At 43.6% G+C, this 72,089-nt stretch overlaps 1 protein-coding gene across 1 annotated transcript; it reads left to right on the forward strand.

Annotated features, from left to right (window-relative positions):
* Positions 1-7,656: 7,656 nt before the first annotated feature.
* On the forward strand, positions 7,657-50,154 carry LOC147896037 (UDP-galactose/UDP-glucose transporter 5-like). Its single transcript, XM_087382380.1, has 12 exons — positions 7,657-7,895; positions 7,989-8,101; positions 8,222-8,335; positions 8,511-8,603; positions 8,682-8,747; positions 8,832-8,930; positions 47,883-47,962; positions 48,425-48,537; positions 48,677-48,765; positions 49,130-49,216; positions 49,400-49,468; positions 49,737-50,154. Exons 2-12 carry the CDS (start codon positions 7,991-7,993, stop codon positions 49,920-49,922), a joined length of 1,107 nt encoding a protein of 368 aa, XP_087238506.1. The 5' UTR covers positions 7,657-7,895; positions 7,989-7,990; the 3' UTR covers positions 49,923-50,154.
* The last annotated feature ends 21,935 nt before the right edge of the window (positions 50,155-72,089 follow it).

Genomic DNA, 72,089 nt, shown 5'->3' on the forward strand with positions numbered 1-72,089 from the left:
AAATTTGAAACATATTGAGAAAGAAAATTTGTGCTTGTGAAACCTTTGTACATTATTGATCCATTGGTATGTGTATATAGATGTGAACATGGCTCTAGAGAAACAAGGGCAATATGTTATGCTCCTAATTGCCACAAAGTGGAGATGTAACATCTGCCATAAAGAGTACACGGGTTCAGGTACTCGAATGCGCAAACACTTCCTAAGCAATCCTCAAAGACAGATCGGTACATGTAGAGGGCCAAGAGTAGAAAGAGTGGTAGCCATTTTGGGTGGTGAAACATCTGTAAGTGTAGACATGATTGTGGATGTCATGGTCACACGCCGCCAGTCTCAACTTGTAATTGAAGAAAGAACGGAGACTATGAAAAGTTGCTCGCAAAGTGCAACCGTGCATAGAAGTGGCACAGGGTCCCTTGTATAGTCAGCAAATTGCTTGAATGTGCATATGGAAAGAGGACAATGCAGTAATGTGCCTCATTCAAATGCGTGTGCATGTGTGCAGTAACAATGCTTGGAAGCTTCCTTCAAAGCATAACACATCGAGAAGGTGCAATAAGATGTGTTTGAAGATAACTGTTGCATGGGATATTCGTTGAGCATGGTCCAAAGCCCACATTAGCAAATACCCATGGCCCTTGTCACTAAAGCTGGCCTAGGTTTCACAATGCCTAGTTATGATGCCATTTGTAACAGCATGTTGCATGCATACTACAATAGGATGAAGAGGAGATGCAGCAAGTGGTTTACGATGGCATTGAGAAAACAGCTTGCACCATCATAACAGATGGATGGAAGAATCTTGGCAAGAGGCCCATGATCAATGTCGTGGTTGTGACGTTTAAAGGCGAGGCTTTTCGACAATCGATTAATACGAGCGGTGAGGCCAAGATAGGAGAATTTATTACAAAGCAACTAAAGAGATGTATTGAAGACAATGTTTTTCAACTGATTACTGATAAGGCTAAGAATTGCCGAAAGGCTTGAAAATTTATAAATCGTAAATATCGATGTATATGGACCTATATGTCCTATATGCCAAGATCGCTTTGATACTATGATGACTGGTAATTTTGCTCTTCCTAGTCACCTTAGACTTCACCTAGCTTTCCTTGTAAATGCTCAACTTTAAGATTAGGAGTTGCATGTGCAGCCTGTAATCATTCATGTTGCCCAATAGTTGTATGATACTCTTGCCATTGGAGCAACATATTTTGCCGATCTTAGGTTGCACAGGCCATGATATGTTAACAGTTGTATCCATGATAGTCAAGCAATGACATATTGATCTATTGTATATGTATATTTTTAAATCATATAAATAAGTAATCTAAATTTTGCTAGTGGGTTCTTTTTTTGCATTTGAAATGTTATAAAAAATTATAATAAATTCCTAAGTTTGACACGATTGTATGCGTAGTGCTCGAGGGCGGCCTGCGTTGCAAGGGCACGTGGTGCCTAAGATGGAGTTGAGGGGGGTGAGGAGGGGGAAGGTGGAGTTGAGGGAGGTGAGTGGGGGAATAGTAGAGGGGTGAGGGGTGAGGGGGAGGATATGGGATTTGAGAGGGAAGAAAGAGCGGGGGGCTTTAGAGAGTGAAGATAGAGAGAGGTGGGGTGGGGGGACTAGAGAGAGATGAGGGTTTAAAGAGAGGGGGGTGGTGGAGAGAGGGAGGGAGTGGTAGGAGGAGGGGGATGGGAGGGGTCGAGAGATGAAGAGAGTGGAGAGAGGAGGGGGGATAGTGAAGGTGATAAGGAAAAGGTGTGTAGAGAGAGGTGGGGGGATTGTGGGATGGAAAGAGAAAGGGGGTGTAGTGAGAGGTAGAGAGATGGTGGGAGGAAGTGGGTGGGGAAAGGAAGGGGGATGGTGGGGTGGAGAGAGGTGGGGAAAGGAAGGGGTTGTCGTGGGAGGTACATAGATGGTGGGATGAAGGGGGTGGAGAGAGGAAGGGGGATGGTGGGGTGGAGAGAGGTGTGGGGAGAAAGGAAGGGGCTGTAGTGAGAGGTAGAGAGATGGTGGGGGGAAGGGTGGAGAGAGGAAGAGAGTGGTGGGGTGGAGAGAGGTGGGGGGAGAAAGGAAGGGAGTGTAGTGAGAGGTAGACAGATGGTGGGAGGAAGGGGTGGAGAGAGGAAGGGAGTGGTGAGGTTGGCGGGGTGGAAAGAGATGGAGTGGAGAAAGGAAGGGGGTGTAGTGAGAAGTAGAGAGATGATGGGAGGAAAGGGGTGGAGAGAGGAAGGGAGTGGTGGGGTGGAAAGAGATGGAGTGGAGAGAGATGGTAGGGTGGAGAGAGATAGTAGGGTGGAGAGAGAAAGGGGTTGTGGTGGGGTGAAGAGACAAAGGGGGATTACCTTGAATGGTGGAGGTGGTGGTGATGGAGATGGGGGGGTGGGGTTTTGACGGAAAAGTGATGATGGAGGGGAGAATGGATGGAAAAAGTGGAGGTGGTGGGGGGGAAGGGAGGAAGTGGGAGGTGGAAACGGAGGTAGTGGAGATGGAGATAGAGGGAGGAGCTTGACGGAAAAAGTGGTGGTGGAGGGGGTGGAGATGGGGAGTGAGAGGTGGAGGGGATGGATGATGAAGTGATGGTGAAGGGGAGAGTTGGACGGAAAAAGTGGTGGTGGTGGTGGAGATGGTGGATGAAAAATGGAGGTAGACGGAAAATATGGAGGCTTGATGGAATTTGGAGATGGAGGAGAGATGGAAGTGGCTTAGAAAAGTGAGGGGAAAGAAGTGAGGGGGGGGGGATTGCTTTTATTAGATGTGGGGGGTTTAAGGGTTAATCTTTTGTGATTAGTGCATTAATGTGCTTATGTATGCCAACATTGTTTAGGATGTAAATCTCATCCTTTTGGACCAATTGGAAGCATTTTCTCACGCCTTTGCCTTGAGGGATGTGTCTTGAATGGTTTTTTGAAGGGGGTTCTTTTTCACACATGCAAACACGTGCTCCGTTTTCGCTTCAGGTGCTAACCTCCTCAACAACGCTGCCAAAATGATGTCTCTGTCTCTCCCAAGTCTAGGTTCTGACGATATTGATCACCTACAACCATATCGTTGCTCATTGTAGCATAGGTGTTCACAAGTGTAGCATAGGCCTTCGGGTCATATTTCGGTGAGATGTGTAGGCTAAAGCATGGATAGTAGATCTCATGCATGCGTGGGTGAGAAAGAGGGCTTTTTCCATCGCTCGAAAAACCTTTCCTTAAGGACTATCAAGTCACTAAATCCATTTGCCCTGCTCTTCCTCCACTTTCCACCAACATCCCAACTTCCTTCTTCTCAAATTCACTACTTGCCTCCGCCTCATGTTTGTCCCTATAACCTCTTCCTCTCCACATATCCCTCAGATCTCCATTGAGTTTCCAATGCAAGGTGCCATTAATGATTCATTATCCCATTGGTGATTTTGGAAGCAATATCCAGATATGCAGTCAAGAGGAGAATGGGATCTCTCCGGGATTTCAATGCACATTTGCCAAGTGCAAATCACTCCAAACATAAGCAACAAATTGAAGCCATAACCTACTTGGTGTAGACCAAAACTGCTCAAAGAAAAATACCTCCTTGAGTATTTACAAGCTCCACCTTCCTTTCGAACGCATCCCACATTTGATGCAGTACCTCATCACTATTGGTGGGATGCCAATCATCTTGATCTAAATAAGGAAGACACTCCTCGCAATCGACCGCTAATCAATAGAAACTCCAAGGTCAAATGAGCAAGCCAATAAACACTCATCAAAGCCTTGGCATCACATATACAATGTAGTTATGACAAAACACTCAAGGCGAAAAAACAGTGAAGCTTTAGCAGCGGTAATCTTGGAGATCTCCCTCACCATTGATGACCATTTACCCAAGCTCAATTTCGACCCAAATCAACAAATAGATGCTCAAACAACCAGTCGCCTCTTTCAAAGAGCCATATCTCTTCAAGGGAGGTATGTGTGTTTGTTTGAAGAAATGGTTGACACTAGCATCTTAAAAATTGAGCAAACAATCTACGGTGTTAGTTGATTACAAAGGAAAGATCAACAACAAGCTCGATCCATCTATCACCGATGCCATCTTTACCATACTCATTGGTAAAAACTACCGTAGCACAACATCATTTGTGGACTCAACCATAACTCGAGGACGGGTAATCAAATTGGTCTAGGGGAGTTGTTAACCTTGTGGCAACAAGGGCCAGAAGTGTAGTCTAGAGTAACAACGATGAGACCATTGTGTGTGTAGAGTAGCAGCGGCAAAGTTGCGATTGTAATATAATGAGCCTAAAAGATGGTATGATGAATCTTAAAGGATGAGGATAGCCAAAATCCTTTCTAGAAAAGATCCAATCATACTTAAAAAATCAAGATCTTGAGAGAGAAATACTAAATTGGAGAGAGAAAGACTAAAAGGCTACACTTTTTGAGGTCTCTCCACTTTGTGTAGAGACACAAAAGGTCCCCTCATTGTTTGTAGGGACTCATGAGGCTCCCTCACTTTGTGTAGAGACCCAAGAGGTCCCCCCAAAATGTGAAGGGACTCTTGTCCAAAAGGTCCCCTACAAAAGAGGTCCCACCCTAGAGGTACCTGCGGATTGTGTAGAGACCAACATGTATAACAATGGAATGAAGCCCGCACCCTTTGGGGTTCAGTGTTCAAGCTCGCACCCTCTGGGGTTCAATGTTCAATCTCACTATTGTGTTCATGTGATTGATCTCCATTGTGTCCATGCTCTCTTACACTATCATGTTCTAGCATGCCCATGCCCTTACCCTTGCACTCGCTACCCTTGTATTCCCTCCTCCTCCTCCCTCCTCCTCCCTCCTCTCTCCTTCTCCTCCCTTGTCCCTCCTCCTCAACCCTTACCCCTCAAAGTTGCGAAGGAAAATAGCTCTCCACTCCTCAACCCTGGACTCCTCCTAAACCCTGCAACCCTCTCCGAACCCTAGATAGCTCTCTCAACCCTATCCCCCTTCTGAACCCTACAACCCCTTTCTAAACCCTTTAATTCCCGTAGAGGTGACCAACACCCTCAAAACCTGGAATTAGGAGAGACAGAGACAACAAATTCCATCGGGATTCGGTTGCTGCTCTACTATTGCAATCAGTCCTCGGGACCTTAATGAAATTGTACATGTCTTTGCCTGCAAGAGGATGGACTCTAGGATCTATCCAAAATATACCTTGGTGATGTTGTTGACATGGTTGCTGAGCACACTCCCCGCGGGTGCCCTTGTCGAATTCCATCTCCATGGTGGATTGGTTGAATGTGCCTTGTGGATGCATCTCTCCTTCTGGCATCCATGGGCAAAAACAATATGTAGTAGATGAGTTTGGCCATCAACGTCCATTGGCCTCCCAAGAAATGTACCTGATCCCCCTCCGTGAGCTATTGATAGAGCTGGAGTGCCTGAGGATGGATCATAATTTTTGCCTAGTCGATGCTGCTGTAGCTCTGAATACGCAGGATCTGAAGCCACATATCACCATCGAGATTGATCAAACAAGCCACCAGGGTAAGGGGACTAAATTGCACAAAGACCATGACCATTGAAGCATGTCAGAGAGTTGTTTGAACAGAGGGTGCAACATAAATGGCGACGACAAAGAAGGCTTGAGTAGTGTAAAGAAGCTGGTTGATGAAAACGAGAATACGCCAAAGGAGTGCATGCTTACTTTAAATTGAAGGGATCTACATGGTGGCTAGGACAAGACTCAAGGCACACACACCATTAAATAGTCCATCATCCCATAAACACTCGAGTTCTGCTGTCGATCAAGGCGTTGTACCAAGCTAGATTAAAGAAATTAACACCTCCTTCTACATTGGAGATAGGCACTGAATGCATCCCCTCATGATGGTAGTGCCGTAACTAGAATCCATTGACCGGCCTGCAACATCACATGTCCTTGTAAATCCGCCAATTAAAAGGCCATAGAGACATAGTCATCAAAATCCTAGAATGGGAGAGACCATCTCATTTTCAGTTTGCCTAGCATCCTTCCCATCCGATTGTTGAAACCCAAAACCAGTTGACCACGCTTGAAAATTTTCTTCTTTGCGGCCAAATCCACCTTGTGCTTTCGGCGTTCTTGAACCACCTGTGTCAAATAATAGCTCTCCAAGCGGGCTTCATCTAGCTGTTCCAACACCTCTAGACAACATGCCATTGAATCCTCCGGAAGGAGTCAATCTGCAACCGCAATGCGGAAGCTGTGCACCACGTATTCTAGTGGGGTGATTTCCATGCTGAATGCCACCTTAAATGGTGTCATTACGGTAGCCATTTTGAATGATGTGCGGTATGCCCAGAGTGCAGCCAACAACTTCTCATCCCAATCCGTCCAATGGATATTGATAGGCAGTGTCGTGGTCCTCTTGAACGTTTTGTTTGTCGACTCTACCTGTCCATTGCCTTGTGGGTAATACGTATACCTGCTCAACAAAATAGAGAGGAAACACATAAAGGTTAACCAAAATGTACTACAAGAAATTGAGAGGCTTCAAAGACATTACAAATGGGAAACAAAATAAGTCAACTTCTCAATGACTCAAAATTGATGCATCAATCGACACAATATCCTTTAACTCATACAAAGAAGACATACTATCTTCTGAAAGCTTACTCGAAGCAACAATTCTGTGCTTGCAAGAAACACATGAAAACAATCCCGAAAAATCAAAGCTCCCAAGATTCGAACTCATTTGCAATAATACAGGACACTCAACTCGTTCATGCATGAATACTATATGAAACAACTAATATAGACACCCACAACAACTCTTGACCAAGAATAAATTGATCAGCAAGTCTGGAACAAATTTCATTTATTGGTCAGACCACCCTCTTGTGTATACTTCACTTGAAGATATTCAACATAAGCAAGAATAATCTTTAACATAGGGGTGCCTAGGCCCTTTGAATGAAATTCATCTTGGTTTTTGTTAGCGCTGCCTTGCAAGGTAGCCTCTCTCTACTAACACTTTTCATAAAAAGTGTCCTCCTAATCAACTTTGGACACTCCATCCATCCTCCCAATCAATTTTGGACACTCATCCCCCCTATTAACTCTCTCTCTCTCTCTCTCTCTCTCTCTCTCTCTCTCTCTCGTGCGTGCGCTTGCTCTCTCCCCCCACATCAACTATCGATCTACTCCGTCAAAGTCATGGGGGCTCGTCGATGCGATCTCAACCCGTGGATCAAGTTTCCCTAAATCATGGGCTTTATGAGCTACGTGATATGTCAAAAGCTTACCTACCCACCCATCACATCATACCAAAGAACTTTTCTAAATGTTGAAGTGTCAAAATCTTCCTAACCAGCCCATCACATCAACCTTTTAATTGCTGATGTGTCAACTCGTTGCCCCATGGCCGGGAGAAGCCATGGGTTGGCCTCTCTCTCATATGAAGGTGACTCGCAGCTGGGCCGCTTGCGACTTTCATATGAGGGAAAGGTGTCTGCATGGCCTCTGCATACCCCTTGAAAGTTAAACAAGGTAGGGCGATGGAGCTCACATGAGGAGATGATGTGCTCCCTTGTTGTGTTCAACATTTTCTTTTGGCTTTGGAAGAAGTGGGCTTTGAGAGTCACGCTTCTTTGAATGTGGAAAGTTGGACCAAGGAAAATGGTGAAGCACCCATGTGGAAATGGCCCTCCATCATCTCCTCTTATTTTGCTTCCCATAAAACCGCCCATTGCTCCTCACTATATCCATTTGCCAATTCCAAGCAACATCCCCTCCTCTGCAGGCTCACCCCATAAACCTTTGGATTCAACTCCCTTCCTTGGATTGCCTTCTCCACCACCCATGCCTCCCTCTTGCTCGCTCTTCAAACTGCAATTTGTTACCTCTTCGTGTGCTTAACTCTTTAGAAACCTTCTGCGTTTCGCTCCGATTCCCGGTGAGCTTTCCCTCTATCTACTTTCCATTTCAATCACAAGTTTTCTCACCACCCTTATTACCTCAACTTGTTGATGCGTCGATCGTTGTGCAGAAATGGGCTCCTCTTCTGATTGCCTCATATCTTTATGGGAGAGCAAAGCAATGAAATTGGGCTCTTGCGTTTTTGGGGTCATGTGCACCCTTATTGTCTATGGCGTTATGCAGGTGCTTTATCATCATCTCAAAGTAATAAAGTTTATTCAATCGCGGTTTGACTTCAGACTAGAATGAGTGTTTGTGCTATCATTTTCTGATCGTGCGTTTGATTTGATGCTTTTCTTGCAGGAGAAGATAATGAGGGTTCCCTACGGAGATGGAAAAGAGTATTTCCGATACTCTCTTTTTATTGTTCTGTGTAATCGTCTATTGACTGTTGCGGTTTCTTCTATCCCTCTCTTGGTAAGGTACCCTTCTACTTCAAATGCTCATATCATGAAGTCGAGGTTTTCTTGTTCATAGGGAGTGCCAGTATAGCCTACTAGCAGGCCAAACTGCATCACTTGATTTTCTTTAAGGTGATTTAATTCATTTGCGTTAAACGATTTGATTATCAAAATTTTGCATCTTATTGCAGAATCAGAGAAAAGCCTTGGCCCCCGTTGCCCCTATGCATAAATATGGAGCTGTTTCTGTTTCAAACATTCTCACAACGACATGCCAGTATGAGGTAACACTAATCATGCTAGTGCATCCAGTGCCGCACTTTATCTGAAAGAAACTCGACACTAATTTGCTCCATTTGCAGGCCCTTAAGTATGTGAGTTTTCCGGTACAGACGCTTGCCAAGTGTGCAAAGATGATACCTGTGATGGTAAGACTGTAGTTGTTAGTGGGCGGGTTCCATTCGGAGATATTGCAGGTTGGCGTTTTGATTGGACGTTTCCCATGACTTTAGGTGTGGGGGACATTCATTATGCAAAAAAGGTACAATGGACAGGATTATCTTCTAGCAGTCTTGGTCACAGTGGGGTGTGCTGTGTTCATCTTGTATCCGGTATGACGCTTTTCTGCCTTGATCAAAAGTAGTCTTTTCAATGTGCAACCTACTTAAGGATACTTTTGAACAAATTTTGACCAGCTTTGTAAGGATAAAGGCAATCAAACTATCGACTTTCTTTTGTGATGGAATGTTTAAATTAGGCGTCAAACTAAGCAACGGATACATGAACTCAATACTATAGCAGCTGATGAACGCATTATTACAGTTCTAGGTGTTGACCATGGGGGTGCACCAAATTTATGCTTGGAATGATTCTCTATAGCTATCTTTAGAGTATCATTGAAACCATGAAAAAATTGTTTGTGCTTTCCCTCAGGGCATTTCTGTCCATATCCTGACTTTTCTGCAACAAAGAGGGGTTTATTTTACTTTGTAGAAGAATCTTTCTCATCCCAAAAAAAAGCATACCCTACCCTCAACAAATGCATTGTCTGTTATGACCTTGAGGACATAGCATGAGCTGGCAAATAGGACAGGGTAGGTCCAAGTGGTGAACCCTTTAAAAGGGTTCAGTTACTTAAAAGACTTCCCAGTGTACTGCTGTCCTTACGATCAGGACAACCCTTAGGTGAGTCTATATATTGAGCTGTGAGCTCATTTATTGGGATCACTCGAGATTGACTCCTTGGGATGCCAAGATCTAGAGCAAGCCTATGCCAAGTACTTGGATTGGTGTGGACACCCGTGGTATGGGACACAAGGGGTTAGGTCATGGATGCGGCACGATGCTTGGCTAACCATGCTTGGAGGGTGATCCAAGCTCATTGGCTTCCCCAATCTGGTCTTTGTAATCTATGGTTGTTATGCACGACTTGGCATTAGAGTAGAACATGGACTACACAACAAGCTTGGGCCTAGCTAATCCTGACCATGGTTGCCTATCTAAGTTGGTATCAGAGCCACCTTGTGACCAGATTCTTGGTGGTTTTTCTCATTTGTATGAGGAGTGATATTGGTGTTTGATCAGAGCGAGGATTATCCTCTTGGATGCCAAGCTTTGGGTGCGAGTGTAGTACGACATAGGTGAGCATGAATTCCATCTACCTTGTGTTGAGTGATGAATGAGAATATGGAGCATGTTTGCCTCGTGGATTGAAATGCTCAGCTGAAGCAGATCACTGCGAAGAGCGTGACTGTTATCAGGCTGATGGAATTGCTGTGCGTGGATGTGTGCTTTTGGATGGCCGCAGTGCTGTTCATCAAGGAGTTCTTTGCTTTGATGAGGACGAGTGACAGTGCTGGCCATACAGTGATGATTTGGGCTGTTTTGTCAGCCTGGTTACGATGAAGCTATGGGCGAACAGCAGTGTGCAGCGTGTGGCCTCATAAGAGCTGTTTGTTGAGAACGCAAGTTCATGCACAACTCCAAGGGTCAGATCTGCACCTAGTGTCGAATATACCCTGCTTTGACAGGCGACCAAGCTTCTACTAGTCGGGATCCATTCTGGTGCTGGTGTCGCATGCTTTAGGAGTCTTGGATGCGTGTTTGGTGCATGTTGGAACATACAGAGGACTGCATACATGCATTACAGTGTTGGTAGCATGTCTTGAAGCTGCGTGTCACTTTACGTGCCCATACATGGATTGGAAAGTTATACATGTAAAAGTAAAGATCTACTTTAGTATGCAAGTGGCTTTTAGAGCTGCATGTCCCACTTTGTGAGCGTGCATGAGGACATGCAAACATGCATGATACTTCTACTTACCTCAGTTGATGATTTGTATGCCACAATTCTGCTTGGTCACTCCACAATTGTGGAAGCGTACTTGTATGACAATGCTGTTAGAAAGAGAGGTGGAGGTGCTTGCTACAGCAAATGCTCTCCTTGCCGGAAGATAATGAAAGCATATGCCCAGAAACCACATATGTTAGGTACATTTCCTAAACTACTACTGCAGATTACGGGAGTAGCACCACAGAGTATCCTCCCAGCCAAATCCTGTTGAAGCGTGAGAGCTCTCAGAGAGTCGAAAATCCAAAAAAATCTCACGTGAAGGTACATTCTCCTTCTCTCACTAACTCCAACAAGCCCCATCTCCCTAGATGGATCTAGATGTCACATGTCATCATCATAGGGCCTTCCTAATGCATCTTTTCACCCCTCTCTTGGGATACTTTAATTTCCTTTGCCCCTAGGCACATTTCTTGCATTAGGCCCTTAGCCTTAGATCCACCTAGTCTGGTGCTATCAGCCCTCACCTAGGATCTTGACATTAATTCCCTCCCGATCATTTACATGAAGCGCAAACAGATATATTACAAACAGAGATCCTTTAAGGGAAATGTCGACTGATTCTTCCGAGGTCATGCTACCTCGGCTAGAGCGTAACATTCCTTCCCTCTTCAGACATCATTGTCCTCGATGATAAAGTCTGGGAATACTCTACGCAACTGGTATACGGATTCCCAGGTAGCTTCTGATAGAGGCTGACCATGCCATGCAACCAACACCGTGGGTATCTTCCGATTTCGTATTTGCATTGTTCCTCAGTCCAGGATTCTTGTTGGTTTGCGCCTTGCATTATCCTCTATCTCCTGAAACAAAACCACACCTTCGATTAGCGAGTCACTAGTATGTAAAAATTTCTTTAAACAAGAAACATGAAACACTGGGTGCACCTTACACCCCTGTGGCAATTCTAATTTATAGGCTACCTTGCCTATTCTCTTTAGAATTAACCACGGCCCACAGTATCGAGGTGATAACTTAGCACACTCTCCTGAAGTTAACGACTTCGAGTGCGAAGGAACTCTGAGAAAAACTTTTTCTCCTTCCTTAAATTCTCTTATAGACCGGTTTTCATCTGCATACGCCTTGGCTCTATCCATAGCCTGGCGGATATTAGCTCTCGCAAGTGCTAGCATCTCCCGCATCTGAACCACAAAGTTCGCGGCACTAGGCACTCTCTGAGGTATTCCAACTGTAGTTGGATTTGTTGGTCTATAGCCATAATTCAATTCAAACGGACTAAACTCCGTAGAGGAATGTTTTCTATCATTGTAGGCAAACTCTAACAATGGCAACCACTTGTCCCACGTATGTTGCCTCAATGACACATATGCCCTCAGCATATCCTCTAAAATCTGGTTGACTCTCTCCGTCTGACCATCTGTTTCAGGATGATCCCCACTACTCATTCCCAACTCAGTTCTTAGTGTCTCAAATACCGCTGTCCAAAAATGACCGGTAGATCTGACATCTCTGTCTGACACTATGGATCTAGGCAATCCATGCAGACGAAATATATGCCTAATAAACAAATCCGCCACCTGCGGGACACTAACAGACTCTCTAGTCGGAATGAAGTGAGCCATCTTGGTTAGACGATCAACCACTACAAGGATAGAATCATACCCTCCTTGCGTCGTAGGCAGCCCTATAATAAAGTCCATGGAAATGCTCTCCCACTTACTTAGTGGTATCTCCAAGGGCTGTAAAAGTCCGGGTGGCTTCACCCGCTCGGCCTTGCTTACCTGACACGAAAAACACCGTGTCACATATTCATGAATATGCTTTTTCATCTTTGGCCAAAAGAAATCTCGCTTCACGAGATCATATGTCTTCTCGACTCCTGGGTGTCCCGCACATGGGCTATCATGGCACTGTCGAATGACTCTCTGCCTGAGATCATTCTGACTAGGTACTACAACCTTGCCATTTCTTTTCAGCATACCATCCCTTATGGTATATCTTGCATATGTTTGGCCTGGATGCCAGGTCATCCTTTTCGTTTTCCCCGGGTTTTAACACATGAGCCTTAGGCCATAGACTCTGGACAAACTCGTCCATCTTTTGAGTTTCTCTAATCTCGGTCATTAGAGCACTCTCTAATACCGTGAAACTCATGTTATGCATAATGCGTGACAGCGCGTCAGCAACTTTATTATCATTTCCTCTTTGGTACCGAATCGTCAAATTAAACTCCTGCATGAGCTCTGCCCACCTAGCTTGGCGGCCCCTCAAGTCAGGCTGTTTACAAAAATGTTTTAGAGTATCATGATCCACATCCACATAAAACTCTGAACCATACAAATAATGCCTCCATGTTTTCAAAGCATGGATAACAGCATACAACTCTAATTCATGAGTTGGCCAATTCCTTTGAGAAGGAGAAAGCTTCTTGCTTTCAAAGGCTACTGGCCTTCCCTCTTGAAGGAGAACTGCTCCTACCGCAATGCCACTTGCATCGGTTTCTAGGAACAACGGTTTCTGGGGATCAACTATTTTTAACACCGGTCCTGTGACCACAGCTTTTTTTATGGTGTTAAAACTTTCTTGTTGATTCTGTCCCCATATAAAAGGTACTTTATCTGAGGTTAGATCAGTCAATGGCGATACTATTTCGGAATATCCTTTGATATGCCTTCTATAAAATTGGACAAATCCCAAGAATGATCGCAAAGCGGTTAGACTCTGAGGGACTGGCCAAGTCAGTATCGCATCCACTTTCTTTGGATCCATTTCTACTCCCCCTGGAGTAATTATGAATCCTAAGTATTCAAGTCTAACCATACACAGTATAGTTTTCTTTTTATTTACATAAGGACTGGCTTTCCTCAAAGTACTGAACACTATTCTTAAGTGTTCACGATGCTCAGTAATACTTTTACTGAACACTAGAATATCGTTAATAAAATGTACTAGAAACTTTCCGATATACGGACGTAGTAAATCGTTCATAAGCATGACGAATGTAGCTGGAGCATTGGTAAGTCCGAAGGGCATTACCAAAAACTCATAATGACCAGACCTGCTTCTGAAAGCGGTTTTATGTACATCCTCGGCTCTAATCCAGATCTGATGGTAGCCACACTTAAGATCTATCTTGCTGAAAATCACGGCCCCATGTAATGCATCTAGCAAATCATCAATCCGAGCCATCGGATACCTGTGCTTAACAATGATATTATTCAATGCTCTGTAATCTATACAGAGGCGAAACGTATCATCCTTTTTCTTCTTTAATATCACTGGCGAAGCAAAAGGTGAGAAACTTGGTTGAATCTGCCCCAACTTGAGGTATTCTTCCAGTTGTCTACGCACCTCCGCCTCTTCAGTAAAACTCATTCTATAAGGAGGTCTATTTACAGGTTCTGCCCCCGGGATCAGTTCAATCTTATGCTGAACATTCCGCTCTAGAGGTAACCCATAAGGTAACTCATCCCTAAAACATTCAGAGAACTCCTCTGATATAAGATTAGCCAGCTTGGCCATCTCACCACTTTGCGCAATATCAGTGCTAGCCGAAGAATCATCAACCGGCTCTACCGATGCTGTACAAAGGAATAAAAATTCTTCTTGAGCTTTTCGGATTTCCATCACGGAAACCAACGGTCCCTGAGGTACATCTTTCTCACCTCGTTAGACATAAAGCACATCATTCATCTTGAATTGATATACGTGCTTTTTCGAATCAATGGCTAGATTCTTCCTAGAATGCCACGCCATACCCAGGGCTATATCTGCATGAGCAAGCTTAGTCATTTCAAAATCAAGCTTCTCAGCATAGTCCTGAATACGAAGCTCCAACTGGGTAACCCTTTGGTCCCATACTTCAGTTGAACTTCCATCTGCCATCCTGACTGTACGTGCATAGTCAGATGGGCTAGTCTTTAACTTCAGCCTCTTCACAAGCTTGGAGTTAATTACATTGTGAGTTGACGCCGAGTCAAACAACATAATGACATCATGATTGGCCACTTGCCCTTTCATTTTAATTAACTCCATATCATTACAGGCTGTATACCCCGTTGCTGCGGGTTTAGATAGGATGTTATCAGGTGCACTCGTTACTAGCTTAGCAACATACACACATAACAAACAAGGTACTGACCTCTGAGAAGATCCCACTAGCTGAATCTGCATCTGTTCCGCTCTGGGACTTCCCGCCATCTCCATGTCGCATTCTGAGACTACCATCTCAGCCATCCGACGATCCTTATTTCGTGGACAATCCTTCCACTGATGAGGCTGAAGGCATCCAAAACACAAGCCTTCTCTCCTCGCTTTTTCTCTTTGCTCTGGGTTTAAGGGAGACTTAGACTAAGCCCGGGCTGCCATTGGTGTTACTTTCCTCTTCACTCCAATGGTGGTACTTGATTTAGGAGTTTCAGCTGGTTTCGCCTGCTTGGCTTGACCACTCGGCTGAGAACCACTCCCTTTACTAATCCACTTCTTCTTAAACCCAGATTTCTTCTGGTACCCATATTGGGTTCCGTCCTGTGCAAACCCACTTGGCCTGCTGCCCTTGGCATCTTCATATTTCAGGGCTATAGCTATTGCATCATCCAACGTGTTCGCATACTTAGCCCGAACTTCCATTTTAATCCGATCATTCAATCCAAATATGAAATCTTTCACTTGGATTGATTGAGGTAGGGGTTCATCAACCTTCATTACGCTCTCTCGAAACTTATCAGTGTATTCTGCCACTGACAAATTTCTCTGACGAAGGTTTCTATATTGATCCCAAGCTCGGGATGCTTCGTCAGGAGGTAAGAAGTGTTTCCTAAATTCTCTTTTAAACCCCTCCCAAGTAGTGGATGCAATACCATCTTTTTGTTGTTTAATCCACCACCGATCCGCTGCCTCACTAAACATGTGGGTGGCCTTGCGGATCTTCTTGATATCATTTCTGATTTCACAAATGGCGAACGCCTCGTCCCATTTGTGTAACCAGGTCTCAATGACATGAGAACTACGGTCATTCATCCGACCAGAATACTTTTTCGGCCTGTAATTGGCAATATTAGGTACTTTAGCCTTTCTAGGCTCGACCGTATGGACACTAGACTCTGGTTCCATTGGAGCCTTTCCTTTCTCATCTCGAGAAGGTCTGGCAGACATACTGTGTATCACTCTTCTAAGTTCAGATTGCCCTGCATTGGCCTGTAACTGTTGCGCTAATAATTGCTGCAAGGCATCTTCAAGTAATGCAATCCTGCCAGATAAGGTGTGAGCTCCTGAGCGCGACCCCTGCTGGGTCAGCCGGACTCCTGATTCACCAGGGTCCCTCCTGGAAGCTCCTTCTTCTGCTTCCATTCAGGTCAATGGGTGTTTTCTTCTTTTTCCTGTTTTTTTTTAAAAACACCGCTAAAACACTGCACTTACAAACTGACAAAATTCAGTATACTGACACTCTGACACAATTCCCTATACTAGGGAATACCTGCAATCCCAGATTCACACTAACTAGGCATTTGACACAAGCATATATCACAATATACCCCAAACCATTTTCGCTATACTAGGGAAATTCCTGCAAATCAGCTGTAACGGAAGCACACAGGCATAGTCTCAAAGACTGTCCATCCCAAGTCTGCTACAACCACAAAAGCCTAATCTGTTTCTAACAAAACAGAAATGACAAAAACAAAGGGGAAAATGGGTAAAGTGCTCCCTGGTCTTGCTCTTGCCACCCGATTTAATACCCTTGGAGTCTTCACGTAGCGCAAATGTCCCGAAGCCTTCTTCTGCCAAAGCCTTTGCAAGTCTCTAGGTTTCTGCAAAACTCTGTGTTTCTGACAGGAAATTAACTGACAGCAGATAAGTGGAAACTGGTGGCCAAAGAAAACTCTCCTTTTTTTTTTTTCCCACAGTAATTGGATGGATAACTGTCTGGTCACACTAACTGGACCAATTGGCTCTGGTTTGGTGAACATGTTCAGTTAGCTAGACCAGAGTTACACTAACCAAAGGTCTGCCACACCAGCACTTGCACGTCAGGCGCGTCGTCAACTTCCCTGTGCAGGATTTGTAGGAAATGGCGAAGTGGACAGCGACCCTCTTCCTGAAAAATTTTTTTTTTCTCTGCCAGCCCCTTCCGAAATAGCTAACTCTTATTCTATTCCGTTTTTGCGTCACGCGTAGCAGAATTATCCTGTTTGTCACTGTTCCGTCGAATTCCTTCGCAAGTCTTTTAATTCAACGCTGTTTGCGTAGGCCAGCGCCGATCAAACCCACGAACAGTCCCGCACCCCTTGCCTGCGCTCTGGTCTTTCGATGGCCGTTTGTGCCACCTTGCGCTCCAAGTCTGCTGTCCGCTACCAAAGAGCAATTGATACGTTCTTCAAAATCTTCCTTCACCAGGGATACACAGCAGTCCTGATAGCCAGTGTGGGAGGACCACCAATATCAATTCGTCACCCATGTACCCGACTGCTTCAGATTAGCTGCCATCACTAGTAGCGTGCGCTCAACATACGCAATTCTCCGTCCAATCACACAGATCCCCTCTCTCACCTAGCTTGGGCTCTGATACCAAATGTTAGGTACATTTCCTAAACTACTACTGCAGATCACGGGAGTAGCACCACAGAGTATCCTCCCAGCCAAATCCTGTTGAAGCGTGAGAGCTCTCAGAGAGTCGAAAATCCAAAAAAATCACACGTGAAGGTACATTCTCCTTCTCTCACTAACTCCAACAAGCCCCATCTCCCTAGATGGATCTAGATGCCACATGTCATCATCATAGGGCCTTCCTAATGCATCTTTTCACCCCTCTCTTGGGATACTTTAATTTCCTTTGCCCCTAGGCACATTTCTTGCATTAGGCCCTTAGCCTTAGATCCACCTAGTCTGGTGCTATCAGCCCTCACCTAGGACCTTGACATTAATTCCCTCCCGATCATTTACATGAAGGGCAAACAGATATATTACAAACAGAGATCCTTTAAGGGAAATGTTGACTGATTCTTCCGAGGTCATGCTACCTCGGCTAGAGCGTAACAACATAGTGCTAACTTCTATCCTCAATGTGTAGGAGTGCATAGAGAAAGAAATAATGAAAGTTTATTAAAAGTCTTTGAAAGTCCGAAAGGTCTATGAGACTGAAAAAATTCCAGATACAAAAAGCTGAACGGGTGGAGCCTCTAAGTGGACATCTACACCCAAGACAAGTAAAACATAAACATTGAAACATAGGTACATAAATGTTAGAGGATGAAAGATGTGGTGTGGCATCACTATGGATGCTGGCGGGGGGGTTCAAGCCCACAGGAGATCTCGATGATGTAGCTGTGGCCACATAAAACCTGTGATGTAGCGCTCCCGGCGAGCAGTGTGTGGTCTGCTGTGGTCTCCTAGCTGTGGCCTTGCGTTAGACTTGGAATTTATGTGTGGATGACGGTGTTTCCACTTGGCCCTTATGTAAGTGCATGTGAGCCTTGGGGCTGCTGTTGTCACATGCGCTCCTGCACTAGGGTTCATTGTTACACACTGGACTCATCATCACATGCATTATGTGCATCCGTAGTTTCTAATTTAGGGCATTTTATCGTATGCCGCGGCCCCATTGTGAGCCGAGTCAGGGGACGAGTCAAGCATGAGATACATAAGTCAGTCTCGAAGCCTTAAAGTTAGTCACGGCTCTCTTGTACCCACTGGAGAAATTAGTTATATTAGTTAGTTGTCAATTAGGGTTAGTTTAGGTTAAATGGCGAGCCTTAGTTTAGGGCTTGCCATTTGGGGGCCATTCCAGCAGCCTATTTGCAGGCCAGCTCGGTCGCCCCGGGTCGGCCCAAAGGTCTGACCTGGTTGGGTCAAATGACCCACCAAGCAGGTCGCTCAACCAGACTGGGCTTGTCAATCAAAACCACTGGCTAGTCGGCTGTTTCCAGCCTAGTTTTTCCATTTCTGGCCTCAGTTCTCCCTCAGTTCCGTTTTGCTGTTGTGACAATCCAGCCCCAATACTTGTCCCCAAAGCTGAAACAACCCCTATGCTAGGGATCCAGGATCTCCTCTATCTCCGTGCTAACTTGCAAGCATAGACCAATATAAGAATACAAACACAGGGACACATGTGGTATTGGCTAGTATGTCACCACCCAACCGTAGATCCCTCAGGATCACCCCTGAGCTAGAGATCATGCAACCTCCAACCGTAGTCCATCCAAGGTAAGGCTACATGTCCCATACCACGCAGCCCCATCTGTGCACATATGTCATTAGGAAGACACAGGCTGGATGGGCTCTCAACCTAGCTAGGTGTTCTCAGGAGGCCCCACTCCAGATAATGCCCCAAGTGAACAATGCCTCTCACTTGTATAGATGTAGGGTGACTTACGTGTTTCAAGCGTAAGACTTCCCTTAGTGTACCAAAGGTACCACGTGTCCTAACTGTCCCAAGGTTAGGACACATGACGATAGGTTATCCTGACCTCCATAACACTAGCCTAGTTATGTCCATGCGTGGACATAACATTCTCCCCCCCTAAAACAAAGAAGGATTGAGAAATAAATTCTGGGAATTGGGGTCGAACAGAGTCAACGCTTTCCCAAGTGCTATCCTCATCTAAACGATCTTTCCACCTAACCTTGAGCTTTGGAAAAGTCCAGTTCCTAAGCTGTCATTCCCTATAATCCAGAAGGCAATTTGGTTCACGGGATGCGTAAGTGGATAGATCTTCTAATCTTATGAGTTCATCCTCAGAGACGAGGTTCTCCTGCACTCGTGTTTTTAGAGGATGAGTTTGGGAATGTTCCTGGATTCATCTAGGTATATGCTTTTGCCGTAATAGCGGACATGCGAATTTCACCTTGTCAAGTTTTCGTCCAAGTTGCGGCCTGCTGGTATTGCGATAATTCTTTCTATCTTAAAATGGTGCGTTGCCTTATTAGCTAGATTTAGATGCTCGTTTGGGAGGGACTAAAATGAAATCGTAAGCAGTTGTAGCTTGAATGAAGAGAGTTTGGACTACTTTTTGATTAGCCTTCTCCTTTAGTGCTAGCCTTCATCATGGTTGAGTCTGCCCTTCACCTTTGGAGTGCTAACAGAAACTCAGTATGAAGACTTTGTATAAATGAATGCTCAAGTATGTGTGGGTGTGTGGATTTGTATGTTTTTATACTATGGTCTACACCCATTGTTGGGCGTTGATGACGTCAGTGGGGATGTCATAGTTGCTAGTCCATGCTATGTGTGATATGTTGGGACAAATCGATGTAGTGGGATCATACCAAGGGTCATAAGATTTATGGTTGTGAGTGTGATCACATGAGTGAGTGTGTGAACACATGTTTGTGTAGGTGTGCTTGAGTTAGGTGTGATAGATGATGTGTCAGTTAGTAGGTGTGAATGAGTGAATCTAGGAGTGGTGTGTGATTGAGAGATTCATGGAGATGATTGTGGATCTAGATGCTCACTATTGAACTCACATATGATGTAATCTATGGATGTACCCAGTGTCTATATAATGACACTCTCTTAATGAATAAAAAACTTCATAGTTCATCTTGTTGCCTCTACCTTGTCACCATGCATTTCCAACATGTGGTATCAGAGCCATATCATCCACTCTAGCCTCCTGCCTACGTCCTAGTGTGCCACCTCATCATCTTCGCCATCTCTCTCCTTTCCCGATTTTCCTTAAGCTTGTTCTCCCAATCTAGGCGACCATTTCCGAACCCTTTGAGCTGGAGATACCTTGTGATAGGGCGAACATATAGCTCCAAGCAATTAGAGGATAGTTCCGTGTGCTGCCCGTGCGAAGTGACATAATGGTGGCATGGAACGATGTCGCAAAAGGAGTGCTACCATCAAGGGGGGGAATTTTCCCACATCTTCAAAGTAGATTTTTTATGTGTGTGGTCAATAAGGTTCTCTGCCATGGGTAGTCCCCCTTAAATGATTGTGAGTCTTATGTTTTACCTTGCTGGATCTAAGGGTATTCCCATGTACAGTCGTTGTGCATTCTCCCAATTGTAAACCAAGAGCCAAATTCGGAGTGAGATAATGTTGGAGCAAGGGTGTCCAAATGAGTCTACTGCCGATGCAAGCGGAGTGAGTCCAGGTTGTGGATCATGTGTGTTGCCACTAGAGGTGGGCAAGCCATGAGGTTCCCATGGACTACTGCTAGGGGTGAGGTCATCAATTTGTGGGGGGGTATGTTGGGACAAATCGATGTAATGGGATCATACCAAGGGTCATAAGGTTTATGGTTGTGAGTATGATCACATGAGTGAGTGTGTGAACACGTGTGTGTAGGTGTGCTTGAGTTAGGTGTGACTGATGATGTGTCAGTTAGTAGGTGTGAATGAGTGAATCTAGGAGTGTGGTGTGTGATTGAGATGCTCACTATTGAGCTCACATATGATGTAATCTATGGATGTACCCAGTGTTCTATATAATGACACTCTCAATAAATAAAAAAGCTTCATAGTTCTCTACCTTGTCACCATGCATTTCCAACATGATGGAGTTTATGGTTTTCAATCATATGAGTGACTATCGTGAGATTGAAACTGCACTTTGTTGTGTTTTTAGAGGATGAGTTTGGGAATGTTCCCGGATTCATCTAGGTATATCTCCCGCACCTAAAGCCTCTTTCAATCTGCTGACATGAAAGACTGGATGTACCCGAACTCCGTCAGGTAATTGCAACTTGTAAGCCGCGTTATTGATCTTTTTAAGGATAAAAAACGGGCCACAATGGTGATGAGATACCTTGTACACAGGGCCAATGCGCATTACCTGAGAATCTTTTGGGATTCTCAAGTAAACGTGCTGACGTTCTGAGAAAACTGGAGGTGTCCACTTTTGACTAGCATAAAACTGCGCTCTATCTTGAGCAATTATTATGCTTTCCGTTGCTAAGTGCAACATATCTTGTTGCTGTTGCAACCAATTAGCAACAGAGCTCACCTTGACATTCTGTAAGGCAACTATTCAAGGGGCTCTAGGCTGATATCCATACATCAACATGAATGGACTGTTTCGGGTTGGTGAATGCTTAGCACTATTGTAAGCAAATTCCAGCAAAGGAAGTCAGTCTTCCCAATTAGACTGCATTAGGGAGACATAAGCTCACAGCATGTCTTCCGGAGTCTGATTAACCCGCTCAGTCTGTCCATCAGATTCTGCATGATCAGCTGAACTCATGCTCAGCTGAGTATCCAATTTCTTGAATACAGCCCTCGAGAAATGCCTAGTAAACTTAGCATCTCTGTCATTGACTATTTCAGCCGGTAAGCCATAAGGACTAAACAGCTTCTCAACAAACAATTGAGCAAGTTGGGTGGCTGTAATAGTCTCTCTTGTACGTATGAATCAAGCCAATTTGGTGAGTCGGTCAATGATGACCCAAATTGCATCATGCCCACGAGAGATTCGTGGTAAACCTATAGATCCATGGAAATACTTTGCTATTTATTCTTAGGTATTTTCAAACATGCAACAATCCTCCTCATCTCAAGCATTCAGCTTTATTGACTTGGCATTGTTGACAATTTCGAACATACTGTTCGACGTCAACTTTCAGCTTAAGCCAAAAGAAAGTTGTTTTGACTAGATCCAAAGTTCTTTGTACCCCCGGATGTCCGGCACTGGGATTGTCATGACATTCAAAGATACGCCGCCTCGTATCTCTTACACCAGGTACACAGGCCTTACCCTTTCGGAAAAGTAGAGCATTCCGAATGGAGTACTCTCGTAATTTACTTCCAAGGGGCATTTCTAGCTTGTACTTACACTTTGAAAGGATTCATCTTTGGGATAAAGGTGTTGGGATATCTCAAGGTGTATGCCTCAGGCACACCTTATGTTTCTATGTGTGAGTGCTAGAGGCACAGTTAGGTGCCCACAAGCACAGTTAGGTGGTGGAGAGCCACATAGGATGATTGAGAGAATCTAGGAGCAGATTGAGGAGATGATTGTGGAGCTCTGAGGTCATCAGTGATGTCAGTGAGCTTGTATGAGGTGCCTACTTAAGGACCTCACTCTTCTTCATTCCATAAGCAAGTATTCTGAGTTTGTGTCCACTCTACTCTTTCCTTTCAGTGTTCCAACATGGTATCAGAGCCCTTTGATCCCCCTTGAGCCCATTTCTGCCACATCATCTTCTTCTTCTTCATCTTCTTCTTCTCCATTTTCCTCTTTCTTCCAAAATCTTTGAGAGCTTGGTTCTCCACCTACAAACGACCATTGCCCAAACCCTCTGAGCTGGAAACTCCTCTAGTATGGGCGAACTTCCACCTGCAAGCAATTGAAGAAAAAACATCTGTGGTGGCTGCCATTCTCCAAACAGCGAATTTCTTCTGTTGCTCAATACTCCCTGCCTGCTCTGCCATTGCCTGAGCCCTCTTAGGAGTAGATGGGCGACCTCAAGACGAAGATTTTGAGCCATTTTTCAAGTCATTTGGTTCAGTAACGAGGGAGAAATCGTCAAAACTCAGTTTCAGCCTGTAGCAACTCTCCCGGGTAAAAGTGCGCACCATTTCGTCCAACCTCTGTGCTGGACCCTCTCTGGTATATGAGCTTTCTTTTGCTTCAGAAAGCCCTCTTTTCCTTGCTTTGAAGAGTGAGCTACAAGCCCTCCAAGTTCAGCCTTTTGGTTTTGACAGTTTTGGACAAGTTTTTGAAGATGATACTACATAAAATGCTACTCTAGCATTTCTGGTTTTTTTGAAACTTTCAATAACTTCAGTACAAGTGTGGCTTCAGTTTTGTTTTGAATTGCTAGACCTGGTTTTGATTGGAAAGTATTCATTTTAGCCACTTCTATGAAGCATGTAAGCAGAAGCATCATTGATTGAATATTAGTCACTAGTCTTTGCTACATCAAGTGCTCATATTTTGGAAGTCTTTCAGTTATTTTTTGCCTTGTAAGAGAGATAGACACTGCCCAATATCTGGGTTAGACCCTCTCATGGCTACCCTATTGAATCTAGAGAAGTTCAATGGAAAGGGCTTCCACACATGGCAGATGAAGGTGAAATTTGCATTAATGAGGGAGAACTTATGGAGACTTGTCAAACCTACTCCTACCGCTACTTCTACGGCCTCCAATGCTGGAGAATCCTCAACTCCGACACGACCGGCAAGGGATCTAGCTAGAGAAGAAAAAGCATACGGTATCATTGCTCTTGCTTTAGGAGATGATTATGTTCACCATATCTCTGACTTGGAGTCTCCTTCGGAAGCTTGGCAGAAGCTTGACTTAATTTTTGGTGCTAGCTCTCACATCTCTAAACTATCACTTAAAATCTCTTTCTTTGAATTGAAGATGGCTAGTGGTACTACTTTGGCAGCTCATGTCAACTATATGCGGAGTCTTATGACTCAATTAGCTTCTATCAACTCTCCTATTTCTCCAGATGATGCTATGGCAGTGTTACTTAAGAGTATGCCTGAAGATTATGATCACATTGTTAGCACTTTGAAAAATCTTCCTAATCCTAATCTTGAAGGTATTATCTCTGCTCTCCAAGAAGAAGAAAGGCATATGGAGCTCAGGAAAGGCAATGACACTAGGACAGGCAATGACACTGTTTATGCTGTAAAATTCCAGAAGGGCAAGTATACCCCTTGCAATCACTGTGGAAAGACAAATCACCTTTCAAAGGACTGCTTCAAAATTAATCCATGCAAGCACTGTGGCAAGAACAACCATAATGAAAAGTTTTGCAGAAACAAAGCAAAGACAGAAAATGCACTTACAGTTCATGAGCCTCCACAAGATGAGGCATCCTTTGAAGATTATGCATTTTAAACATCTCTATGTATGCTCCAGATCTCTCTTTTTATGTCAAGGTACTCAGCCTGGATAGTCCTCCAAAATGAATGAAAATAAACTATTGTGTTTTGTGTGTTTTGTAAACACCTCTGGTCACCTTATGATGTAGGCCATGTGTATGTTTTTGTTCCATGGTACCTCCTGCAGACATTGTGTGCATGTACATGTAGGGGTGATAACCATTGGAAGGTCTTTTCTGTATCCCTTTCTGTTTACCTTACACCCAAGGGAACCCTTGCTAGCATGAGAACCTAGCCATAGATTTATCCTTGACCACCATGAGATGGCATGAGAAACTATGAGAGTAGATGTATCCCTGACATAGCCTGAGGCATTTCCTTGAGGGGGGGTTTGTTGGGATATCTCAAGGTGTATGCCTCAGGCACACCTTATGTTTCTATGTGTGAGTGCTAGAGGCACAGTTAGGTGCCCACAAGCACAGTTAGGTGGTGGAGAGCCACATAGGATGATTGAGAGAATCTAGGAGCAGATTGAGGAGATGATTGTGGAGCTCTGAGGTCATCAGTGATGTCAGTGAGCTTGTATGAGGTGCCTACTTAAGGACCTCACTCTTCTTCATTTCATAAGCAAGTATTCTGAGTTTGTGTCCACTCTACTCTTTTCTTTCAGTGTTCCAACAAAAGGCCCGTGAGAGAGTCATACAGGTCTGAATGGATCTCTGTGAAACGAAGTTGATTCATAGTACTGATTCTACTCAAGGCATCAGCTACCTTATTGGTAGAACCCTTTGGATAACGAATCTCGAAGTCAAATTCCTGCATCAATTCCAACCAACGAGCTTTCTTGTCCCTAAGATCATACGCCTGGGTGGATGTATTCCGTCCGCTCCGTCTGTCGCCTTTGGATGTTCCGTCTGCGGAATTTCCGATATGCGCCTGCAAACCGGTGCGATTTTCGAGGTCTGCCGATATGCGCCTGTCGGACGTCTTTCCCGAGGTCTGGGGACTGTTGCAACCAAGGAAAGTAGCAAATCCACGCTTTGATACCACTATAACGTGACGCTAAAAAATCCGCACACTTATCGCGTGTTGGAGATGTGGAAGTTGAATCGCCAATTAGATAGTGCTGGAAGAGAAGGGTAAGGAGCAAGACACATCACTAGGGTCTAGAAATAAGGGCTGGTACAATGGGTTCTTGAAAGAGCATAGAACTGAGTACAATTCTGAATGAATCTGGGAGCCTTAGGGCCTTTCTTTTATAGACTTGGCTTAGCAAAAAGCTAGGGCTTGATTTCTAAAAGCTACTTTTACAAAACCCAATCTTTTAGTCTTTTTTCTTCTAAATTTGGTGCTCTGGAGGTTTTAGGTGCCTTTTAATCTTGTGGGCCCTCCTTTTAATGAGGCGCCCCCTTGTCTTTACTTTTTAGTCTTGTGGGACCTGCTTTTTACACTTTTCTCCCCACTCTTGGGTCCTTTTCGCACTCTCTTAGGTCCTACACATAGCACAAACAAATTCCAACACTTTAACCCATTAGAGGTTAGCGAAATGCATGCATTCCTAGTTCTTGGACTATTTCTAGTCCCTTGTGGGGCGTCCCCACAGTTTTTTTAAAACCAATGCATGGCAAAAGTAAAACAATAAAACTTATTCGCAACTTCACCTTTCTTTGACCGAAGTCAATTCTAATAAAGATTACTCTTTATTTTCTTAGGAGAAGTCCCAAATGGTGACAATTGTCATACCCCTTAACACAGCAACACCAACCAAGATAAATTTACCTCGTGCATTTTTTGAAACATCACCATGCAGAGGGACACCTCAATCAGTTCAAACGAGTGTGTCAAGCATCACAAGTGAATGAGGATGCCCACTTGATGATGTCCTTTTCAAAGGATCCAATGGTAGATTGGTATTACCAACAAGCCCCAAACTCCAATGATTTTGCTACATTCTAGAGGTTGTTCCTTGAAGAGTTTAAAATTGTGATCAATGCCACCCCTGGGTTTATCAATTGTCAAACTTCCAAAACAACTCGACTGAAACTGTGAAGCAATATGCATGGAGATTGAAGGAATTAGTAAGGACAGATGGGGGCAGTACTGAATCTAGACCTTAGATAGTTTTAGACATGTACTTGAAAGGGCTGAAGACAAACATTCAACTCGATGAAGAAGCTTCAAAATGACCCAAACATGCCTTGAAAAGGAGCTTGTGGGGGGGAGGGGGGGAGTCCTAGGTCACCTAGGAAAGTTAGTATGCTAACCTAAAGGCTACTAGGATAGTCAGGACAATGAATTGGTCTAACCTAATCCAACTTAGTGATCAACCTAACCCTAGTTGGTTGGACATAACTAGGCTAGTGTTATGGAGGTCAAGATAACCTATGGTCATGTGTCCTAACCTTGGGACAGTTAGGACACGTGGTACCTTTGGTACACTAAGGACAGTCTTAGGCTTGAGACACTTAAGACACCCAACATCTATATAAGTGAGAGCCATTGCTTACTTGCTGCATTCTTGGGAGTGGAGCCTCCTGAGAATACCCAACTAGGTTGAGAGTCTATCCAAACCTGTGTCTCCCTAACGACATCTGTGCGCAGATGAGGTGGTCATACCTGGGATGGACTATGGTCGGAAATTGCCTGACCTCTAGCTCGGGGGTGATTCTAAGGGATCTACGGTTAGGTTGTGACACACTAGCCGATACATGTGCCCTTGTGTTTGTATTCTAATATTGGTCTATGCTTGCAAGTTAGCACGAAGATAGAGGAGATCTTGGATCCTAGCTTAGGGGTTGTTCCATTTGGTATCAGAGCGAACCCTATCTTCCTGATTTTAGAGCTTTGAAGGTTGCGTTTGCCTGAGAGTAATTCCGTGCAAGAGGATGGATTAGAGAATTCATGGTGCTTTAATCCAGAGGTTTTGCTTAGAGTTTTGTGCAATGAGTGAGAATTTGCAACCGTAATATGAATTTTGTTTTTGTTGGAGCTGCATTGGGAATTTCGTTTTTGATTTCCTAGCCTTTGTTTGCAAGTTTCTACACTTGCAAGCGCAGAAGAAAGTCAAGAGAGGAGTAGGGAGAGAAACCACAGCTAGTAGAGAGAGTTTGGCTGGAAAACGAATTCCTGGATTGGTATTTTGGCATGAAAACGAATTCCAAGAAGGCAAGATAAATTCCCAAAAAACAGTTGCACGCAGATACTGATTTCAAGTTCGTTTTAGGCCTACAGTAGCCTAGAACAGGCGCGTTGCTGTTCCAGGGCTGGCGAAGAGTTAGATGGCTGGTTGCGGCTGATTTTTGAGGTTTGGAGCAGCCTGAATAGTTGCAGATCCATTCCACGGCTGCGTGTCGTCTCAAAAGTGCCTTCAAGGCTGTTTGTGGTTCTTTGGAGGCTGCATGCAGGCTTACTTTCTGAAAAGTAAAAGTTAGAATAGAGGACATGCGGGCTAGTCCTACTTTCTTGAAAAAGTACTGGTGCATGTGTTGCCTTGGAAAGTAACTTTAGCAGTGGAAACTACTAGAAGTCTCTACTTTTCACTTTAGTTGTGTGTTATGCAAGCACCATGAGTGCATGCATGCGTGGAAATACATGCAAACTAAAGTTGGACTGCCGCATGAGCTCTAGAATGGACAAGTGTCCACATGCATGCATGCATGTGGGTGTACTTTCTAAAAAGTATGCCTTTAGAACTAAAAGTTCTTTATATACACCTTTGTAAGACTAGAATATTTCCAGGTGGATGGAACACCATCATCCGCAGGCGCGCAGGCGAACAGACCAGTTAGACGGTTTGTGGAAAGGATGGAGCATCATCCGCAGGTGGGTTCACGGACCAGTGGAAGCTTGCAGACGTGGGGTTTGCAGAAACGTGCGTATAGCGCCTATTTTTTTGTTATACTTTGGCCCACAGCTCGGACTAGTGGTTGAACCATACAACCAAGAGCCACACACACCCATACTTCATCGTGCATTGGGCCGGCTCCCGTTTTCACCCATAAGCATTTACCTCCTTGAAAGGAGTAGGGGCTTTGGAGTTGATTGCTTTAGGCTCAGTTAAGTTGATTCGGTGAGTTCAATTCTCCATCTCCCACATCATGTTTTTGGAGCATGGGAGTTCAGCTACCAAAAGGCCTAGTTCAGCTTCTAGACGATCGAGTAAGAAGCATTCTAAGGGATCTGAAGATGACCTTAGTGAAGGATTTGTGAAAGCAAAGATCAGGGAGCTTTTGTCTCTGAAGTGAAAGCCTCGATTTCAGCATCTATTCGAGGAGATGATGACCAAGCAAGGAGATCAAGAGCATTCTCTCACCCCTCCATCAGAAGACCCCTCTAAGCATTCACATACTTCAAGGAAGTGTTCCCGGAGTTCTGCATCGCACCAGGAGCGTCATACCTCAAGAAAAAGAGGGAGGAGCTCGAAGCCTCACGGGAGTTGAAGCCGAAAGCATGGAAGATCTCCCAGTTCAAGCCCATCTTCTAGTCCTTCTTCTTCTTCCTCTTCCTCATCTTCTTCTGTATCCCGGGGACGCTCTCATCATAAGCGCAGAAGGAGATCCAGGTCCCGAAGTAGAGACTTCAAGGAAGGTGGCAAGTCAGTCAAGTTTAGTACTTTTAATGGAAGGTATGGAGCCACTCAAAATGCTTTGCAGTTCATTCGTCAGTTTGATATAGCCTTCAAAACGGGGCACTATCTCGCGAGAAGTCCAAGTTAAAGATTGTAAGTCTCCACTTGACAAACAGTGCCAATGCTTGGTGGGGAGCTCTTTTAGTTGGAGAAGAGGCTCCAAAGACATGGAAAGACTTTAAGAAGCAGTTTTATGAGTAGTTTTTGCCCAAGAATTTCTTTGATGATGTTCATATAGCCTAGGAAAGTGTGTGCATGGAAGCCTCTGACACCATCGAGACATATAATCAAAAGTTTTGGACAGCTTATCTTCAGATCACACCCTTCAAAGAAATTTCAGAAAAGACGAAGCTTTGGAAGTATCGAGCGAGATTGCTTCCCAACATATGAACTCAAGTAAGCATTGATTCAAAGAAGACGAAGCTTTGCGATTTGATGCATTCAGCTGCCGTGGTTGAACTGTTAAGGGAAGACCTCCTTCACACTATGGCAGAAAAAGGGAAGGGTGTGGATACTAGCAAGAGGGTTGTGGCACCAACCCAAAGTTCAAAGAGATTTCAGCCTTAGAAGCTGAGGGGCCCATTCAAGCCCTTCAAAGGGAAGTCAAAGTTTACTCTTGAACAGATTGAAACCTTCCGAAAGGAGGGTAAGTGTTTCCATTGTGGAAAAGAAGGGCATATGGCTATCCAGTGCCCCGAAAGCCCTACGGGTCCAAGGGAGTAGAAAACGCTAAGAGAAATGCCAAAGCTTGTGGCGGGAGGAGTCCCAGATATGTTGGGCAGAACCACAAAACCAGGAAACCGAGAACTTTGCCTCGCGTGGGGTAAAGTAAGAGATTAGAATGCCTTAATTCTTTTTGATCCAGGAGCTACCTTTCATTTCAGAAGACCTAGCTTTGAGGCTAGGAATTAAGTAATTGGGATTATCTTTGGATGTAGAGCATGTTTTTGAAGGGGATCCAATCAAAGTCACACCTTTGATTGGAAAGCTCAGAATTCATGTACAGGACTATGTAGACCACGAAGAGTTTTATGTTTCACCACTCAAGCATTATGATGCTATTTTGGGTATGCCGTGGTTCCACAGAAAGGAGGTAGTTCTTGATTCTAAAGCAAGAACCCTCAGTTTTGTGCACCAGAATAAGCAACACAAGATTTTGGCCAAGGGAAAAGGCAAGACCATTCCAGTTGTATCAAATATTTCCATTGCTAAATCAATATCATGGTCTTTGTTAAAGAGAAAGAGTGAACCTCAAGTGGGAATAAGTCCTTTAGAAAAAGAAAAATTTTAGTTCCTAGAATCTTTCAAAGATTGTTTTTTCGATTCTCTACCAAGAGAGCTTCCTCCAAAAGGACCTGAAGATCATGTTATAGAGCTCCTTCTAGGAAGTGAGCCCCCGAATCGACCACCTTATTGTGTGAGCGCAGCCTAGACTGAAGAAATTATGGCACAGGTACATGATTTGCCCTCCAAAGGACTTATCAGGCCCAGTTCCTCACCCTTTTGTTCACTAGTGCTCTTAGTTCAAAAGAAGGCTGGCTCTTATCGTATGTGTGTTGATTATAGAGCTCTTAATAAAATGACAGTCAAGATCAGGTTTCCAATCCCTCGCATAGATGATATTTTGGACAGACTTAAAGGGGCCACGATTTTCAGCCGTATTGATTTAAAAAGTGGATATCATCAGATAAGGATCCACCGACAAGATGCCCATAAGACAGCTTTTCGGACCACTTTTGGACTTTATGAGTTTTTGGACCAGCCACTTTCAATCGTATGATAGACAGAACTTTCAGATCATACAGGCACTTTACATGCACTTTTCTTGATGATATTTTGGTCTTTTCTTAGACAGAAGAAGAGCACAAAGAGCACTTGCCTACTGTGTTTCAAGAACTCAGAAATCATAAACTTTTTACCAATGCCAAAAAGAGTGAATTCTTTCTTGACGAGATTCATTATCTTGGACACATTATTTCCAAGGAAGGGATTAGGATTTGGATCCAGCCAAGATTAAAGCTATACAGGAATGGGCTCACCTCAGTACATGAAGTATGCAGCTTTCTTGGGCTTTGTTCCTACTATAGACGCTTCATCTGACATTTTGCTGATATAGCAGCCCCCTTACATGACTTGACCAAGAAAAATGTAGTTTTCAGGTGGGGAGAAAGAGAGAGGACAGCTTTTAATGCTCTCAAAGAAAAGCTAACAACTGAGCCTATTCTGATTGTTCCAGACTTACAGAAACCGTTTGATGTGGACTGTGATGCATGAGGAGAGTGTGTGGGAGCTGCCCTCCATTAAGAACGTCCGGTTACAGCTTATGAAAGCAGGAGGCTGCGTGATGCCGAGATGCTTTTGGGTATTTATGAGAAAGAGATGCTAGCAGTTATTCATGCTTTAAATATTTGGAAGCATTATCTTCTTGGAGCTGACTTTACAGTCAAGACTGACCACCAGAGTCTCAAGTATTTTTTGTCAGACCAAGATCTCCCAAAAGTAGATGAAGTGGGCAAATTTTCTGTCCATGTTTCATTTCAGATTGTTTATACCATAGGAGCTCGGAACAGGGTTGCGGATGCTTTATCTAGAAGGCCTAAAGTGAATAATGCCACCATAGCATATCACCGGGACTTGGAGGCCATGAAAGAGCTTTATTTAAGTAGTAGGTCTTTCAAGCATTTTCTTAGAATTTTGTCTATGTATACTAAGAACTCTTTAATGCATCATTATGAATATTGCTATTGATGTTGCATCAGCCATGATTTTCGATACGAAGTTGTATGGCTTTTTATATCGATTTTCCAAGACAACATCTAATCTACGTACAATGCATTTACCAAAATAAAGATACTTCAAGTTATTATTGGCACATCTTGGAATTCTTTGCATTGTCTATGATGACTTGTACAACGGTTTTTGAGATTCCCATCTTGTCAATTATTTCCATCAATAAATTTGGTATGTGTTTGCCAGATTTGATCATTGATCATGTCTCTCCTTTCTCATGAAAGATGATCATCTTTGTGTGACCCAAGACATGTGAGCCAAAGTTTTGGAAGAATGTCATGCTCCTCCTTATGTAGGGCATCGAGGTATTCTGTCTACTACACAGGCCATTGAGAGATATTTCTTTTGGTCAGGGATGCGGAAAGACATTTACAAGTTTGCAACTGAATGTCTTGCGTGCCAAAAGGTAAACTATGATAGGCATAAGATCCTAGGACTTCTCATGCCGCTGCCCATACCACAGGGACCATGGGAAAGCATCGCCATGGATTTCATCTTTGATCTTTCTAGATGCGGATACGTGATGGGATATGGACCATCATTGACAGGTTCAGCAAGCAGTCATATCATTCCAGTCAGAAAAATATTAAGGTAGATCACATGGTCCAATTGTTTTTTGGCACAAATCTTCAAGCACCACGGGATGCCTAAGTCGATTGTTAGTGAGCGAGACCCCATGATGACTAGTTTATTCTGGGGAGCATTATTTGATAATATGGGGACGAAGCTGGACTTTTCATCTCCTTTTCATCCTCAGTCAAACGGACAAGGTGAGAATGCCAATTCCACGGTATTGGATCCTCTGAAGTGTTATGCATCCAAGCTGAAGGTCGAATGGGAAAAGTATCTTCCTCTTTTGGAATTTGCATACAATAAAACTGTTCATAGCTCCACAGGAAAAGCCCCATTGGAAGTTATTTATGGAAAGGTGATTCTAACACCTATCCTCAGAAGAAAGGACAAGATATTTGCAGTCGACCAGTATGTCCGAGACTTAGATACAACTTTCTCTCAAGTAGGGACAGCAATTGAAAGATCTCAACAAAAGCGAAAGAAGGTAGCAGACAAGCACCGGAGGGAGATAAAGCTCCAAGAAGGAGATTGGGTCTTACTAAAGTTTGGAAAAGCATGACTCAGAAAGATGAAAGGAAAAGAGAAAGTATACACAAAGTTGTCTCCTAGGTATTATGGACCATTCAGAGTTAGTGAGGCCATAAATGAAGTCGCTTTTCGACTAGAGCTGCCCGAGACTTGAAAGATTCACAATGCTTTTCATGTGAGTCTTCTAAAGAAGTATCCAGGACCAGAGCCCATAGAACCAGTTCAAGAAGAGCCACTTGAGGTAGAAGAAATGGAGGAGATCCTCCAACCAGAACAAATTGTATATCATACAGAGAAGAAAGGACCAGAGGTTATCCGTAGATACCTTGTCAAGTTTAAGAATTATTCGGCACTTGATGCCAAGTGGGTAAATGAGAAATTCTTCTTAGAGTATCCTCAAGTTTTACAGTTGTATCAAGAAGCTTTTCAGTTAAGGACAACTGTTTAGAAGCCGAGGGGATGTTACCATTTGGGACTTCTTCTAAGAAAATAAAGAGTAATCTTTATTAGAATTGACTTCGGTCAAAGAATGGTGACGTTGGTTAACCAAGAATAAGTTTTACTGTTTTACTTTTGCCCTGCATTGGTAGAAAGAAAACTGTGGGGATGCCCACAAGGGACTAGAAATAGTCCAAGAACTAGGAATGCATGCATTTCACTAACCTCTAATGGGTTAAAGTGTTGGAATTTGTTTGTGCCATGTGTAGGACCTAAGAGAGTGCAAAAAGGACCCAAGAATGGGGTCCCACAAGGCTCAAAAAGTAAAGACAAGGGGGCGCCTCATTAAAAGGAGGGCCCACAAGATTAAAAGACGCCTAAAAGCTCAAGAGCACCGGGTTTAGAAGGAAAAAGACTAAAAGCTTAGCTTTTGTACAAGTAGCTTTTAGAAAGCAGGCCCTAGCTTTTTGCTAGGCCAAGTCTATAAATGAAAGGCCCTAGGCCTCCCAGATTCATTCAGAATTGACACATCCAGAACTGCTTACTGCTAGCTTTACATTGAATCACGGGCACAGGCACAGGCACACGAAATCACCTCCCAGCCGATCTCGGTGGTAGTAGTAAGCTTTTTTCTCTTCATTTGAATCGTTATGTGAAGGATCCTGCTTACACACTTCCACCAAGCCCCAAAATTCCCTAGATGGATCTAGTATGCGACATGTCTTCATTTTAGGGTCCCTCCTTAATGCATCATTTACCCCTCTCTTGGGATATCATTAAAACCATTTGCCCCTTGGCACATTTCATGCATTTAGGTCCCTTAGCCTTAGATCCACCTAGTCTAGTGCCATGTCACCCTCACCAAGGACCTTGACCTTGATTCCTTTTTGATAATTTACATGAAGCCCAAACAAATATAATACAAACATTGATCCTTTAAAGGAAAATGTCGACCGACCCTTCCGAGGTTATGTTACCTGGACTTGAGCGTAACATTCCTTCCCTCTTCAGGCATCAGCGTTCTCGATGATAAAGTCTGGGAATACTCTCCGTAACTGGTATACGGATTTCCAGGTAGCTTCTGATAGAGGTAAACCATGCCATGCAACCAACACCATGGGTATCTTCCGATTGCGTACTTGCATTGTTCCTCGGTCCAGGATTCCTATTGGTTTGTGTCTTGCATTATCCTCTATCTTTTGAAACAAAACAACACCCTCGATTAGTGAGTCACCTGTATGCAAAAATTTCTTTAAACGAGAAACATGAAACACTGGGTGCACCTTACAACCCTGTGGCAATTCTAATTTATAGGCTACATTGCCTATTCTTTTTAGAATTAACCATGGCCCACAATATCGAGGTGATAACTTAGCACACTCTCCTGTAGTCAAAGACTTAGAATGCGAAGGAACTCTGAGAAAAACTTTTTCTCCTTCCTTAAATTCTCTAGCGGATCGGTTTTCATCCGCATACGCCTTAGCTCTATCCATAGCTTGGCGGATGTTAGCTCTCGCAAGTGCTAGCATCTCCCGCATCTGAACCACAAAGTTCGCGGCACTAGGCACTCTCTGAGGTATTCCAACTGTAGTTGGATTCGCTGGTCTATAACCATAGTTTAGCTCAAACGGACTGAACCCTGTAGAGGAATGTTTTCTATCATTGTAGGCAAATTCTAACAATGGCAACCACTTGTCCCATGTATGTTGCCTCAATGACATATATGCTTTAAGCGTATCCTCTAAAATTTGGTTGATTCTTTCCGTCTGACCATCCGTTTCTGGATGATTCCCACTACTCATTCCCAACTCAGTTCTTAGTGTTTCAAACACCGTAGTCCAAAAATGACCGGTAAATTTGACATCTCTGTCTGACACTATGGATTTGGGTAATCCATGCAAACGAAATATATGTCTAATAAACAAATCCGCCACTTGCGGGGCACTAACAGACTCTTTAGTTGGAATGAAGTGAGCCATCTTGGTAAGACGATCAACCACAAGGATAGAATCATATCCACCTTGTGTCGTAGGCAGACCTACAATAAAGTCCATGGAAATGCTCTCCCACCTATCCAATGGTATCTCCAAGGGCTGTAAAAGTCCGGGTGGCTTCACCCGCTCTGCTTTACTTACCTGACACGAAAAAAAACGTCACATATTCATGAATATGCTTTTTCATCTTTGGCCAAAAGAAATCTCGCTTCACGAGATCATATGTCTTCTCAACTCCTGGATGTCCCGCACATGGGTTATCATGGCATTGTTGAATGACTCTTTGCCTGAGATCATTCTGATTAGGTACTACTACCTTGCCATTTCTTTTCAGCATATCATCCCTTATGGCATATCTTGCATAAGTTTGGCCTTTTTTGGATGCCAGGTCATCCTTCTCCCCGGGTTTGAATACGTGAGCCTTAGGTTAAAGGCTTTGGACGAACTCGTCCACCTTTTGAGTTTCTCTAATCTCGGTCATTAGAGCACTCTCTAATACTGTGAAACTCATATTATGCATAATGCATGACAACGCATCAACAACTTTATTATCCTTCCCTCTTCGGTACCGAATCGTCAAATTAAACTCTTGCATGAGTTCTGCCCACCTAGCTTGGTGGCCTCTTAAGCCAGGTTGTTTATAAAAATGTTTCAGAGTATCATGATCAACATTAACATAAAACTCTGATCCATACAAATAATGTCTCCATGTTTTCAAAGCATGGACAACAGCATACAACTCTAATTCATGAGTTGGCCAATTTTGTTGAGAGGGAGAAAACTTCTTGCTTTTAAAGGCTACTGGCCTTTCCTCTTGGAGGAGAACCGCTCCTACCGCAATGCCACTTGCATTGGTTTCAAGGAAAAACGGTTTCTGGGGATCAACTATTTTTAACACCGGTTGTGAGACCACATCTTGTTTTATGGTGTTAAAACTCTCGTGTTGATTTTGCCCCCATATAAAAGGTACTTTATCTGAGGTCAGATCAGTCAATGGCGATACTATTTCGGAATATCCTTTGATATGGCTTCGATAAAATTGGACAAATCCCAAGAATGATCGCAAAGCGGTCAGACTTTGAGGGATTGGCCAAGTCAGTATCGCAGTCACTTTCTTTGGATCCATTTCTACCCCCTCAGGAGTAATTATGAATTCTAAATATTCAAGTCTTACCATACACAGTATAGTTTTCTTTTTATTTACATAAAGCCAGTCAAAGTACTGAACACTATTCTTAAGTGTTCGTGATGCTCAGTAATACTTTTACTGAATATCAAAATATCGTCAATAAAGTGTACTACAAACTTTCTGATATACGGACGTAGTAAATCGTTCATAAGATGACGAATGTAGCTGGAGCATTGGTAAGTCCAAAGGGCATTACCAAAAACTCATAATGTCCAAACCTGCTTCTAAAAGCGGTTTTATGCACATCCTCGGCTCTAATACGGATCTGATGGTAGCCACATTTAAGATCTATCTTACTGAAAATTACGGCCCCATGTAATGCATCTAGCAAATCATCGATCTGAGCCATTGGATACTTGTGCTTGATAGTGATATTATTCAATGCTCTATAATCTATACAGAGGCGAAAAGTATCATCTTTCTTCTTCTATAATATCACTGGCGAAGCAAAAGGTGAGAAACTTGGTTGAATCTGCCTCAACTTGAGGTATTCTTCCAGTTGTCTTCGCACCTCCGTCTCTTCAGTAAAACTCAACCTATAGGGAGGTCTATTTACAGGTTCTGCCCCCGAGATTAGTTCAATCTTATGCTGAACATTCCGCTCTGGAGGTAATGTCACCACCATGTAAATATCCTAAGTCAAAGTATAGTTGACGATTTATTTGATCATAATTAAAGAGTTTTATATGTGTTAATTATGGTCAAAGAGTTATTTTAATGGTCAAAGGATTGACTACGGTCAAAGATACTTGACTCTAGTCAAGTAAACCTGACTACGGTCAGAGAGTGTTGACTTCGGTTAACAAGACTTGGCATGCGCCAAGAGGGTTAACCTCGGTTAACCAAGATGTGCCAACTTCGGTTGGAGAGACTTGGGTATAATTAAGGCGCCTCGACCCTTGGTCAAAGCTCCTTAATTATAATCAAGAGTGTTGACTCCGATCAACCAGAGAATAAATATATATATTTTTATATTTGTTAGATGTGCACATGTGTTCAGTGGGGACGCCCACCGTGACTAGGATTAGTCCACAGTGTGTTATTTGCATGCAAAGCGCTAACAATTAATGGGTACCATGGTGGTGGGCTTTAATTAATTGTTGCAGGTACTAGGAAGGATTATTTTTCCTAAGCGAAATGGGAGCCTGACAAGCATCTAGGAGGCGGTTCGTGTGACCGAGAGCTTTGAAGACTCCAGAATGGCCCTTAGAGGCATGTAATAGGATTTAGTCTAGATTTTAGACAAGTGGCATGTTGCCAATTTGAATGGAGCTTGAAGCTCTTGAAAAAAGAAGGGATTTTTCACGTTTTGTGATGGAGATTTACGAGATAGCTCTACGCTGAACTTCTGTAACAGATTTTCTTGAATGAATAAAGACCTTCGGGGGGGTCCAGCCCGACGATTTGTCCTGGGCCCTAGTGTATCTTCAGAGAGAGGGAGTGAGGGAGAGCTTTTGAGAGTATAAATCCCGTCGTTGAAGTGAAGCCATAGCTGTTTTTCACCGGTCAGTCTGGTTTTAGGTAACCCATAAGGTAGTTCATCCCTAAAACAATCAGAGAACTTCTTTGCTATTTGATCAGCCAGCTTGGCCATCTCTCCATTTTGAGCAACATCAGTGCTAGCCGAAGAATCATCAATCAGCTCTACCGATGCTGTACAAAGAAACCAAAACTCTTCTTGAGCTTTTCGAATTTTTATTACGGAAACCAACGGCCCTTGAGGTATATCTTTTTTACCTCGTAAGACATATAGCACATCATTCATCTTGAATTGATAAATGTGCTTTTTTCAATCTATGGTTGGATTCCTCCTAGAATGCCAAGTCTTACCCAGGGCTATGTCTGCATGAGCAAGCTTAGTCATTTCAAAATCAAGCTTCTCAGCATAGTCCTGAATTCGAAGCTCCAACTGGGTAACCCTTTGGTCCCATACTTCAGTTGAACTTCCATCTGCCATTCTGACTGTATATGCATAGTCAGATTGGGCTAGTCTTTAGTTTCAGCCTCTTTACAAGCTTGGAGTTAATTACATTGTGCGTTGACGTTGAGTCAAACAACACAATTGTCATGTGCACGGATTGGTATCTGACGTGTACTAGGTACACAGAACTAGCTCAGGTTAGCCTGGGGAGGCTTAGAGCTAGGTAGGCTTGATTCTCGGGTTGAGTGGCAAGGGTACGAACTATTTATAGGTCTTCGCTATTTTTGGCGCCGGGGCCCGAGTCTATAAAGGAGGCCCAGGGGGTTCAGTTCTCAGTGTGCAGTTGGGAGCAAGTCTCGTTCCTAGGTGCTAGGTCTGATCCTGGATTGAGTCGCGGACGCGTGCCTGCATCTTAGCGTAGCCCAAGGCCCAGTGACAGATCCGGGGCTTCACAGCGCCACCTGGTGGTATGGGACACCAGGCTGGTTTGGATCTGATTGGGAGTTCGTGCCAGTAGCTCAGCTCGTGGCTCGGAGGGGACATCTTCTGATTCGGGATCACATCCCGTAGATGTCATGGTTGGGTGGTGAGCAGCCTGCTCAGATCTGATGTTGTGTGTGGTTTGTTTGCAGATCAGGGGTTTCAGGAGTGCTGGGACGTGTCAGTTGGTATCAGAGCCAACTCCTGAGGTAGGAACTTCTGATGCGAGAACTTTTGACGAGTTTTTCCTCCAGGTATGCCCTAAATTTCGAAATCTGTTGCTGCGTTTTTGCTGGATACCTGGATTAGGAGGGGTGGAGAGATATCTGGGAAAAGGAAGAAGAAAAGGAGAGAGAGAAATCGAGATCCCTGAAGGGCCTGTGAGAGAAGGCTGTAGGAAGTGGAGAGAGAGCAGAAAGGTTGGAGTGAAAGGCGGAAAAAAGCTGCAAGGGAGGTGTAGAAGTGACGCCTAGGACAGTGCGGTACAGGCAGGGGCAAAGAGAGGCTCGTGGGGCGGCGAACAGGTTGTGCAGAAGGCTGTATACAGCCTGCGCAGAAGGCTGTATACAGCCTGCGCAGAGGGTGCTTTTTTCGAAAAAGCACCCCTCCAAAGCTAGGGGAGCTTGGCCTTTTTTGGAAGCAGAGCTTCCAAATAAGGCTGCCCTGCTCCCTATATAGGTGGGGGGCAGGGTACCAGCCTACCCACAAGCCCAGCCTAGTGTTTCGAAGCAGTGCCTTGAACTGTGCGCCAGCCTGCACCAGCCGTACCTGCCTGCGCCAGCGCTACCTCTGCACCGTACAGTCTGCAGCGTCCGTACACTGCCAGCGCCAACCTGCGTCAGCCATCGTACGGCTCTGCATCAGCACCGTACGGATCTGTACGGAATACCCTGCGCCAGCCTACGCCACAGCCAGCGCCATCTGTATGGATCCCACTGCAGCGAGCCCTGCGTCAGCACCCCCTGCTCCGAAACGGTACCCGCAGACTGTACGGACGCTGTACAGTCCACGTCAGCATCTGTACGGCCTGCGTCAGCGGCCGTACAGCCACGTTAGTAGACCGTACGGCCTGCGTCAGCAGACCGTACAGCCACTTCAGCAGCGCATGCATCCGGTTGCGGGTTCAGAGAGGTCTCGGGATTCGTGGGCTTCTGATTCGCCAGGTTCCAGCATCTCCTTCCGTCGGCATCTTTCGGGACGGTTTTCTTCTGCTCCATTCTCCTCTGTGCTTCGTTTCAGTCAGTTATTTCTCTCAGTTCGTATTCAATCGGATTTCAGCCATGTCTGATGCTCCAAATCCCGAGTTCACCATGGGAGAGCAGGACTTGGATTACACTCCTGTGGGAGAGGAGGATCAGGGTCTCTATGATGACCTGATAACCAAAAAGGCCTTCAGTGAATTTACGACTGCTCTTCATGGCAAATTTGAGCAGGTCAATGCTAATCAATCGGGGTTGACACAGCAACTCCAGGGGATACAAGCAACTCTCACCCTTCTGGCTAGCACTGTACAGGCACTCACGCATGTGGATGCCATGGCTTCAGTGCTAGGCCCGAATATAACTCCAGATCCTTTTCCGGGTGACCAAAAGTCAAGAACAAAGGAGGTAGTTGACACTTGGTTACACAAGTGGCAGGTACACTTCCAATTCCACCCCTATCCAGATGAGAAAAAGATCCAGCTTGCAGCAGGGTTTATGTCAGGTAAAGCCTTGCTATGGTGGAAAGAACTCCAGCCTAAGCCTGATACTTGGACAGATTTTGAGGGGATCTTCAGGAAGGAGTTCCTGAAGGAGGATGATTACGATATCGTTGGTAAGCTCAAAGCCCTCGATATGTCAAAATTAAACTTGACCTTTGAAGTTTATCTTCAAAGATTTTGGGATTTGCAAACCAGGGCCACTAAGATGGATCCAGTGACCTTGTTAGGTTTCTTCGTGGATGGTTTGTCAGACTCCTACAAGTTGCATATAAAGAACAACAAATGCACAACGTTGCAGGAGGCCATGACTTATGCGCGCATATATGATGATACTATGGCCGGTACCAAAGCAACCATAGTTACCGACACGAGTGGAAAGAACAAACGCAAGTTCTTTCGACATACGACGGAAAAGCTTAACTCCAGCAAAGAATGGTAAAGCCCGTTTCCTTCGCACTCTGAGGCTCAAGAAAGAAGGGCGATGCTTCTATTGCGAGGAGCGGGGCCACACAAAGAATGAGTGTCCTAAGCGGAAGAATCATAAGTTGGTGCTAGGACCGAAACTCCAGGCGGGTCCACGTACCGCAGCCAAGGGAGCAAACCAAGTCGCGATGACAGGTATTTCAGTAAATGTCATTACCTGCCCACTCTCTTGTAATTGTACTTTCAATACTTCATTGTTTGGTTCCCATGATCTTTTCCGAGTTTATGGAGAAGTTAGGGACCAACAGGTTCACATTCTCTTTGATCCGGGCAGCTCTCACAATTTTGTTAATTACAAATTTGTGCAGAAGATGGGGCTGTCCACAGTACCTAGCGACCACACCTACGAGGTGCAGCTTCCAGCTGGGAAATCGCAAGGTTGAAGCGCTTCCTATCCGGATTCAAGCCTACACAGGAGCTCTTACATGTTATGTTATGCATCTGGAGCATGTAGACTTGTTGATCGGGATAGAGTGGTTTAAAACCCACAATATTCAGATCGGATGGACGGAGCATACGCTTTCTTTTGTAGATAAGGACACCCAATTTTGTATTCAGTGTGATAAAATTCCCTCTTTTCAGGGGCCTATTGTATCTGCGATGCAGCTTCGGAATATATTAAACAATTCTCATTATGATGTCTATCAGTGTGTTTTGATTCCACTTTCTTCATTTGTTGTTTCGGTAATTAACAAGAATGAATTAAGTGTGTTTGAACACCGTGAATTGAGAATGTTGTTAGATAATTTTAAGGACGTATTCCCAGCTCAACTGCCGGAAGGTTTACCTCCAGAACGGGCAGTAGATCATCGCATAGACTTAGTCCCAGGGGCTCAACCTATCAGTGTACCACCTTATAGGATGAGCCAGGTAGAGGAGGATGAGTTAGCTATCCAGCTTCAGGATTACCTGAATATGGGCTATATCCGCCCAAGTAAATCACCTTGGGGTGCACCTGTCCTCTTAAGAAAGAAGAAAGATTCTTCCTGGAGAATGTGTATAGATTATAAACGATTAAATAAAGTGACAATTAAGAACCGCTATCCTTTACCTCGTTCCGATGATTTGATAGACCGTTTGGCCGGAGCGAAGTATTTCACTAAGATTGATTTGCGTACGGGTTATCACCAAATCCGTATCTATGCTAAACACATAGATAGGACCGCATTCCGGACTAGGTATGGTCATTACGAGTTCCTCGTATTACCTTTTGGTTTGACCAATGCTCCTGCTACTTTTCAGCAGATGATGAACGATTTGTTCAGGGATTTTCTGGGCAAATTTGTTGTAGTGTTCTTAGATGATATCTTGGTATATAGTAAAACGCTTGAGGATCACATAGGACACCTCCGAGTTGTCTTAGTTGTTCTAAGACAGCATAAGCTTTATGCCAAGATGAGTAAATGTGACTTCTTTATGAAGGAGATCATTTACTTAGGACACAAGATTTCTTCTGAAGGTATTAATATCGTTGGCCCACACTCGAGAAGGAACTTTATGCTGTAGTGTATGCTCTTAAGGTTTGGAGACACTACTTGTATGGTTCAAAGTTCCTTGTATTGACTGATCATCAGTCAATTAAGTATGTGTGTGATGGATCAGAATTGAGAGGAAGAAAAGCTAGATGGATAGAATTAATGCAGGATTTTGATTTCGAAATACGTTATCGTAAGGGTTCGTTGAATAGTGTGGCGGATGCCTTAAGTCGAGTTAAGTTTGTAAATGCTTTGTCATTTACGAAAATATCCTCAGACCTATTTCAATCCTTGAGGGGGCTATACGCAACTGATAGTCATTTCAGTTCTTATTGGCAGAGAGTCCAGGATGGGAGCTCCATGGTTGACCAGGACTCAGGGATTGTGCCCCCTAGGATACAGGCGGCGGGAGGTCAGTGGATGATTAGGAACGGCTTGCTGTTCCGGAATGAAAAGATTTGTGTGCCTGATGTTCTGGACCTTAAATCCAAGATTCTCTGGGAGTGTCATGATGCTCCTAGTGCGGGACATCCAGGTATACATAGGACTCTGTCTCTTGTGAAGCATACCTTTTATTGGCCTAAGATGCGTGCATTTATTGAGAACTATGTAGTAGGTTGCCGAGTTTGTTAGGTTACTAAGGCCGAGCGCCTTAGAAGCGCGGGTTTATTACAGCCATTACAGATTCCAGGTAATAAATGGGAACGAAGGAACGATGGTATATTTGCGAATTCCTAAGGAATCCAAGAGCCTAAGTACTGGTTTGGTTCCAAAATTATCCCCCAGATACTGTGGCCCATTCAAGGTCATTAAAAGAATTGGACCAGTTGCATATCGACTAGAATTGCCTCCTGCTGTTAAAGTCCATCCAGTCTTTCATGTGAGTAGACTGAAAGAAGTCTTGGGTGCAGATGATCAACTTGTTTCTCCTCATGAGATTATAGAAGTTACAGATTTGACTTTTATTCCTCACGAACCTGAGTGTATTCTTGAATTTCGTGAAAGACAGATTCGTAATCGTACTATCACGGAATACAAGATTAAGTGAAAGGATCGTGTTGAGGAGGATGCAACATGGGAGACATTATAAAACCTCCAAAGAACATTTCCAGATTTCTTAGCGAACTCAAGAGTGAGTTCTTAGAGGAGGGGGAGTATGTCATGTGCACGGATTGGTATCTGACGTGTACTAGGTACACACAACTAGCTCAGGTTAGCCTGGGGAGGCTTAGAGCTAGGTAGGCTTGATTCTCGGGTTGAGTGGCAAGGGTACGAACTATTTATAGGTCTTCGCTATTTTTGGCGCCGGGGCCCGAGTCTATAAAGGAGGCCCAGGGGGTTCAGTTCTCAGTGTGCAGTTGGGAGCAAGTCTCGTTCCCAGGTGCTAGGTCTGACCTGGATTGAGTTGCGGACGCGCGCCTGCATCTTAGCGTAGCCCAAGGCCCAGTGGCAGATCCGGGGCTTCACAGCGCCACCTGGTGGTATGGGACACCAGGCTGGTTTGGATCTGATTGGGAGTTCGTGCCAGTAGCTCAGCTCGTGGCTCGGAGGGGACATCTTCTGATTCGGGATCACATCCCGTAGATGTCATGGTTGGGTGGTGAGCAGCCTGCTCAGATCTGATGTTGTGTGTGGTTTGTTTGCAGATCAGGGGTTTCAGGAGTGCTGGGACGTGTCAACAATGACATCATGTTTAGCTACTTGCCCTTTCATCTTAATTAACTCCGTATAATTAAAGGCTGTATACCTCGTTGCTGCGGGCTTTGACATGATATTATCAGCTGCACTAGTTACTAACTTAGCAATTGACAGCTCCGTAGCTTCCTCTAGATCTATTGCAATCTCTTGGCAGCCTTCAGATCAGTTCTAGCGGATCTACACTCATACTTAAGCCAAGTGGGCAGGTGCACTTTCTGATCCACGAAAGAAGCTCTACAAATTCTTAAGGCATTAAGGCTTTGAAGAAGAGGACAGATCTGGTATGTACCAAGTACCTCTCCACACTTCAAAAGTCTTGTTTGCAATTTGAAGTTTGACTCTATTTTATGCTTAGGCAGTTGGCCATTTGGGTAAGTAATAGCTTAGAATCACACACTCTCTCTCCACCATTCTTCATGATGGAATTCCTTATTTTAACAGTTTATGTTGTGGTTTGGGAAACTTATTTCCTGTTATGTTCTTAGGCTACTGCAAGTAAGAAAGCATACTTTTAAACAACTATCCATCTAGTTGTAAGAAATGACCCAACAGAGGGTACGCACAGCGGAATTAGAAATGACCCAACAGAGGGTACGCACAGCGGAAGACTGATAGAATAGCCCACGAGCTCACACAGTGTGGTGTGGGGTGTGGAATCACAAACTTCTTAACTTAATGTGCATAGAATAGATGTGCAGACTCATCCATAGACAATGAACCAGCCAGATAGAGAAACCACCAAAGTAATATATTTCCGTCCAAAGCTATGGACACAATACAAAAGAGAGAGATCGAGAGTCCCACCAATGGTGTGGTCCTCTGATCTTACCACAAGGTCCCAGGTTTACGGGTGCTGAGGTATCTAAAGGGTACTTGCACCTATGGGCTCACCTATACCAAAGGCATCGAACTAGGCGGGTTCTGTGACAGTGATTAGGCGGGTGACGCTGACACCAGAAGATCAACAACAGGGTATTGCTTCTTACTTGCATCTGGTGCCATCTCTTGGCTGAGTAAGAAGCAACCCACAGTGGTCCTTTCATCTACAGAGGCAGAGTACAGAGCCGTGTGTACAACAGCTTGTGAGACACTGTGGTTGAGGAGAGCGCAACAGTGCTGATGTGCGACAATCAGAGTTGCATAGCCATTGCCAAGAATCCAGTGTACCATGCGCGGACCAAGCACATAGAAGTTCATTACCACTTTGTTCGAGAACTCATCATCGACGACGTGATCGAGCTCATGTACTACCCGACCGCCAACAACTTGTCCGACCTCTTCACGAAGGCACTCCCTCGAGAACAGATGGAGCACCTCATCAGACGTATGGGGATTGGCCCACAGTTGTGACATTGAGGGGGGGTGTTAGATTCTCACTGTGCCCACTTGTGAGCCCCCGATTTGAGGGGACAAGGGGCAGTGAGAGATAGGAGGGCTGGGAGAGAGACTCAGGCCAGAACCAGAGGGAGGAGAGCATGGCAGATATAGGCGACCAGCACACGGGCTGGTCGCAGCCTGCAACAGCAGGTAAAAGGTGGCTTTAGGCTCACATGGAGGCTCCTGCAGCAGCGCAGACTGGCTGCACAGGGCACCCTTATATAGGGGCCTGTGGCAGGCCAAGTCCGCCCAACCAGGGCCACTGACCAGGGCCAACCCTGGTCAGTTTTATGGGGCCCATGAAGTCGGCCACCAGACAGGGTACCGACCCTGCTGGTCGGTCATCTGAAGGGGCCTGGGCAGTGTCTATAAAAGGCCCACTTCTCCATTGATCCCTGCATCCAGTGCACTACAGAAAGCCTTTTCCAAGGCAGCGTTCAGCACTCAGATCTGGGAGAGTTTTTGAGAGAGAGTTCATCAGTTTGCTCCAGCACCCTGCTGTGATTTGTACTGCTCCCTTGGAGCCATTTTCTGCCCACCATCCGGTGGATGAATATACTCTCTCTCTCCATCTATTCTGTCTATATTTGTGAGTGTGTGTTTGTTGCATTTGTGATCATCTATCTGAGTTGAGTGTGTGAGAGTTGGAGAGATCTTGGGTGGAGGATTGAGTGATTCATTCCCTCCTATTTTCTAACATGAGATTAAGCTAGTACTTGGAGCTCAGCCATTGTTTAGGCATCCATAGAGGTTAAGCCTATTTGAAGAGGATGATGCCTTGATGCCTTGAAACTACAAAACGTCTGGAGAAATCTCTCAAGGTTTTCTATGAAAGTCAACTTGGAGGAGCCTATCTTGTGTTGTGGTGATGTCCAGCTGCAAGCTCTGGCCTGGAACTATGAAGCAAAGTAGAAATTTCTGTAGAACAGGGTGATTCCATCTTGGAAAAGTGGAGAACTAATTTAGAGAGAGAAAGCGTTGTAGGAGAAACACACTGGCTCAGATGGATCGAGAAATGAAGTCTGTACGAGGAAGATATGTTTCGAGAGGGGTGTGGATACTAGCTCAGATTTCAGCTTAGAGGAACACCCTATGGGTGTGAAGCATCTCAATCTTGTATGGCATTCTGATAATTTAAGATCAGGTGGAGGGTGATCCAGAAAAAGTGAATAAGCCCTACGGGCTAAAAAAGTTCCACTTGGCCTGGAATCCACGTCATGTTACAGTTTCCTACATCTTTTCATGTATGGTGGCTGGCTGGACTTTTTAAGAAGTGCCGAGTGTAGCTAGCTCGTGCGTCTAAGGGACACCACCATGGCAGATGGTGTGTACTCATGGTTAAAACTATTGACAGTGATGAATTATTAGTATTTCATGATTTTCATGGCTTGATGTTGACGGTCTTTTCCTGTCACCCCTTGGTTGCATACGATTTGCTTATGAAGATGGCCAGCCCTGTAAAAACATTCACGAGCTCACATGTGTGATCAATAACATGTGCACAATAAACAATAGTAAGTAAATGAGTAAAATAGAAGTGCCCTGTCAAATGAACATGTTCCTTTATGCCATGTTCAGTAATTTCATAATGTGTGGCCTTTGGATTTGCTGATTAGCTGGTATGTTGTTCTCAAGTTACTTTTCAATGGACCATGCATACATTTTTAAAAGAAGAAAACTAACCCAACTTTGTTCGCAGACTGAGCCTGTGTTGAGAAGGTTATGGGTGTACAAGCCTTCTGTGTTGAGCATTGAATTAGTGGCTAGCTTCAAAAATCAATGTGGTTCCCTGTCGCGCCCCCCCCCCCCCCCCCCCCAACCACCCACAAGAAAGACATGTGGGTTTTTTTCATTTTTCGGGTTTTGTGCATTAACTCTTTTTCATGCAAACATTAGTAGACGAATCACCCAACTAGTTCAAACGATTTTTTTCCGAATGCATTGTCCAAAGATGAGTGGATGATGTATAAACATACTCGTAGGGCATTTCTTCTTGGACTTAAATGTGACTGTCTTGTAGAAGACCAAGACTGTAAGCAATATCACATTGATGTATGAAACCCTACTCAGTAGATTTTGCTATAATTGTATTCTTAGGAGTATGTGTTTACGGCTATAGGGTTAGAAGAGATCATATATTTTAGTTTTTTTTGCTGCCAATCTTGGTTTTGAAAAAATCTTTGTCTTTACATCTTGACAGGTGGGCATTGAGACCTCACCTTACATCGAAGGAACAGAGAGTACTATTTGGGGCATCCTTCTTATGATGGGCTATCTTGGGTAATGTCCATCCTTTTCAAACTCTACTAATCACATTTCAATGTTGTTGTATTGCCTAACATTTCATGTATACATTGCAAGAAAGCATACTCAGTTCATTTAAAGCTAAGCCAGGGAAGTAAGTGTGATACTAGGTTAAGCACTGGATAACATGTGCAAGCAGCAGAGAAAGTCTTTCTGGTGGGTTTACACTTTGAGGTGACAAAAAACACTTACTTAATGGTCACAAAAGAAAGTCCTAAAGGGAAACTTTTATCGCCAAATTGCTTTGTTCGTAGACAGGTTGAGGCAAAGGGACAAGAGTCGGGCGCTGTGTAGGGAAATTGTGATATAATTAGCCTGATGTGGTTTGAATGTGGTTTTGCAACCAGAAGGCAAGCCTACAGCTATTAATAATTTTTAGGGTTGCTCTTGCATACATATGTCATTGGGTTTATGAATTTATGGTTTGTGTTTTTTCAGGTTTGATGGCTTTACAAGCACGTTTCAGGATAAACTTTTCAAGGGTTATAACATGGATATTTACAATCAGATTTTCTATGTGACATTGTGTTCCTCTGCCCTTAGTATGATGGGTGGGTTACTGCAACCAACTTGCTCCATCAAAACTGATGATGTGTCCATGGAATAAATTTGTTTGCTGGGCTAGTTGCTCTTCTTCACATGGATGTCTTTATTGCAGTTTCTTGAGGCAAAATTTTTGGATATTTCTAGGACTGCTGGTTCAGGGACAGTGGATGCTTGTTATAGACTTCATCCAGCGACATCCAGATTGTCTTTTTGATATCCTGCTGTTATCTATGGTATGCAGCGTTTTTGGGTGATCTTTCCCATTGCCTTGGTAGATGGTTAGTTGTTTAACAGATTCTGATCATATACAGAGAGAAGAAAAAAAAGATCTTAGGAAAATCATGATGCAAAGCACCATGGGTGCAGCTCATGGGCAAGCATATAGAAACAAGTTTGTATGCAAGTCTTTTAGGGATGTACAAACGTTTTCTTATTATATTATGCATCAGTTGGCAGTGACAAGGAGTATTGAATTCCTTTGTGCTCATAAGAGGACGATTAAAATTCTATTTCAGTATTAAACCCTAAAAATCTGTGTGTGTCTTTGTCAAGGAAATATTGTGTGGATACTTTTGCTGACAATTTACAGTATTGCAGGTGGCTACGGCGAGCCAGTTTTTCATTTCTTACACAATTCGTACTTTTGGGGCTTTAACTTTCTCTATTATCATGACAACCAGACAGGTAAAGGGTCTTCAATAGTAGTTCTTTTGCTTGAGACCGTCAACAACTGAGCATGTATGTTTGTGCATCATTTCAAGATATCAGTAACAGTTTCCAGGTGCAACCAAGTTATCATCTTGATGCTTATTGAGTGAAACAGTTCTGTTCTTACATGAACTCAGTGCTGATTTTATCAATGTGCAGCTCATGAGCATCCTTCTATCATGTATATGGTTTGCTCACCCTTTGAGTTGGCAGCAGATCATGGGAGGGGTAAGGCTTCCTATCTCGTCTTTTCTTCATTGGTCAGTATATGCATGAAGTTGTTTGTTTTCTTAACATTGATCACACGATGGAGGATGGATGAATTTTGATGTCGTCCCCTTCTTTGCCTGGTCTTCTTACACGTTTGTTTTTTTCCTACTTATTTACAAACTAAGTTGAATTTGTTTAACTCCAAACATTCTTCCCAAGCATCATCTTATATAAAGTTTAATGCTTCCACACACATAAAATTGCAAGCAACCTGTGATCGATGCAGGTAGTGGTCTTTTTCTCACTCTACTTCAAATCATTTGTCAATTCACAACGGAAAAGTTCTACTAGTTTAAGGAATACAAAGCTGACAAGAGACTCCGAAAAGATGGAAGAAGGTACTATCGTCAATGACAAGCTGGTTCCTCAAGAAGACATTATTTGTTCTAATGGTACGAGGCAACAAGCTTGAGGTGAGGGTGGAACATTTGACCTGTTAACATAGCTCCTGAAGAGGGGTTACTAAAATGGAGTAGATAGAATATGCATGGAGCACGATTCAATTTTTTGCTAACTGTGAGCACGTGTAAGCATGCACTTGCTGGGGTTCGATATTTGACCCATTAATATTCAGGAATCTAATATTTATGTGTTTTTAAAGGTTGACTTCTAAGGGCTTGAAGCCTGGCAAATTCTTTCTTTCACCTCTTTGGGTTGATTAAAAGCACAACACTACCTTTAAATTCCAATTGCCATACCAAGCATTGTGCTTTGTGATCCTTGTAATACTGAATGCAGACCTAAGAGTATGTGTTGCACTGTCTTGATCCTTATAATGCTGGATGCTGTCTTGATTACAAAGTAACCAGAGATGTCTCAGAAATTTGGAAAAACGGAGATCACAAAACTGTGGGGAGAACTATTATTATTGAGATACCTAACCCATGTACTAGAGTAGAATAAAGGGTTCAGTAGGTCATTTTGAAACATTGCATTGGAAAGTGCCATGAAAAACTCCTAGTAACACATGATTTTTAGTCCATAAACTAAAAGATTGTTCAAACGTATTGATTCAAAGCATTGTCTTCCAAATGGGTAAAGTGTATGTTCAGCATGCGGGCAATCACAATGTCATGCTTAAGGAATAAAGGGAACCAGATTAATGCATGTACCACGTATAGAATATAGTTGACGTTAACACTTAGGTCAAAATGCAGCAATTCCAAACACTTATATTGAGGGTGTAGACAAGACATTAATTAATAGGTGTTGGCAGTCTTTTGGCTTGCACAAGGTATTTTGGAGCTGGAACATGCAAAACAAGCACAAAAATCAACACTTTCTATGACATGGGCATCATTAAAATGCCTATTTTTGGGTCAAAATAGGTGGCAGGCACATGGGATGTCAGTAATAAATGTGCAAGGCTGGAAAGTCTGTGGTAGCTGGGAAGAATGGCCACCTGCGATGACCATGTGCTCTATGTTTCCCCACTACTGTGTCAAAAATTTGTCAAATGAAGCTATTTTCTGCAAGTTTCTCAATTTGTTTTTTTACTGGAGGTGTGGACTAGGGTCTAACCTACCTATCTAGAACAAGAACACAAAAAACACCATCTTTGTTTTGTTTTATGATTTTTACAAGTTTACTATTGTTGTGACATCAAGTTTCAATGACAAAACACTTCAAAATGACAAATTTTATGTGCTTTTACTATACACAAGCTACTAACACAGCAAATTTCAAGCCAAACAAACACCAAAAACATAAAAAAAAGCCCGAAATTGGCTCCTACAGCTCCAACACCAGCCATCGTCTGCTACTCGAATTGATGGTGGGCAATGGGTAGATTGCGAGAGAAGCTGGCACCAAAAATTTGCAATGAGGAACTCCATTGTTGTTCGAGGATCTTGAAACTCATGCCAGTGGAAAGCTCACCTCCACACAACCCTCTTAGAGAAGCAATCATATACGTAGTGGTCAACGGGCGCCAATCATCGTAGAACATAGGCATGGCACGGATAGTAGGGAGTAGAGAGACATCAAGCACAACATACAAGCTACTAAGAGAGGAGACATTGTAGAAGAAGCTTGAAGCCCCACTCACTTGCAAGAATGAAGACCAAAGTAAATCCTTTGGCTTTTATACATGACCATTTGCCAAGCCCTAATTTAACCCTTATTCTCCACTAGCCTCTTTTTCACTCTCTTAGGCCAATGTAAGCCCCACTCACTTGCAAGAATGAAGACCAAAGTAAATCCTTTGGCTTTTATACATGACCATTCGCCAAGCCCTAATTTAACCCTTATTCTCCACTAGCCTCGTTTTCACTCTCTTAGGCCAATGTGACCCAATGTCTCTATTCTCTATTAGTCTTAGTGGAGGGAACATGGTACATGGCTCTTCTAAATGATGATATTACATGCCTTTTTTGCAAATCGTAAGATATTACATGTATTTCCACACATATTTGGCAAAGGACATATTGTTAACCAATTGGATTAACATGTGCATTTCCAAATGCGATACCATAAACTTTAACTAAGGGCGTGAAAGAAGATGCACCATCAGTTTTATAAGACGGGCCAAATTCCCAATCATCCAACATTCTTGTTTCATCAAGTTAGAGTTGGTAAAGTCAGCATCAACCATGTTTCTTCAACTATAATGTTGATCCCATGGCTCTTTCTCTTCAATCACTTGCTTTCCTTTTGCCTCTTGAGTGCACTTCCTAATTGACATGTTTACACCTAGAAAAAACCAAATATAGATGATGAAATGCTGTATAGAAAACCACTCCTAACCTACCCTAGCACATAGTCATAAATTCTAATTCTAGTTTCTAAGTTAGCAAATTGTTAGCTATAAGGAAATTCATTTTTCAAAGGAGCATTTTATGGGTAATAATTCTTTAACCGAGCTTCGTTGACTCGAGTCAGGCACCTTCCTAAAATTCCATCTTTCTATCCTTCAGGTGACGATCATACCATTCCTTGTGTCACCTTTGTATAGCTTCTCTGGTTTAAGAAGCTAACAATCGAGCTTCATCCAATTCATTCAGACTCATCTAGTGACATTTTTTAGCTATGCTACAACCCGCAAGGACTCTAGCTCCGACTAAATTAGAATAATTGCCTCTTGTCCATAAACCAACTTGAAAGGAGAGGCATAAATTGTAACCTTGTGAGCTGTGTAGTATGCCCACAACGCAGAATGCAATTTCTTGTCCCAATTAAGGGGTAGTCTTGCGGTGCTTAATCTTATAAGTTTCCATTAGAGCTTCAATAGAATCATTGATGAAATGGGTTCGTCTATATGACACTAGCTTGATTGGAGATCCAAACCACACAATGATATTTTCATAAAGAAATGTAGCAACATCTTTAGAATTTTCTGTTGTGAAAGCATGAGCTTCGGCCCAGTTGGTGAAATAGTCCATTGCTATTAAATATACTCATTGTGACTCCCCTTGGTAGGTGGACTAATCATACCAATAAAGTCTATACCCCATTTCTCAAATGGCTTAAGTGGAACAATGGCGTCCATTGCCATGTGATCTCTTGGACCTAGTTTACCGATGCATTGATAGACATCCCATCATTTTATGTAAGATTTACGATCCTTAAATACATGTGGCTAGCAAAATGCCACTTTTGCAACACCTTTCTTCCTGTGTTGAGTCCTATAAAATGTCCATTGCGAGCATCATCATGACAACTATGTATTATCTGATGTGCCTCATTAGGTAAGACAGCACCTGACATAATTTATCAGGCATACCTCTAATAATTTATCAGGCATACCTCTAATTTATCAGGCATACCTCTAATAATTGCAAAGGATGCAACTTTTATTATCAATTTCTTTCTCTCTACACCAATGAGATCAATAGGAAAATTTCCAGTGGAAAGATATTCACCAATGCCAGAATAACACCATTGAGAACCGCATCCATAGTGAATAACATGGCGTCGGGATACTCATCATCAATCCCCACATTCGAACCTTCATTTTGACACATGACATGTGATTTGTTGGAACGTGTGACTTCCTACTTTGAGTACTATTCGAAATTGGAATTCTTGAAGGATAAGTAACCAATATGTAATTAGACCAGTCAAACAAGGTTTTACAATGAGGTACTTGAAAGCTTGATGATCCACATAAAAGACAAATACATTCCCTAGCAGATAATACCGTAACTTCTGAACTACAAAGATCATGCCAAGTGATTCTCATCCAGTGGTATATGCTTTCTCTCTGTAGCCAATAATTGTATACTAGCATAGTAAATCGGATGATCAAAGCTCTTCTCATCTACTTGGTACAAAATTGCTCCAACAGCAATTGCCGAAGCTTCCACATGCACATGAATCTCTTTATCCTAGTTGGGTGAAACCAAAATGGGAGCTTCAATAAGTGCTTTCTTCAATTCCTTGAATGCTTGATCTCATTCATATTTTCATTTAAAATTTGAATCCTTCCTAAGCAATTTGGTCATTGGTGTAGCTTTATCGATGTAATGTCGTATGAACCCATGGTAAAAACCAACATGACCCAAAAAAGATTGAAGTTCGTTGACAGACTTGGGTGGCTCTAATTACTGAAAATTTTCTACTTTTCTCACATCGGTCATTAAGCCTTTTTGAGATAACTCATATGCCAATAGCAACCCATATGGCACAACAAAAATGCACTTTTTGGGATTAAGAGACATGCTATATTCCCTACGTCGCAGCAAAATATCTCCTAAGGAGTTAAGATGATGTATTTCCCATCTATCCACTCAAAAATCATCTAAAAAGACCTCCATTAAATCTCTTAGATAGTCATGAAATGCCTGAGTGACTACTATTTGGAAAGTGGGAGGTGCGTTGCATAACCCGAAAGGCATAGCCCTATAAACATGGGTGCCCCATTTAGTGACAAAAGTAGTTTTAGCCTGATCATCAGGGTGAATGCTAACTTGATTATACTAACCACTAAATCCATTCAAGAAAGAGTAAAGTTCTCTGCAACATTGTGTATGACTATATCAGTGAGTGGTAATGGAAAGTGATCTTTCTTTGTGGCCACATTAAGCAACCTGTAATCCACGCACACCCTGATTTCACCGTTCTTTTTAAGAAAAATGATGATTGGTGATACCCACTCACTGTTTTCAATGGGGTAGATAAATCCAACATCCAATAATTTATCAATCTCAGCCTTGATTAACAACAAGTATTTGGGATTCAAATGACAAAGTCTTTAGCAGGTTGGAACGAGTATTTGGGATTCAAATGACAAGGACTTTGGCAGGCTGGCATGGCATTAGGTTTGAGATATATGTGATGCTATCCCAAATGAGAAGGAATACCTTTCATATCCTTGTAGGACCAATAAATGACATCCTTGAATCCTGCAAACAATGCTAGATACTCATGCAGCATTCGTGGTGTCAATTGAGATCAAAATGTTGATCTTCTTTAATGACTCTTCAATTCCCAAGTTCAATTCTTGGACAGGAGAATGTTTAGAATAATCCACATCTAAGGAATCTTGCATAAACTTTCCTTTTGCATAGGTTGTTCTTTCTAATAATTTGACCTCCTTTACCGTGTGTTTGGAAAAGAACTTAGGGTAGTCCTTTGTTTTGTCACCCTCTTCTTTCTGACTTTGGTGGTTCATTTTTGGTCTCTGCATGACTTTTACCATTGGTTGTGGATTTACTTTCTATTTCCACTCGAATCATATTAACAAAAACCTTAGTAGGCACCTCCGAATATTCTCTACTTGTTCCTTGAAAGTCTTGCTCCTTGGTTTCAAAAACCAATCCCAACTAGTTGCTGCTGACTAAAACCATTTCAGGCCAGAAAAACCCATGAACATAATGATTACAACATGAACTTTGTGAATCCATGGTTTCTCTACCACTTGAGGTAGTAGGATTACTAAACATGAGCACAATGGTTTTCACCATTATTCCTTGGATGGACAAAATCCTATGCGCAGAGATTTATAGTCACAACAAGGATGCACCTTGCTTCTATAGGCCGCTTGAGTACAAATAAGGGGTTTATGATAATGTGATTTGGTTGAGATGAATCTCCACTAATCCTGAACACCAACAAAATAGTGACATGCTAAATCAAACTACTGGAATGAGAAGAGTCTAACTATAAAATCCACTCTCTCTGTTTACTTTTTTCTGTCACTTTTGTTTTGTTTTGTGTTTTGTGGCTTTGTGAAGGGAAAGATCAAGAACCTACCTCAACCTCTCTCACATGTTGCTAGGGACAAAGTGTTATGTCGATGATGAGCTCACCCTCATGCCTCCCACCGTAAATTGACATGAGCTCTCGAAGTATCCTGGTCCATGGGTGTCACAATCCATGACCTCGTGACTCTTGCTCCAAGTTGCTCCACACGGAAAGAAGAAGCAAGCATGAGCATGGTGAAGGGGAAGGGGGAACATAACTAGCAACAACAAGGAGGTAGGAAGGAAGCAACTCAGTCACAATACAAGAATGGAGGGAAAGAGTGAGCTTGTATTGATAATTAAGACCAAAGTCAAAAGACTTGGCTTTTATACATGACCTTTTACAAAGGGATGGTCTAATCCTAATTCCACTACTATACCTAATTTCTCTAATTTGGCCTATATGGCCCTGAATTGAGATTTGGTGGTGGCTACCTCTTCCTAGTAGCTTCCGAAACATGACTACAAGGCTCAACTACTTTCACTCACCTTTTCAATTAAATGGATTCCACTATTTACAAAGGAGGATTCCCATGGAGTATGCAAAAAAGGAATGGTATCAAAATGTAGGCAGAACCCTAGAATCTGTCCATTTATGGGTTAGATCAAGAACCTCCCTCAACCTCTCTCACATGTCTCTAGGGACGAAGTGATATGATGATGAGGAGCTCACCCTCATGACTCCTGCCACAGATTAATGCAAGCTCTCGTAGTGTTGATAGATTGGTTAACAATATGCCACCACTTGTTAAGTGATGTGATTTGATGGACAGTGGCAAGTCCGTAGAGCCAGGATTGTGTCTTGGAGCTAGATGGGCCCAAGAGGACGGTAAAAGAATGAGAAGGTTTAAAAGTGAGGGATCAAGGAGGATCGAAGCTGATAAGGAGAGTCATAGGGGAGGGAGATGTAGGCACACTCAAATGACTATTGCAATATGTGTTGTGTATTTCTCTATTAAAAAATACATGATAGGCTTCTTATATATAGAGAGCCCTTAGAATAGTCAACACTTGTGGGATCCTTTGATCCACATCTCTCCTTGTGGTGGATATCCTCGATCCACATCCTCACATCATGTAGTCGACATCCTAGGGTGGCTACTTTAATACATTCCTATATCATACCTTAGCCTCTAATATGTGCTCATGGCACCATATCTCAACACCTCCCCTTGGTGCCATGATCCATTGGCTACCGCAAGGTGGTCAGATGTGAGTTTACATTCCATCACCTCCCCTTAGTGCATGCATTGCTACTTAAGGTAGTCAAGTGTGGTTTTTACATGTCAATACCTCCACTGGGTGCTTTCATAGCTACTCTCAGGTGGTCAGGTTGATTTACAAAAGTGTGGGCTAAAGGTGGCAAGGTTTTTTTGCTTCTCAATACATGTTGTCGATGCCGTTCTCTTCTTTGCTTAATATAACTTGATGCATGACGCTCTGTTCTTTCATGTTTTTTAATGCTTTATGTGGGTGTGGATGCCATGTTCTATGCTATGGTCATCTCATGCACTTGTGCTTTTGGCATGCTTTTGGCATTCATGCGTTCCTTTTCCATTTGTTGCAAAGGTCTTACCATGAGTTTCGTTTTGCTTCAATGGTAGTGTCTAATTGCTTACAATGATTATGACTTGACAGGTGCATAGAGCTTGAAAATACAATCACTTTTCCTTTTTGGAGTGTATGCAAATTCTTCCTAGATTGGAAGTTACGGCTTGTTGACGTTTTGATAAAAAAGGGGCCTTTGATGATGTGGCATAGGTTGTTCACATGCAGCTTGCAAACTGTGCTTGGCAAGGGGTTACTGTGCTGAGGTGGCCCTATGCCACATGGCAAATTTTTGGCCCAAATGAGTTAAACCAAGGTAAAATAAACTTAACCATGGTAAATGTAATCTAACTAGAAACTTAACCCAAGGCCATAAACTTAACCCAAGGCCATAGACTTAACCAAGGTCATAGGTAGTAGCCTTGATTATCTACCACGTGTCAAATTTCTAAGGTCTAATCTTAGAAGAGATAAAAGAAAGCTTTGCTTCTCTGCAACGAGACGACGGCGACGCGGTGGAGAGCGACGAAGAATTCCGTTCGCTGGATATGGCATCGTTTGGGTTCGGCTGGTGCTGATCGTGAAGCTTAGGAGTCTGCCCGACAATGGCAAGATAGAGAGACGCTGGGCCTTGGGGATTTCGTGTCGTTGGGCGGTGTCGGTTGCTGCGGCTGCCAGTCCCTTGCTTGTGTCGTCTGTAGCTTGGTGCTTCTATGCTAGCTGCTTTGAGACGATGGCTTGATGGAGGCATTGAGGAGTCATCCCGCTGGAGGCACACAGGGCTCAGTTTCTCCGCTGGCCTGGGAGCTTTAGTCGTTGAGTGCTGCATGGGTTGCTTGATGTTGTAGAAGGCCGCGTTGAGTGCGCTGTCGTGGGCTGTTGAGCGTTGAAGCTTGTGTTTGTAGATGGAGCCGTGGAGACCGGTTGTTGGATCCTGAGGTGGCACTCGCAGTGTTTTTCACCATCCCCGCCCTTCTCGTTGATTGGCGCAGAGAAGAAGGGGCTGAGCCGTTTAGAGCCGATATTGTGGGTTGCTTGCTGCTCTGGGAGCTTGAAGCGAGCCACTGAGTGGCACTTGAAGGCTGAGAGGGCTTGTAGAAGAGTCACCTTTGGAGTTGAGTTTGTTACTAGGCAGCCGGGGTGTTGCTGAGCCTTTGAGTCACTGTTGCTGCTGTAGAAGCCAGTGGTTTCGGCGCCAGCTTCATTGAAGGAGTTGTAGGAGCCAAGGGATGAAGGAGCACTTGTAAGTAGCTTGCTGAGTTCTGGACTTCATCTACTAGATTTTCTAGATGTCTACTTGACGCTGTGCGAAGTAGAAACTTATGAAATTTGACCTTAGAGAGCCTCAGCACCTCTTAAGACTCATGACATGAACTGAGAGAACCTTAGAAGTCTCTCAAAATCAGAGAACAGAGTAAACAGAGTAAACAGAGTACATGTTTCTCATAGAACAATCAAGCAAGAACTTCATTACGAAAATGAACAAAAATCGGACACTTTCTACCTCAAAACGAAAACGAGGATGAGCTCTATGTGAAGAGCTGAAGATGGAATGGAGATGCCTTAAAGGCAAGGCTTGTGCCTTGACGGAACAAGGGCTTGATGCCTTGACGGAACAACTCTCTCTGACGGAAATCTCTCTCAATGGAAGATGTCTCATGGAAGGAGGGCTTGACACTCACGAAGGGAGAATGGATCACCATCGGCTCTGATACCATGTAAAAGTGAGGGATCAAGGAGGATCGAAGCTGATAAGGAAAGTCATATGGGAGAGAGATGTAGGCACACTCAAATGTCTATTGTAATATGTGTATGTCCATTTCTCTATTCAACAATACATGATAGGCTTCTTATATAGAGAGAGCCCTTAGAATAGTCAACACTTCTGGGATTCTCTGATCCACATCTCTCCTTATGGATGTCCTCGATCCACATCCTCACATCATGTAGTCCACATCCTAGGGTGGCTACTTTAATATATTCCTATACCATACCTTAGTCTCTAATATGTGCTCATGGAACCATATCTCAATAGAAGGGAGAGTGGTATAAAGAGATTAGGGTTGGTCCACATCCTAAGGTGGCTACTTTAATACATTCCTATACCATACCTTAGCCATTGATAAAACATTGCACAAGGAAATTGAATGCCAAAAAAATAAGAGGACTGTATATTAATTCATAGCCCAAAAAGTGCTTGTATGTACATATAGCACGAAGCCAAGCCACCTGTGGCTTCAAGTACAAAAAATAAGAGGAGTGTATATACATATAGCATGAAGCCAAGCCAATGGCTTCAAGTACAAAAAAGAATAGCTAGCACTACTTTTACGACTAATTGGAGGCATCCTCGTCCTCGCTCCCATCTTCATTGCCTTCTTCATCGATAGCGTGCGGAATTATTCAAATTAAAAATTCGGTTGGTTGTAAGATTTCCATTGCACACTGTAGAAATGGGATTCCTGCAACCACACAGCATACATATCATTATGTTCAACACCACAACATTCTGATTAAGAAAAAATAATTTTGCAGAGCGTCTATAAGCGTGTCTGTTAGGCGTCTTTCAAGAAGAGCTGATTGCATGTGTAATGCAAAGTAGTTTGAATCACTATCATTGCAGAACAATGTGCAGAGAAATAGGTAGAAAGGTGAGGCAACTTCTTACTTGTGAGCATGCATCTATCCATTTCCATGGTGGTGCGATTCTTTCGCTCAGCTTTGCCATTGACACATCCATGAGAAACACCGTGAACCGTGGACATAACGACGAGGGGCCATGCTCGGAGGCGTAGCCCCCCACTTAACCAGCTTTATGAGGTGAAGTAAAAGGACATTGAGTTTTTAAGAGACTATATCACTAGGATTAAACATCTGAACTCACAATGTGAACCCCATGAGAGGATGAGTGATGTGCATCTTCTGCCATGCTTCCTCATAGGGCTACGGGATGCTAAGCTGCATGATCATTTGTTTTCTATGAATCCCACATCATTTGAGCTATGCCGCAAGACGGCGATATGCTTAGGGGATAACATGAGGGAGATGCCCCAAAAGGATAAATCCTTAGCTTCCTTAGATATGTCCTAAATGGCATAGGCTTCAACCTTAGAAGTAACTAAGGGTGCAAGCATGACGCCCAAGGTGCTCGACATGGAAGAGTTGGCCACAGATCTATTAAACAAGTTGAGCCAACAATGGAAGATAGAAGCACCAAAAGATGCCCCTAGTAACCCCCATCTATTTCCACAAAGAGATAATATATGGTGTGGGGTATGCACTGGAAATCATCCCACTAAGGAATGCCCTCTTCTTAGAGCCATGCCAACACTCTACTGTGCCCATTCTGCTCATTGGGGAAATCATCACACATCCCAATGTCATTATCCTAGGGTGATTCCTCAACCCATGTATCAACAAAGGCCGCATCTACTATTTCCTGCACTGCCCAATCCATCCAATCAGGCACAATGGGCAATACAAGGAGCTGCCTTAGCCAATCAAGGGCAATTTAGGGCTCAAAATGTTCCATTACCCCTGCCAGTATTGGGACCTCAACCACCACCTCCACGAAATACTCCCCTGAATCAAGTATTGGTGGAAGAGCTACCCAAATATGTCTTTAACCCTTGAAATTCGGGTAACACATGAAAAAGTTACATTAATTTGAAAGGAGATGGGTTTTCATATTTTAGTGTATTTTTTGTTTTACCCCCCCTCATCCAAAAGAACCCCCCCCTTGGACCTCACATATTATGAAAATATGAACAAATCTAAAAATATTGCATATTTTTCAAGGTATAAACCTTATATTGGGGACATGAAATTTTCATATTTTTCCCTTGCATATTTGAAAATTTTAAAAAAAATCCATGCATATTATATATGGACCTTGTCCCCCCATACCCTAGATTTTGGACGAGGGTAGTAACATATTACATATTGAGTTGGTGCCCTAGGGTTGTGCACCCACTAAAACTTGTGTGGCTCTCTCTTCTGGCTCTCCCTCTCTCTCACTCTCTTCCATTCCACTTTCATTATTGAGATCTCTCAACTGGTATCAGAGTACAGGTGTTCTAGTTGAGCTTGAAGCCCAAAGTGTGCTGCTATAGCTCTGTGGGAGGAAGGAGAAGCTTTGTTGGGTGACTCTACCTACATCTTGGTATGCAGAGACCTTGTAGAAACCTTTGGAAAGTTCTCTGAGTGGTTTTTTGCAAGTCAGCAGGTGATTTTGGAGGCAAAAGACATTATATTTTAGACTTGAAAGTCTTGTGATGAAGGTATCTTTCTCTAGAAGCTGAATCTTGCCCTACAATCAAAAACAAAGTTGTGGAATACTTTGAGTACTTCATTTTTTGTCTTTACATCTCTATCATCTGAGTTTTCAGTGAAAAGTTACAGGTCCTGCAAAAAGTGACGAAATTCAAGTTCCTGCGCGGATTTCGTGTGTTGGATCTCCATATCTAGGCCACCATTTGCAGTTCAGACACTCCCAGTGGATTCAAAGCGGTCCAAGACTTCTACCTATGAAGCTGCTTCTGATTCTGTGAAGTGTGTTTATCTCATGTCTTGGATGAATTGTATCAGTACTCTTGCTTGCCTTGAGCCTCTGCTCACATTCCTCTTGGCACTTGCGTTCCAATTTATGCGCCTCGATGAGACTTTGTTTCCCCACCCATGGGTTGGGATATTAACTGTGACCCTTAGGTGTTGTAGCTTGGCCATGGGTTGAAGCTATTAACGGTGCCTCATTTGCCTCATGCGGGTGGTTGTTGCTCATACCATTTGAGAGAGTATCACCAGAGGAAGATGATGTTGCTAGGGAGGCTGTATCTTCATCCGACCCATCTTGGATGATGACCTTATTTTTTCCCTTCCCAATCTTCTTTACACCCTTGGTGCTTACTTGTGCTGATTCAGTTGCCTCTCTAGGCTGTGACGTGCTAGCTTTATCCCTTTTGGCTTGTTTGCAAAGCTCTTTATTAAGGGCTTTAGCTTGCAACCTTGTAATTACATTCAAGGATACTAATGACACTTGGCCTCTCTCAAGGCTTAACAAGTTAAGGTTTGTGGACTTAGATGTCCTTCTCATGGAGCAATCCTTAAAAAGATGGTCCACACCACACCTAGTGCATAATAGCGGTGGTGTATTAGACGCTGGTGCACATGTGATTGGCTGCTTAGATTGCCCCTTATATGGACACTCATTGGCAAGGTGTGGCCCTTGACATGTATGGGATTGAATGGATTGTGTCTTGGTCAAGTTCATATATCCCATTTTTTAAGGAATCGATGCCGTCTGGTAAATCGGGATGTATTGGTCACCTTATATAATGTAGTGACTTATAATGCTAGACCGATTTGCATTGTCACTTTTGGGGATAGTTGTGTCCATTGAAGGTAGGTTTGGGGTCTCCCCAATCATCCATATATATATATATATGTTTGAGTATTGTATATAACCAGGGTTAAGGTATAGTGGCCTTTAACCCCCACAACTACATCACATGTACACGTGATGTCCAAGTCTGAGGCCGTGGTGCGAGAGTTACAATCAACACAGTTGTACGAGGATGCTAGGATGTCAAAACTATGGGCTTGTTTCTCAATCTTGAATCTATAAGCAAAGTATGGGTGGTCCGATGCAAGTGTCTCGGCCTTAATGAGGTTAACGCATAATTTATCTCAATTTGGATCTTGATTGTTTTGAGAATCATCATAGTTTCTCATTATTGGAAGCATATGTATGTTTGAATTGCAATAGGTTGCTCTAGAAGATGTTGCTTGCACCAAATACTATGCCCGCATCAAGAGATGAAGCAAAGAAGATGACAATGGTGGGTATGGATTATGATACCATCCATGCTTGCCGTAATGATTGTATTCTCTTTTGTCGTGAGCATGGAGATTTGGTTAGTTGTCTGAAGTGTGGGGAACAACGATATAGAGATGACTTTCAGGGTGAGCAGATCCTAGTAAAGGTCTTCAAACACTTTCCCATCACTGCTAGAATACAGCACATCTTCCGATGCAAATCCATAGCGGAGTTAATGACTTGACATGCTACACGTCGGTCCACTGATGACACATAGATGATTCCTGCAGATTGTGTTGCTTGGAAGCACATAGACAATCAGTGTGGCTAGACTTTGCAAGGGAGCCATGCAAATTACATCTTGGCTAGCCATGGACGGTGTGAACCCTTTCGGGTTACGCTCGACATCTTGGTCGACATGGACTATTTTTTTTAACGCAAAAAGTAGTGCTAGTTATATTACTTGAAAGCGAGAGTACAAGAAGGCCTTAAGGCCAGCGGGCTGTAATCACAAAACGGATTCAGCCCAAGAAGTCAAAATGCTAAATACAAGCCTCTTAGGGCATAATCATCAAAGAGTGGACAAACGGCCACGGTGGAGGGGCGTAATGCCATTGAAGACTCTGAGTGGAGTGCTGGAAGAATAACTCCCGGTGATCCCAGTCGCAAAGGAAACATCGTCTCTTTTCCTTCCCTGCCCGGGACTCTCCCTGGATCTGATCCCACTGACCCTTGAGCGTGTGAATAATCGTGCTCTAGATATCTGCTAGGGTCTGGGTAGTAGAAGTAGTCTGAGCTCCTACAGTCTGTGCGCATCTGGAAGTCCAGATATGCCAGCCTGCGATGCTCCCTATGATCTCTCAAACTGGGTGTCGAGGCATCGCTCCTGCATCTGTCTCTATCAGATGCCATGGGAAGCTGTCCATGTAAGCCCAAGTGGCCTGCGTGATGAAAAAGACGGGATCCTGTCTAGAGAACTCATAGGCCAAGTGATGCCCCGGCTCAGTGCTGCACCAACAAACGGCTCCCCAAGTGATCGGTCCTAGCTCGGGTGTAGCCCTAGCTAAGATCCCCATGATTCCCTTCCAAACCATCTGCGCATGCGAGCAGCTCCAAAGGCAATGCTTCAGGGACTCCTCCTCCTGAAAACACATCTGGCAATGCCCCTCCTGCCCCATCTGTCTCAGCCAGCTGCCAACTGGAAGCCCCTTGTGTGCCACCATCCAAAGGAAGTAGGAGATCTTCCTCGGACGCCAGCTAGCCCAAAGAGTCTTCCAAAAAGTGCGAAGAAAGACCAAGGATATCCCCTGGGCATACCATCTATGTGCCTATGTGGGTAGCCCACGCTGGAGAGCCCTAAGAGCACGCCGACCCGTGCGTGCACTGTAAGAAAAGAAGGGGGTAGGGTTCTCTGAGGTCTCCGATGGTGGCCAACACCACTCCCCTGGGTCCCACTCCACCTCTGACAAGGCGGCCCTCCCATATCCAGAGTCTCCAATCCTGGTCCTGCATAATCAGGGGGTCTGTCGACATGGACTATAGTCTTGGTGAATTACAATATCCCACCATGGCTAACAATAAAGAAGGGACACCTCATGCTTGCACTACTTGTGCCAAGGAAGTACAAGGCCAAAAATATGGACGTGTACATGGCACCTTTGATAGAGGAGTTACAGATCTTATGGACTAGAGGCATATGAGTCTTTGATATTTCCAGAGCTCCTAGACATACCAATGACATTTTGGTCAGGGGAATATTGATGTGGACCATGCATGACTACCCAGAGTGCATAGGTATGTTGTGCAGTCTTGACGGTGAATCACGTGTCATGGGGATCTTGAAGGAATGCCATTGGAGCCTCCACTCCAAGCTACTTCCTTGTGAGAGCAATGCAAGCACCAGCTGTCCACTTGTGTCACGCAAGCGGCTTTTGGATTGTTGCTGTGGACGTGGGGGAGAATAGATGCATTATGGCAAGACGAGTGAGAACACAAAAGATATTGAAATGGGTGTTCTATTGATTTGAGAGGGAAGTACCTCTTTTATAGAAATGGAGAGAGGGTGGTGTCCTAAATTAGTGGCACCTCTTCTACATCAATGGAAAACAGCCCTATATCATATGCACCTCCCCATGTGGGGGCCTTTGTACTACATCACCACCTGTGTCATGGTCTTGACACATCATAGCACTAAGTGTGCTACAGTACCTACACACACTCAAACATGTGACTACTAGTGGATGCACACATGCACCTAGCAAGCCCTTGATCACAAATGTCCCAACATACCCCCCCTCAAGGGTTTGCCTCATGCTATGTCAAGGATACATCTAGTCACATAGTTTCACAAGCCATCTCATGGTGGTCAAGGATAAATCTATGGCTAGGATCTCATGCTAGTAGCAAAGGTGCCCAAGGGTCAAGGTTTACAAAAATGGGATAGACCTCCCTAAATGGTTATCTGCCGTGCATGTACAAAGATTAAAATCTTAGGCTTTTGTGTGGACCTAGTTTCTCATGTCTACAAGAGGTACCATGGGAGCAAACACATATCACATGGCCTACATCATATGGTGACCCAAGGTGATTTTACAAAAAGACTATAAGGAAAAATATAACCAAGACATTCTTTTTGGAGTACTACTCTAGGCAGGGAACCTCAAAAGTTGACTACATGACAAAGTGACGACTAAAGTTTAATATGTTGGACCCTAGAAAGCCCAATCTACCATAAAATTTTATTCTTCATTTGCTGATGGAGTTCTTCCTTTCGTAAGATTTTCTTTGTTGTTGATGTAACTCTTCTTCACATGATATGCTTCATTCTCCTTGGAGTTTTAGTGGAAGTCATTCCTCTCCTCTTCTTGGGCTTGTCTCTTGGAGAGCAAATGTAGAGAAAACCTTTTTAGGTGGCAATACTCCATAGTATGATTGAGTATTCCACAGAAGGCACATATCTTTTTCTTGGTGTTCACCTTGATGAAATATTCACCATTCCAGGGCTTTTCTCTCATTCTAGGCTTCTTTTGGAATGCTTTCCTCTGAGATACATAATCAATGTTAGAGGAATAACATGATGAAGGCATATTGGGAAGGTCTTACCACTAATGTGGCAGTGTCTAGTCCCTTACAAAGAAGTCTCCTTCTCCACAAGTATAATTGGATGGAGAGATAGTTAGATACCCCAAACTCTTAGCATAGAAATATCTAGTAGCCATTTCCAAAAGTCTCTCTTTTCGCTTCTTGCTGACTTGGATTTCTTCACATAAGCTTCAGAATTCAAAATTGCTCACAAATTAAATCCATCATATGAAGAATTGTTGACTAAAGAGTATTTGACTACTCATATAAAAGTTTTGAATAAGTTACAGATGTGGTCAAAGTAATCAAACAGAGACCATATTAGTGGCCACCAACTAAAGCAAACATATACTAAATTTTTTGATTTTCACAAAAACCCCAAAACATAAGTTTGACCAATCAACATTTGAATCACAAAATTGTCAAAAATAGAGTCTAGCAAGCAATAGGCAAGGAATGGAGGGCTCAATTCAAATTGTTGAAGAGTGCATTCAAGGGGAATTTGCAGTAGATTGAAAGCTTGATTACCAATGGAGATCCACTAGAGAGGAATGGCGCAATTAGGCGCTCAAACATTCGAGAGAGTTGCGCCTTCTTCAACTGTGAAAAATGCAAATATTCCTTGCTCCAACAAGATTTGGTCCTCAAATTTGAACACAAGGTAGCTCATAGTGTCGGCCACCTATGACTTAGTATAGTTGACTTTTTGGATGGAATTACGTGAAATGTCATGAGCAGAGAACGTGTCGGCATATGCGATAGAAATAAAATGTCGAGAAATGATTTGAGCTAGAGGTGTGCTAAGAAAACTCTGATGGAAAAATGGGTAGAAATGAAGAAGAAGGTGGGGGGTGGATAAGAAGGTGATGAGGTAGTAGCCTAGGAGTCTAAAAGCTCAAGGAGGATCATAGCTCTGATAACACATGTGGGAACGTGGGGGAGAATAGATGCATTATGGCAAGAGAAGTGAGAACACATAAGATATTGAAATGGGTGTTCTATTGATTTGAGAGGGAAGTACCTCTTTTATAGAAATGGAGAGAGGGTGGTGTCCTAAATCAATCTCACCTCTCCTACATCAATGGCAATCAACACTATATCATAGGCACTTCCCATGGGCGGGCCTTTGTACTACATCACCACGTGTGTCATGATCTTGACACATCATAGCACTAAGTGTGCTACACTACCTACACACACTCAAACATGTAGCTGCTAGTGGATGCACACATGCACCTAGCAAGCCCTTGATAAAAAATGTCCCAACATACCACCCCTCAAGGGTTTGCCTCATGCTATGTCAAGGATACATCTAGTCACATAGTTTCACAAGCCATCTCATGGTGGTCAAGGATAAATCTATGGCTAGGATCTCATGCTAGTAGCAGAGGTGCCCAAGGGTCAAGGTTTACAAAAATGGGATAGACCTCCCTAAATGGTTATCTGCCGTGCATGTACAAGGATTAAAATCTTAGGCTTTTGTGTGGACCTAGTTTCTCATGTCTACAAGAGGTACCATGGGAGCAAACACATATCACATGGCCTACATCATATGGTGACCCGAGGTGATTTTACAAAAAGACTATAAGGAAAAATATAACCAAGACATTCTTTTTGGAGTACTACTCTAGGCAGGGAACCTCAAAAGTTGACTACATGACAAAGTGACGACTAAAGTTTAATATGTTGGACCCTAGAAAGCCCAATCTACCAGAAAATTTGATTCTTCATTTGCCAATGGAGTTCTTCCTTTAGCAAGATTTTCTTTGTTGTTGATGTAACTCTTCTTCACATGATATGCTTCATTCTCCTTGGAGTTTTAGTGGGAGTCATTCCTCTCCTCTTCTTGGGCTTGTCTCTTGGAGAGCAACTGTAAAGAAAACCTTTTTAGGTGGCAGTACTCCATAGTATGATTGGGTACTCCACAGAAGGCACATATCTTTTTCTTGGTGTTCACCTTGATAAAATATTTACCATTACAAGTCTTCTCTCTCATTCTAGGCTTCTTTTGGAATGCTTTCCTCTGAGATACATAATCAGTGTTAGAGGCATAACATGATGAAGGCATATTGGGAAGGTCTTACCACTAATGTGGAAGTGTCTAGTCCCTTACAAAGAAGTCTCCTTCTCCACAAGTATAATTGGATGGAGAGATAGTTAGATACCCCAAACTCTTAGCATAGAAATATCCAGTAGCCATTTCCAAAAGTCTCTTGGAAGGAGTTTTCTTCACCTTGATCTTTTCGCTTCTTGCTGACTTAGATTTCGTCACATAAGCTTCAGAATTCAGAATTGCTCACAAATCAAATCCATCATATGAAGAATTGTTGACTAAAGACTATTTGACTGCTCATATAAAAGTCTTGAATCAGTTATAGATGTGTTCAAAGTAATCAGACAGAGACCATATCAGTGGTCAACTAAAGCAAACATATACTAAATTTTTTGATTTTCACAAGAACCCCAAAACATAAGTTTGACCAATCAACATTTGAATAACAAAACTATCAAAAATAGAGTCTAGCAAGCAATAGGCAAGGAATGGAGGGCTCAATTCAAATTGTTGAAGAGTGCATTCAAAGGGCATTTGTAGCAGATTGAAAGCTTGATTACCAATGGAGATCCACTAGAGAGGAATGTCACAATCAGGCGCTCAAACATCCGAGAGAGTTGCGCCTTCTTCAACTGTGAAAAATGCAAATATTCCTCGCTCCATCATAGAATCTGAAATACTGATAGATAGCTAGTACATAACGTTTCTGGCTCTTTCATGCCAGCCTTTCAATGCCTGCAACTCTTGTTGATTGGGGACATCAGGAATAACTGGTTCTTGTTCAGCTCTAGTAATGAATGCCTTTTCACCACATATGATGCGCCGGCGATGCATTCTTGAGGTGGTTTTGTCAAGAAAAAACCATCCCGCAAACTCTGGAGAGATTGCATAACTTGGAACAAGGCGATTAGGATGTGGAAGGTTATGCGTCCAAATTCAATAAATTACTCTTGCAATGTGTACCTACAGCTCAACGCCCTACTTAGGAGGTATTCAATGACTACTTCATTTCGGGGCTGTCACGGGATCTGCGAACGGCGTTGGCCACAGTGGATCGGAAACAAACAACTCTTGTGGTGGTCACAGCTCAAGCAGTGTGGGCAGGGGAATCGTTGCATGGGAGGACATCCAGAAATCGCAAATCTAGGAAGAGCAAATCAAAGAAGAAATTGTCCAAATCCAAAAAGTTGGATGACAGTGAGGATGATTCGGATGCGACGAGTTCGGACAGAAGGTCTGAAGGTACCAGTTCAGAGGATTCTGACTCAAAAGCAAAGATGAATACCCGAAGAGCCTCTAAAGGAGGTAAGGGTGTGCCAGTGGCTTCTAGAGAAGGAACTGTACCTAAAGGCTTGAAGGGGATATGGTGTACTCACTGCCGCAATCCTGGTCACAATCGAGTGTGCTCTTAATGTGAACTGGTGCGCGATTTGATTAACCAATACACACAATATAGTGACATGCCATTACAATGGATGCGGCTAGAGAGCGGTTGGTATGTAGCAAGATTCGGCTGTGGCTTTTGTGCAGGAAGAGCCGCAACAGCAAGCGTTCTAGCCATAGCAACAGAGGTTCTAACACGACAGAGGCGACAGTGGCCAACAGACGTGGACGTGGAGGCGGGGGCCATGGTCAGAATCGGCCCGAAGACCTATCTATTTTGTTTGGGCGAAGGCCATTGGTGGAACGAATGCCTGGAGGCTTAGGAATGGGATCGGCAATGCACGGAGCGACAAAAGATGGCCAGGAAAATGCCCAGCACTTTCATGGTACACATTGTTGATGATGATCCACTGGTGTTCCCGGAGATTAGCATAATCACCAATGCTGGTACCAAGCTACGAGGACCGACTCCTCAGAATGAAGACAAGATGTTGGATTGGTAAGCTCAGGAACACGTGCGTCGCCCAGTCTACGAGCTGGTGAGATGAAGGAGCCCCCATTGATGTCCCTGCCAGAGTCCATAGCGCTGCCCAGTGAAGTGCGAAAGGTGCAGTTTGCAGAACCAGTTGTTCAATCCGAGGCGGTGACTCAAGAAATGGTTTGACAGCAGTCGAAGCAACTCTGTTGTTGGTTGTGAACCAAGCCAAGAGGTGGGCAAATTCTCCGCAAAGGGAGCCGGGGTTGGATTGCATTTTGGAGGCTCCTGTCCAAATTTTATTGGGCCGCTTGCTTAATCTGGTTCCAGGATTCCACCAACAATTGTTGCATTCCCTGCACATGGAGTCGGAACCAGAAGAGGTGGAGCTATGTCAAGGTGATTCATGCCCAGTTCCGACAGTGCCTTTGACCGACATGTGGATTCCGGTGATTTCCGCAAAGGCACAAGGTCGGACTTTTGCTCAAGTGCTAGTCGATGGCGGGTTGGGTGTCAATATTGTCACTTTGAAGACCTGCCAAGAAAGGGGCTAGATGTCTTGGGAGCCGGCACCCTTCTTAGTCCGCATGGCTGATCAACGCTGGGTTCGACCACTCAAAATCTTGCGAGCCATCGTTCTGGAGGTGGCGGGCATATCATTCGTAGTGTCCTTTGTGGTACTCAACATGGAAGCCACAACACCAGAGTATAGCATTCTTTTGGGAAGGCCTTGGTTGCGGCAAGCAAAAGTTAAGCAAAATTGGTAGCAGAACATCATTTCAGTGCAGAGAGGGAAGAAGAAAGTGCGGGTCACCATGGGAGTGGCAGCACCATTGGTAGATGCGGTCCGACCTATGTTGGCCAAGACGGTGAACATGGCGGACGGATTGGAGGATGATGAGGAGAAAGCCTTTCTAAAGGCAAATTCGGAGTGGGTTCCTATCTTCACCATTGATGTGGAAGGCATTACAGATAGCTACATGCATCATAGCTGTCTGGCGGACGCGGTCAGCCCTGTTCTAGAGGAGTCTGGAGCCCCAACAAGTAGCAGCAGAATTGGATATATGGGATCTCTTGCAGCAGGAGTAGGAATTCGAAGAACGAATGAGCAGAGTCAGGCGCGTTCAGGAGGATGCTCTCGATACGGTTTTTCTCGAAGAGCATGGCTCATCTAAACTAGATAAAGTCAACACTTTGTTGACAACTGAATTCCGCAGCGAATTGATTGCCCTATTGCGAGAATTTTTCGATGAGTTTGCCTGGGACTATGCGGAAATAAAGGGTCTTAATTCAAGGTTTTACCAACACCGAGGGTTAACCTCAAACCAAACATCAATCCGACGAAGATATAGAGGTATCGTATGAATCCGCACATGGCTAAGCAAGTGCGTGAAGAATTGGAGCACTTGTTTTCGGGTGGGATTCATCGCACCGATTGAAAATCCAGAGTGGATTTCCTTGATTGTCATTGTGCCAAAGAAAAACAAGAAATTGTGGATTTGTGTCGACTACCGTAAGCTGAATGTGGCCACAGTTCTTGATCCATTCCCCTTGCCCTATATGGATTTGCTACTGAATGAAGTGGCAGGGCACAAGGTGTACTCCTTGGATGGATATAGCAGGTACAACCAAATCCAAATGGCTCTCGAAGACCAGCCCAAAATAGCATTTATCACATCTTGGGGGTCTATGTCAACACTATTATGTGGTTGGGTTGGGGAATGCTCCCTCGACCTTTCAACGGGCAATGCAGGAGATCTTCGGGTCCTATTTAATATATTTCATGAGGATTTTCTTGGATGACCTTAGTGTGTTTGGCACATTCGATGAGCACCTGGAGCACTTGTGGAAATGCTTCCAACGCTGCAAGGAAGTCTCCTTCAGTATGAATCCAATGAAATGTGCCTTCACAGTCCGTAGTGGCTGCCTTCACAGTCCATAGTGGTCGACTCCTAGGTCATGTGATCTCGGCGGAAGGCATTGCGGTGGATCCGGATAAAGTGGCAGTAATTATGCAAGCCCCGGCACCAACAACGCCTAAG

The sequence above is a fragment of the Dipteris shenzhenensis genome, chromosome 12, assembly GCF_047967505.1.
Source record: "Dipteris shenzhenensis isolate YYH24624 ecotype China chromosome 12, Dip_SZ_1.0, whole genome shotgun sequence".
Lineage (NCBI taxonomy): Eukaryota > Viridiplantae > Streptophyta > Polypodiopsida > Gleicheniales > Dipteridaceae > Dipteris > Dipteris shenzhenensis.

Coding starts and splice junctions, on each gene's coding strand:
- LOC147896037 (XM_087382380.1), top strand. CDS start 7,991: ATGGGCTCCTCTTCTGATTGCCTCATATCTTTATGGGAGAGCAAAGCA. Junction 8,102..8,221: donor TTGTCTATGGCGTTATGCAG/GTGCTTTATCAT, acceptor CTTTTCTTGCAG/GAGAAGATAATGAGGGTTCC. Junction 48,766..49,129: donor ATATCCTGCTGTTATCTATG/GTATGCAGCGTT, acceptor ACAGTATTGCAG/GTGGCTACGGCGAGCCAGTT.